Source organism: Helianthus annuus, chromosome 7 (genome assembly GCF_002127325.2).
Source record: "Helianthus annuus cultivar XRQ/B chromosome 7, HanXRQr2.0-SUNRISE, whole genome shotgun sequence".
In the NCBI taxonomy this organism is placed as follows: Eukaryota; Viridiplantae; Streptophyta; class Magnoliopsida; order Asterales; family Asteraceae; genus Helianthus; species Helianthus annuus.
The window spans coordinates 144,158,002-144,229,489 of record NC_035439.2 but is presented as its reverse complement, the minus strand read 5'-3'; the positions used below and the strand labels follow the sequence as shown (position 1 = coordinate 144,229,489).

Here is a 71,488-nt window from a genome sequence, read left to right as displayed (position 1 = left end):
GAATATATATGTATATAGAAAGGATAAAATGAAAACCTTGGTGAGATAAGAAACCCAAGAAAATATCATCTCCGCTATCTATTCATTTAATCTATGGTGGAGATTAAATCAAGTACAAAAAGGTATTTTTCTATAAATTGTAACATTATGACAAAAAGTGTTTTTTCGAATTTGTTACATTCTGACACAAAAGTGTGCCTATCCCACAAAAAAAAACTTCTTAAAAATGTAACACATTGTTATGTGCACTGTAAAACTAAAAACATTTGTAAAATTTTGAAAATTGTAAAGGTTGAAATTCAAAATTTTGAAAAAAAAAAATTGTTATCAAAATCCATAAAATGTGTAACATATGAAGTTAAAAAAAATATAAGGCTGAAAAATTTTGACACATTCTCTGTTCTCTCTCTTCTGACAAGAAAAATGTACACAGATTCAGAAAAATGTAACTGCCAAAAAGTGTAACATGTGACACGTTTTTATCCATACAAATGGGTTTCTTTAACCAGAGTGGAATTTATTTGGAGTAATTGTTGTTACTGTAATGAGTTATAGATGAATCCACACAAATGGGTTTCTTTAACCAGAGTGGAATTTATTTGGAGTAATTGTTGTTACTGTAATGAGTTATAGATGAAGCTAGTTCACATCAGACATTTGAAACTAATAAAAATTATTATATCTCGTAAAAATCTTTACATATGAAAATATCTACAATTAGTAATGCTAGATAATTGTATGAGATATAATCATTTCCTATTTCCTATTAGTTTAAAATACAAGATGTGAACAGGCTTCATATGTAGCAAACTCATTAAGGTCACAAAAAATAGTCCAAACTAACTTGATAAATGTGGAGGAATGACCCGGCTCGGTCATCCCGAGTCGGGCAAACCATCATTTAATAAAGGATATTAATAACAATAATATCTAAATATCCCCATACAAATAGAAGATTTGCATGATCACTGAGAAAGTAGGAGACGTTGCACAACCGACTCTCTGATTTAAGGGGAAACCCTAATTCACCAAAAAGTATAAATAGAGGATGCAATCTCAAGGTAAACTCACTCAATCCCTCCTTCAAAGACTTTTACTCCCAACTACGAATACTTATTCTCACGCCAGAAGGTGGTTACAGAAATAACCTCATTCCTGTAACGAGTCTTAAAAGTGTTCTATTTTGCAGACCAAAGTTCAGGCTATTCACAATCGGATCATCCAGCTTAAGGACGTATCTCAGGTGACGTTTCTACAATAAACGATAAAGATTATTTTCATGTCTATATATCCGTCCGCAAGCAAATTTATCCATGTCATGTCCGTGATTGATTTACTACCATTATAATAATAATGATTGTGGATGAGTACTTTTGTAGTAGTGAAAGAGGTTGATCACTTGAGCGTGTAAATTGCCTTGGAACTTAAAAATCAATTGTTATTTTTTAGAACCACCAATAAAAGTCCGATCATCAGAGTAAACACAATTGAAAAAGGCAACCCACGTCCACGAAAGTAGAGGGCACTAGTGAACCTGCCCGCCACCATTCTAGGGAAAACTCATTACCCAAAGGCCCATTGTGGTTAAAACCCTGACTCAACCAAGTGCATTTTTTCTCCAAACGAGACTCGAACCCATGACCTCCACTTTTAAAGGTCACGAGGCTGCCAATGCACCATAAGAGCATTGGCTAAAATCAACAATATCATTAAGTGGAGTAATTAATGTAGGATCGATCGAGTTGGATACTAGTATGCGGTATGCAAGAGCATAATAACATACAAGCCAAAATTAACAAAATAACTGTATTCGTTATTGGTAACTAGTTGTTTTTCTCTTCGGATCTTCCTAAAAGACATTACTTGTGACCTTATTGTTAGGGATTTTAGGGCTGGCCCATTTAGAAATCTCATGTGATTTTAATCTCATCCTTTGAAGAAAGACGTTAGGGACATAGGAAATGCCATCACATGCTCTGGAGGCCAATATTGATACATCACATCATTGTTTTGTTAAATTCCAAAAGTAACATTGTAGATCTCTAGGCCAATATTGGTTCATAAAACGCCATTCTATTTGGCAAGGAATAAGTCTCGTGACTTGCAAATTATTGTATGGGTTCTAAGCCAACCCATATAAAGGTATATACAGTTTAAGCAAGACAACATTCACCATTATTTCCCTCTATATTCCAAATACAAACATATTATTTTATGGGATGGGATATTAGATTTAAATAATCTTAACTTTCATCAATTGGCCGATAACACTTTCAACTTTTGATTTTTACCACACCACTCTCCAGTGGTGGAACTAATGTATTAAGAGGGGTAGCACTTGCTACGGCTCAACCCCGTATTCATAGTGTATTCTTTTTCGGGTTCTTTTGGTTTTTTTTCGGTTTTATACAAAGAATACCCCTAAACAAATACGAGGATACTCCTGAATTAATGGGCTAGCTCCGCCACTGCCACTCTCATCTTTCAACTTTTTTTTTACAAACTAACCCAACACTAACCTAGTTTGCTGACATCAGCTGCCACGTCGCCAAACCAGTGCCACATCAGCTGTCATGTCATCATAAGGCCACGTCAGCGAAAACCAAATCAGATGCCACGTCACCTGCCATGTCAGCTACCATGTCATAAAAAATGCCACATCACCACACAAGTGCTATATCAGCAAAAACTAACTGGGTTAGTGTTTAGTTAGTTTAGGAGTGTCAGAGGAAAATAAGTTGAAAGTTAGGAATGATTGGTACAAATCGAAAATTGGGAGTACTATCGACTAATTAGTGAAAGTTGAAATTATTTAAATCTGATATCCCTTATTTTATTAGACACATATAAATGTACATGTAGTTGTGTGTTTAAATAAAAACCATTTTATTTAGTGAACATACAGAATTATAGTGAATGATCATCTAATTATAGTTGAATACTCTATATGTATAAATTTTTTGCATAAGTGGGTACCCATACATTGCATGCATCAGAAGGGGGTACATTCTTGATAATAATGTTTCACCAAGGAGTCATTATCCTTGGTAGGGCGACCTCTTGACCATAAACAATGTGCACTAGCTTGGTTAGGTGGGAAGTACACATTATGTGACAACCCATGAGAGTTCACCCTTGACATGGGTCATCTCTCCATTTCTTTGACCAGGCGATTTGACAACCCACTGAGAAGTCGCCCTTGGGTCTAACAAGTTACATAGGTTGGGTTAGGACGGACTGAACAAAATATATTCGATAAAGAACTTATTAACATCCTCAAGCATAACATGTCTACAACAAGCGGTCCACTTTCGATTTCTTCTTCCGGTTTAGTCAAATTCTTCCTGGATTTCTTCATCTAGTTTGGATTTCTTCGCTAGATTCGATCATCTGATTTCCCCATTTTATTTAGCTAGAAGGGTTTCGATTAAATGAAATCGATGGCGTTCTAGCTCTGCGTGTCAAACAAACAGGGCTGTAAACAAGCCGAACCGAGCTAGGTTGGGTCTGGGCTCGAAGTTAAACAAGTTGGCTTAACTCGTTTATCTTAACGAGCTAAAATGTTGAGCTTTAGAACATGTCGTAAAAAACTCAAGCCGGCTCGTTTATTTAAAAAATGTATTTTTTACACATATATTGATATATACAAATAAAAAAAGAATATTTTGACATACACATATTGGGCTGATGTAAAATATATGAACCTAGTGATTTGCTAAAATAATAGTTATAACTTATAACCATATATATTAAAATTAAGGAAAAAGCAAAACCCTCATCTTTTTTTTGAACGACAAATTTCTTTTTAATTCCCTTCGTCTGTAGAACTTGAATCCAAGAACCCCTCCCAAGGTGTTTACAAGTTTTGTCTTTGTCAATGGACCACCACTTCATTGCTTACCTAGTCCCGAGTTCGGCTGGTTTACAAACAAGCTAATTCTGAGTGAATCTAAAGCCCCGAGCTTTTTGAACAGGCATACCGAGAAGCAGAACCATTTATGTGTAACTACGATACATAGATCATTCTCAATCATTGGTATCACACATGCACCTTTGAACTGGAAACCTAAACTTTCTTCCACTCTTCATATGGGTTGGCAATTATCATGTATTCATCTGGCAATTATTTATTTTATCAAATTCACTAGAAAACACCAAAATGATGCAATTACAATTCAAGATCATTTTCCCTACTTTAGTACTTCACCAATAACGAATCATAAGTTTTCATAATTTTAGGACAACTCTTCATATACTCTGGATTCTGAATCTCCATTTCTCAGGCTTAGTATTTTGACATAAATAAATGCAATCTACATTTACTATTAATATTATACCGAGCGACTGATTTCTGTTTAATGATCTCTATGTGTGTGTATATATAATTATTATATTGTATATGATCCTTGTAGATTGGACATCCAATAATATTGGAACAGTTGACAGGATAATCCTATAATATTAATTTACTTAAAATATGGTATCACAGGATAATCCTATTACACTAATTTACTTAAAATATTTTATTTTATTATGTAGGATTTTTTATGTACATAAAAGAGGTCACGTGAGCAGCAATATCGGAAAGTACAATCACATGCCTAATTCATTTATAATTTTTATTATAATATCTTTCCTAACCTTTTTTTTGAACGACAAATTTTGATCACGGAATACTAGAGTATCATTATACAACTAGTGAAATCACCCTATCATATCTATCTCCACTAAGCTTTAATGTCAATTCAGAAGAAAACTCAATAAATCTAGAAAAAACCCTTTTGTAGAACTTGAACATAGGTACTCAGAGCATTCACATTCTATCCATCAAAATATGTGAGGAGGGGTTTTTATATTATAAAAGGGTATAAAAAGTGGTTGTAAGTGGAGGAGAGAGAAAATGTTACTGTTCATCTGTATATTTGAGAGGACACTGTTCACCCACTATAATTTTTTTAATATATATTGAAAGTGGTTGTGAGTGAAGGAGAGAAAAATGTAATGATAATATTATTTAATTGAACAAGAGAGAGAAAAAGTATTTGTTTTTAGTGAAAATATATTGATATAGGAGTTATTTTTTAGTGGAATGTATGTATAATTTGATGGATTGGATGTGAATGCTCTCATGCCCCTAAACCTTATCTTAAACCTTCTAACAATAAATATTATCTCTATCATATTTTACACTAATAATTTAAATTACTTTTACTGTTCAGATTTGTAATTAAACGTTCCTTTTAACAAAATATGTCTTTACTAAGTAGGTTAATCCTACATTAGCATTTATAATTTTTATGCACGCATAGAAATTTTTTTACAAAATGACAAGTTTTAATGTTTAACAATTACCGTTTTATTGAAAATTTTACGTTTGTACAATGTTATTTATATGAACTTGTTTGATGTTGAAATTGTTAGAAATATAAAATTATTAAAATTATAAAGTTGTTATAAGTTGGGGAAGGTTCAATTTATAAGAGACATTAATGTGAGGAGAGGAAGAAGAAGATAAATAATTCAATTTTTAATCTTATAAAATTTTGAAAATATAAGAAAATTGTTGAATTTCAAAGTTTATTAATCTATCTTGAACTTAAAAAAATATATGAATAAATTTTGTTTATTTATACAAATCACCTACACATAAACTAATACATTTATAGGAAAAAAAAACTACACGCTAAAAAATATATGAACAAATCAATTTGATTAGTTTTTAAGTATATATCATGCACATTTATATGTAAAAATTTAAATTTTAAAAAATACATAATCCATTAATAAAAAAAGTTAATGATTTAGGTTTCTTCTAACTTTTTCCACACTAAAATCCTCTTCTAAAATGGACCTCCTTATAGTTGAGTGTATATTAAAACCATAAACGAGTATACATAGGTAATGAGTAATAGATATATGACGATTTGAAGTCTTGGTATAGAACACAATATTATAATCGTACCTAGTAAATCCCATAAATAGCAAAGTTATTGGTAGGGTTTGATGAAGGTGAGATGTAGGTACACCTTACCTCTATCTCTAAGGATATAGAGGCTGCTTCCAGAAAGATCCTTGACACCAAAGGCATATAGTAGAAAAGCGAGAAACTACACATATCTTTAAAAAAGGTAATAGTAAATAAGAAAAGAAGTGGTAGATAGGTAAGATATATGAAAAAATTATAATCAAACAATGAGATTATTGACACTCGTCTAGTATTCCATTGAGTGACATCCTTGTATATACAACTCACTTTTGCAAGAAAAAAAAAAGATAATTTGATGGCATCCAAAGACAACTTGGCCCAAGGAACAACATTTTACTTTTGACAATGAAGTATGGCACACCCATGTCATTTTCAACAAGCAGGATTAAACTCATCCATGACATCCACCACCACCCCTACCCCCTCCATGTTTTTTGCTTTATATAATATAGCAAGTAAAATTTTGCTTTATATAATATAGTAAGTAGATTCAGAGTATATTACTAAAAAGACATCATAGTATCACTATATACCAAATATCTTGTTTTAACACAAAAAGAACTAAAGTTTCGAAACCCTGTCATTCACCGTATTGCGACATAATATTTTTTTAACGGCAAATTTGGATCACTAACATAGCACTGGAGTGTCATCATGCCATCATTGGAACCACCCGATCATATTCATCTCCATTAGGTTATAATGCATATACACCATTTCAGGAGGAAACCCAATAAATCTGGGAAAAACCTCCTTATGGGAATTAAACCTAGGACCTAATGACCCCAAAACTTTATCTCACCCATAAGATGCCACTAGACTATAATAGCATGCGCCGCGACATAATAATTAAGTTTGCTTGATGGTGCATTGCTGCGACATGTGACATGGTTTTGTTGACTTGACCAATGACCATGAAATGATAAGAATGCTACATTTTCATGTAATAAAGATATAAAGTAGGTTTTTTTTAATAACTTACTTTATTAACTACTTAACGAATTTCTATATAACACAATAAAATTAACACATCATTCTTGTATATTTCTTTGTATTAGGCTACTATTAACCTTTCAATTTTATAAACAATAGTTTTTATATAAAACATAAACTTTCATAAAGCATGAGTTTTCTTTTTCCTAAATCAAATACCTAATATTAGCATTATTCTTTTAATAAACATACACTTTGTTTGTTAATTAATTAACATATTGTATTAGATCTAACTTTTGCATGCATTTACAAAATCGGTAAAATTTAGTTTTTTTTTTTCAAACAGCGACTTTCTTGTATTAGACTACCACACTCCCTACCATAAAAGCTGAACACTCTCTGACGTAACACACGGTGGGACGAAAACCTGGGTAGACTCAGGATAGAACCTGACACCTCTTCAAGGAGGCTAGACTCTATCCATCATTGTCCAATTCACCAAAGTGACACAAATGAGGATTAAACTTAGGTCTTCATCGGAAAACCCAAGCCTGTCTACCACTAGGCCACATGAATTGTAAAGTTTAGTTGGTTACTAATATACCATCTTATTTATTCGTTTTTATTAAATTATTTCTTTATTTTTATCAATTATATATTTGTTGTTTGCTTTATTGAACACATTCATAATGTTCTTGAAACATCGGATGAGTTTCATGATTTAATGGACAACGACTACCCTTTCAACATGTTGCCAAATATCCTAACATGAAAGAATTCACAGATGTGACTAATTACGATTATTATTTAAAAAAACAGAATCGATTATCGAATCACTATTTTAAAAGAATATAAATTTAGCACTTGGGCTGCCCAAAAAGTGGCAAAAACTCACATATGGATTTCAAAGTTATGACAACTTTCAGTATTTACTTAGCATATTTATTGGGCTGTTTTTATATTAAAAAGAAAAAAAAAGAATAGCTAAAAATTGAACACATACAATCTTCTAATCGTTTTGTTATAAAAGATTAAGATTATTATTGTAATAGTATTATTTTCGTAAAATAACAAAGAGGAAATTATCAAAGACGAGTTGATGCAAAAAGTTAACCAAGTAAACATTAAATTTTACATTTTGTAAAACTAAAAGAACCAATCAAGAATGATAATAAACACCACCCGTCTAAGATTGTAAATTGTGGACTAAATTTTAACCGACATAAAAACCTTGAAAAGTATAACGAGGTCCAAAAAAACTAATCAAAATAATACACGTGTTAAGCATGAACTAAATTTAGCCGTCATCTAACAAACGCATGCTAAATTTTAGCCTTAAAATAACAATGGCTAATTTCCAGCCTTAGTCCACAGTTTTGTCTATTTTTGTAAGAACTAAAAATCAATATTGATTTTGTAACTTTTTTATTTAGCTTGTATACTTTGGCAGTATTCTCAAGTATAAAATGAAATAAACATTGTTTACTAGTCATCTCAACACTTCAATCCAATGTTTTAAAATCCGGTTTTTATACCATAATATTGGGTTGGGCTCAGAAACGGTTTTACGGATGTATCAAGGCGGTTCAACTGTGTGTACTGGACGGTTTAACCGCTTGCACCAAATGGTTCAATCAGTACTACTGGCCAGTTTGAAGCGGTTTTAAAACATTGCTTCAATCTATACCAGCAAACAATATGTTTCAACTCAAACTCGTTTTGACCAATTACCCCGATAGCCTGGCCACTTATAGTTTTAGGTTATATGGCATCAAACTTGCTGGAATACAGTTTTGGTTGTCAAACTATTCTTGTATATCCACTATGCCCCAATTTATTAACAATACATACTCTATAGATTGTACAAAAACTGTCCCACACACATCTAACCAGAGAACCAACCAAAAATTAAAAAAAAAAGGAACCATGGTTACAATCAAGTTGGTGCAAAGCTTTTATCTTGTGGACATGCTATGTTACGAAGTGCATACTTCAATACAAAAATTGTCTTCAAGCCAAAAAAAATGCTAGTTTTTGTGGTTCATATGTCAACAATAAAAATTGGTGACCACAAGGAACATATTCATAGCCATAATTTTATGATATAGAGTTCACAATGATTAAAGACTCCGTACGTGGACCGTTTATTTATGTATTACATGTTAAAGTAGAGGCTTTGGGTAGAAACGTGTCTTTTTATAGCTTTATCTCAAACAAATGTTAAAATATTAATTCAATAGCAAACATTTTGTGGTTGATATCTAACTTGATATGTTTTATATACTTGTTTTATATGTCGAGGGACTAATGTTGCTGTACTTGAAAGTTGAGGGACTCGTAGCGATTCATTGAAGCTAGGAAGGACTAATCATGCTTATTTAGCACTTGGAAGGGCTGCTTGTGCGTTTGACTTGAGAGTTTCACATATATATGTGGTTTGTGGCTTTTGAGAGAAAAACGACGATCGATCTCCCAGTTTAGGGTTCTCACAGTTTGTTTCGTCCACATCATTCTATAGAAGTTTGAGTAACAATTTATAGTTGTAGGTTAAGTTTTATCATTCTTTGTGTGTGTATTAATTCTTATCTTGTTGGTGAGAATTCAAATTAGATCTGTGAGATAGTTTTCATGAGGGTCTTCTTTTGGTTTTACCTTTGGTTGTGTTTGTTTTTCCTGAAAAGGTCTTCAGAACCTCTTATGTCTGCGCCGCGCAGACCGCCCGCAGACCTTTGGGTTTGAAGACTGTTTGTTTTCTCGAAAACCTTTCATTAAAAAAGGTCTTCGAGACCACTTCTTGGTGCAGACATGGACCAATGTCTTCATGGGTCTGCAGACCTCTTCTTCTTCACAAAACCTTAGCACCTCTTCACCCCTTCTCCTCCACCCCTTCTCCTCCACCCACCGTCCGCCACCACCTCTACCTCCGTCGCCCCTCCACCTCCGCCGCCCCACTCCAGCCGACACCCACCTCCAGCCGACACCCACCTCCAGCCGACACCCAAAATCGCCTCTTTGATTACCTCTGCTCTCTTTGAAAACACATCTCAAAAAAACCCTAGATTGCTTCTTCTCCACAGCCGACTCCTCATCCTTCTTCTCCGCCACCGCACATCTCCGTCGCCTCTGTGCCACCGTCGACCCCACCTCCGCTACCGCACATCTCGGTCGTCTCTGTGCCACCGTCGACCCCTCATCCTTCTTCTCCGGTGTGGGACGCAATCGACTATCCACAGCTTTGCTCTCGTAAGTCCACTCTTCATTCTCATTTTGTATTGATTTGTCATTGTTAATTTGAAGATTTCATGATCTAATTAAGAGTTAATTGCCAAAATCGCCCCTGAGGTTTGGGCACCTTTGCCATTTTCATCCAAAATGAAGGTTTGTACCATTTTGCCCCCAACGTTTGTAACTTTTTGCCATTTTCATCCAAATACCTAACCAAGTTACTTTATACTATATTATGGGTATTTTTGAACCTAACCAAGTTACTTTATACCTTATTATGAGGTATTTTTGTAAATTCGGTCGGGTATTCATCCGACCGAATTGTCATTCGTCACTTTCTGTCCAATACATACCAGGCCCATTAAATGCAATATGCTTTATGAATTTTCAGTCCAATTGCATCGAGTATAAGTGGAAGCAGCCCATGTGTTGATGTGTACTTGAGGTCCAATTAGAAAATAGTAGTTTCAGAATCCATTAACTCTTGTCGGTCCATGTGATCATCTCGATTACATACAACTGTTTCTTATTCACAATTTATTGTGTTATGTATGTGATTAAGTAATTGGACCAGATTCTTCAGAGATCATTTGCATGACTAATAAAGTTGTTTCAAAAATAACTTGGTTAGGTTCAAAAAGACCCATAATAGAGTTGATAAATTTACAAATTACCCCTTTTAGTTAATAAATTTCAAAAATACCTCATAATAAGGTATAAAGTAACTTGGTTAGGTTCAAAAATACCCATAATATGGTATAAAGTAACTTGGTTAGGTATTTGGATGAAAATGGCAAAAAGTTAAAAACGTTGGGGGCAAAATGGTACAAAACCTTCATTTTGGACGAAAATGGCAAATGTGTCCAAACCTCAGGGGCGATTTTGGCAATTAACTCTTTAATTAAACTTTTGAGATAGTGTTATTCTTGATGATGTTCTGAAGTCTTTAATTTTGTGGATTTTGGCATGAAATGTTAACTTTATGGTGTTGTTTGTGTTGAAAAAAAATTCTATGGTGTTGTTTGTGTTGAAGATAAGTTTCTAGCTTTTTCATCATCTGGGTGAATGACATAATTATGATGTTATTAAAGATAACCATCTCTCTGGTCTTTTATTATTCGGGTGTAATGAATTGAGCTAAATCAAGAAAATAACAAGTTTTTGTATGAAAAAATTGGAACTTTCATCTGTTTTCTACCTGGGTTATTATTTTTCCTCCATTTTAAGTTAAGTCAAGTTAACAAATATTGTGACCAAAAGTTCATCACCAACAATCTCTAGTTTATCACCACATTCTACAGTCATCTTGCCATAATGCTCCCAATCATCTTGGCCAAATGGGTCTTCAACTGACACAATGGGATACTCACTCACAAATGATTTATAATGATCTTTGAGTTGCACTCCTGAAATATAAGGGAATCAATTAAACAAACATGTATCAGAGTGCAACTGTGGACGAAAAATATCCCTTATCAAATAAAAAAATAAAGAACATGAACGAAAAACAGTTTTGCAATAACTATTATTTATGTTTGAATGTTAAAAAACTCTTTTAAGTTAAATAAAATCAGTTTATTTATATTTCAGTTTATTTCAGCAGCTTGCAGAAGTTAAAAAACAAACAGTCTTCTTCTTGCAGACTGCAGAGGTTTGGTCCACCTCTTCAGCTGCAGATGTCTGCAGATGTGGTCCGCAGACTGCAGACGTTTTGCAGACTGCAGATGTTTGGTCCAAATCTTTGAAAAGTATCCAGTTTTTTTGACACAAATCAAGACAGATCAGATAACCCGTAAAACTTTTTCTACATTTTAGAAGTTTTTGTTAAATAACTTTTACTAGAAAAATATAAGTAACAATAATAACAATAACCTAAATCTATCATTAAACAATTTTTAAATTTAGAAGACTGATTGTACTAACAACTTTTTACAACTTTCAATCTCAACCTTATTGTCTTTTAGTTATAGTTTTTATTTACCCATGTGACATAAAACAAACGTTAAAATCATGAGTAAATTGGTTGAAGTTAAGACTTAACATCATTGCTATAGGCAATCGGTTAATATCTTAAACAAGAAAAACTTACCCATGTGTGGTTGGAGTTAAGACTTAATATCTTAAACAAGAATAAGAATTATATGTAGGGTTGTAAACAAATCCAACGTTTAGCGAACAGTTCGTGAACCGTTCGATGAGAAGTTCGTTTACCTACAAATAATGGAGAATTATATGATTTTCAAACTTAAGTTGAACCTAAGCTGTAATTATCAGGTCAACTATAAGTAGTTACACAACTTCAACTCATCAATTCATACACAAATAACAATCTGATCAACATACTCCTATAACAAACAGTTCGATATATAATACACAAATCTACCTGAAATTTACAATAGAGCTAACTTCAATACATCAAACATGAATAATATGATTTGTTAGGTATATAACATTTATTGTAATTACTTTTATCAGTTATGATTAGATTACATTTATTTATAATTATCCACACAAATTGTTTAGGTTTTCGTTATGTCACAACGATAAACCTCAACACATAGAAACAATGGAGAATTATACGATTTTCAAACTTAACTTGAACCTAAGCTGTAATTATCAGGTCAACTATAAGTAGTCACACAACTTCAACTCATCAATTAAGTTTCGTCTATCAAGAAAAATTGGTTGCGTTGCTTTGTCCCTTCTTCAAGATCTACTCATTATGAATTGCATCTTCGGTTTTCTTAAATGTTGTCTTCGAAGTGTTGATGTGTATCATTTGTACGGTTGATTGTTGCATTTTACTATTGACGTGAATTAATTCATAAGCATCACTAGCAAAATTGAAGCTTAAATGTAAGGAATGAATTGTTCTTAACCATTGTTGGAGCTTAGAAGTTGAATAGAGAGAAAATTAAAGAAAGAAAGAGAAACTATTTTCTTAGTTTTGATTATTAAATTATGTTTTTTTCACGATGATAAAGTTAAAACAGTTCTTTTAGCTCTTGATTTTTGTAACTACTCAAACGACTAAAGAGTATAAAGAAAGAAAAAATCTTTGTTACTTAAGATAATGTTACAATAACATATGAAAAGCTTGCAACAACACTGAATGGGCTAAGGCTATGAAAAGTGAGCTGGATGCTTTGGGATTTAGTACCACGTCCAGACGGTGTTAAGTTAGTTTCAAGCAAGTGGGTTTATAAAACTAAGAGACGAGCAGATGGATCTATAGAAAGATACAAAGCACACTTGGTGGCTCGCGAGTTTACTCAGGAATATGGTATGGACTACGATGAAACGTTTAGTCCAGTGGCAAAGTTAACAACTGTCCGAGTCCTTCTATCGTTAGCTAGTTGCAAGTAAGTCGTGGAATCTTTGGTAGATAGTGCTTTCCTATATGGTGATCTCAATCACACCATATATATGGAACACCCCCTTGGATTCGAAGATATAACCAGGCCTGGTTACGAATATAAGTTAAAGAAAGCTTTATATGGATTAAAGCAGTCACCTAGAGCTTGGTATGGAAAGATATAATGGATTTGTTAGTACTTCGTCTGATGCAAGTTTGTTCGTTTGTGAAAACACATGGCAGTAAAGTAGCAGTCGTGTTGGTATATGTCGATGATCTTGTGTTAACCGGTGATTTGGAAGAAGAGCCAGTCCAGTAATTTGAACACTAGGTTTAAGATAAAAGACTTGGGATGCCTCAAACATTTTCTTGGTTTAGAGGTGGAATACCGTGAATCGGGTATTCTATTACACCAGCGAAAGTACTCAACTGATATGCTTGTCAAGTTTGAGATGATGGGACTCAAAGCCCGCCATAACTCTGATTGATGTCAACACAAAGATATATGACGATGAAGGGAAATAAATAGAAGACCCAACTAAGTATAGAAAGATCGTGGGTAGTCTAATTTATCTAACCTTAACGAGACCAGATATAGCATTTAGTGTGGGTGTATTAAGCTGTAATATGCAGAACCCACGCAAGCCTCATATGTATGTTTTTTGAAGAGTATTGAAGTATGTTAAGGGAACGATTGACTACGGAGTTGAGTTCAAGATGGAGCACAATATCGAGTTAACAGGGTACTACGACGCACCGACGCAGACTATGTTGGTTGTTGGGTTATGGAGTATTTGACTCAGGAAAAGGAATTAGTCCTCCTCTAGACTAATAGCCGGGATATTACTACTCTTGAAGTATATCTCATTATTATATTTAGTAACCTAATTGTAACCCCTATAAATACTTGAAATTCATGTACTGTAACACTTTGAGCACCTAATACAGAAGGAAGATGTCACACCCCGATATTTCCACGTATTACCGGTGGGGAGTATCGTGACGTAGTTGATATCATCATAGTCAAATAATCACAGTTCAATGCACAGCGGAAGTCTAAAGTAAATATATTACAAACCGATTCAAAAGTAACATCAAATATTACAAACGGGTTGTAAGATGGATCCACAGGCGGATCTTAAAACAGAAATATAAACACTGTTCAACAGACTTTAGACGTTTAGAACTTGCAAGATTCCTTATTAACGCCCTGAGCTCCCAGCCAATTTACGTACAGTACATGTCACTTAACCTTTTTGGAAAATACGTTACTTTACACTGATAAATACAATTAACTGACTCTTTTGAAAATCTTTATGAAAATTGATTTAAATGCACAAGGCACGAATATTCTTTTATAACTTGGGATAATTATATTAATAACAATCTTGTATCAGATTTACATGTTTGTCCAACATTTAGGGCCAGTGATTAAACAAACCGATCAAGATTAATCGACACACCACAAATATAACTCACAAGAAGTTACCTCACGAGTGAGTATATCTTTTACCTACGCAATAGGAGGTGTTATGCCTACACCTTGTGCTTAAGTTGTGGCCATTTACACTTTTTAAATGAGGCAAGGATATCCAGGACACGGTCATTAACCCCCAATGTTATTTGTTACCAAGCAATACTGATTAAAACGGGAGTATGCAATTTAATCATCTCCGATTAAAAGGTTTCTACACCCGACCAAGCGGTATTTTTATAATACCGTATCCCAAGCCCGTATAACGAAAAATAAGTTAAAAGTATTTACCTGAGCTTAAAATTCAATTTATACTCAGCCGTATATTCTAATCAGCAAGCACAAGTACCTCTTATAATCAAAGTTTTTGATTTTACGCAAAATTAGTCCTTCATAGTCAACGTTTGACTTCATTAGGGTTTATTACACGTGTCAATACATCATTGGACGTGATTTTACGAGGTGTTACATGATGTAACACCTCGTAAAATCATGTCCAATATAATCTCGACACGTGTCATGGACTTTAAACGAGTAACAAATTGGTTACGAGGGACTAAAGTTGACAAACAAAGAAAGTATGTGTGTAAAAGGATTCAAAGTGTCAACATTTGATAATTATACCTTTCAACAACCCTACACGATGTTTATACCCTTAAACGAATGAATTATGAATCATGTGAAGCCGTTTGTGGAAGAAAGTGAAAGTTTACAAACCGCACGGTGTAAATGCGTCAACATATTTAATTTATACTTCTGAGTGACCTTTTAACAAACCCGAAGCTTTGTAACGATTAATTATGCTCCCGAGAATAAATGATAAAAATTTCACAAGGTTTCGATATCGTATGAGGAAAATACGCTAACATTCGTAAATAAGGGGTTAAAAGCGTCAATGTTGAAATTCAGGTCTTTTCAGATGCTCGTATATCTAATCGGGAACTTAACGGAGTTTGTTTATGACTTAGAGTCCTTAAAAGTCAAGTTTGGGGGTTAAAAATGCAATAAAAACAAGTTAAAAACAGGTTTAGAAGGACCAGGGACCAAATGTGCAAAGTCTGAAAACTTGTGACCGGATCTGATCTCCATACCGGCCGCGTAGGCCTTGGGCTATACCCTACGCGGGCCGTGTAGAACCTGCAGGTGCAGAAAAACTGCACAGATGTCTGTTACAGCAGGTTGCACCGCCTTAAAGGCCTGGTTTTCGAATTCAGGAGCTGCACCAGTGGTTTTTCATGCATAGGGGACACTTGGATTCATCAGGGATCAATGGTAGACTCATGTGGAATGATCTTGTGCAATTAAATTTCCTATATAAGGAGCCTTTGTTGCAACATTGTTCTTGCACACTTAAAAATTATTCACAACACTCTATCTGGAGTTTCCTGGAGCTCAAGCTATTTTTCTTGAGTTCCAAATTCGTGTTAAGGACCATTGTAAGTGTTCTTAACCCCCTAAGTTCAAGTTTTATTAGCTTAATGACCAAAAGTCAAAGCCGTTGTAATTAAGCTTTGACTTAGTGATTAATCACTAATGGTCCAGTCATTTTTCGAATTGAAAGTGGCTATGGGTTGGTAATTATGTGGGTAATAAACCCTTAAAAGGGTACCCTCTGATTATCACTCTAACTTGGTCAATTGTCGGGTCAAACTTAGTATTAAAAAGTCAACAGAAAGCTATTTTGCAAATAAATTCATAATTAGCAATGTAGAAGCTATGGAACCTGTTTTAACACTAAGATAACTTGGTAATTAATGTAAGAACATGTCTAAGCATGTTCAACCCGACAATTCTGAGTTTAGGCTCGGTTCGGAACCGAAAGTCGCAAAAGAAGACTTTTGCTTTGACTTTCAGTTCTGACCCGATTTAGCTTATTTTAGAAATGCCTTAGGGTCCCATTAGGACCATATTATAAGTTAGTAAAACTCTCTGAGGTTATACTACATGGTTCCTTAATACTCCGATTCATTTGCATGTTTCCGTTATATGCTTAAAAGTTGACCATTATGCCCTTTTGACATTAAAATGAGATTTTTGAAAATGTGAGAGGACCAAAACCTTTATTACTAATTATTAAACATTTCCTAAAAATTTGACATCAGTTTGAGGTCTAAATTAGGAGTTATGCTCAATATCGTAATTTGAAAGCTTTTTATTAATTAAACGGCATATTTAGCATAAAGCCTATTTAAACCCAAATTTTTACACCAAACCTTTTACCCACTGATGTAATATAATATTTTGAGATTTTTGAAGATTTTTATTTATTTTTAAACTGATCATAACATAGGGTTATTGCTTTGATTCGGTAATTGTCGGTTATACCCCTTTTGCTAATAAAATGAGTTTTACATAACATTTTGATACCAAACCTTACTGATTTTATATGTTAAATAAAATATTTATAGCCCTTTGGACTGATAAAAATCTCAGCTTTACTTATAAAACCCGAAAATCGCTTAAAACCACCTTTTTACGTGTTTTAAACGCATAGTATAGGTTAAAACTATTTTTGACATATAAGACTTAATATCTACTGATGTTTTAAGTAAATTTTTATATTTTAACAATAAGCAAAAGTTTTGAACTCATATTTCCAAATTTGACCTTTAAAGCTCATGTGAAATTACCAAAATGCCTCTACGGTGCATAGTTTGGTTATATATGATAAATTTCACATATATGCAATACCCTAATGATATGACCTGCAAAAATAATTATTTTTACTGATCATTTCAAATCAGAACCTCAGATTTATATTTAACCTCTTTTATAACCTTTAAAATGACCAAAATACCCCTACGGGGCTTAATTTGAGTTTAAATCCGTTTTGGGCATAATGGAAGGTATCCTACTGATATCACAACATATTTAATGCATATTAACTTAGGAAACCTGTTCATGACTCTTTTGTTTACCCGTTATGCATTTTTCACGTTCGGTGCGGTTTATGTAACTAGTTTGCATAAATTAACCGAAACGGGTCAAACCTTATCATTTTATCTCAAAATCCAGAATGTGTTTAGTTTACCCATATTATACAAGTCTTCAAACTTGTCGGGTCTAAATCACATTCTAATCCGGTCTTCGCTTAATCTTGCGTTTTGAACCGTATATCTTCCTTTAAAACTAACCGGTCTAAGTTTAGACTTAATTAAGACCCGTTAGGAAACTAATAGGTTAATTAAAACCTTCGTTCCAGATTTAGGAGACCAGTAAAAGATACTTGCACTTGCTGATTTGTACGGCTGGGATAAATTTGTATAATTTGCTCAGGTAAATACTTTTAACTTATTTTCCGTTATACGGGCTTGGGATACGGTATTATAATAATGTCGCTTGGTCGGGTGTGTAATTGTTTAAATCGGATTGTGATTAATATATTTGCATAACCCGTTTTGTTGGGTATATGGCCTTTGGGGGGTTAATGACCATGTCCTGGATATCCCCGGCTCATTCATTGAAATGGCCACGACTTAAGCACGGGGTGTAGGCATACACCTGACAGTTGCGTATGTATAAATGGTAATCCACAATAAGGAGTTCTCCTTGTGGGCATTATACCTGTGGTGTGTCAGTTAATCTTGTCCGGCTCTTCTAACCGACCCTAACGGACGACAAACATATAAATCTGTATACAAGATTATTTTTAAAATAGTTGTCCCAAGTTATAAAAGATTAATTGTGCCTTGTGCATTTAAATCAATTTTCTTAAAAGTTTTTAAAAGAGTCGGTTAATTGTATTTACCAGTGTAAACTGAAGTATTTTCCAAAAAGGCTAAAGTGCAGGTACTAGGCGGAATAGGCTGGCTACTCCTGAGTGAATAAATAAGAGTCTTGCAAGCTTTGTCACTTAAAATCTGTTGAACAATTATCTTCTTTTATTTTGATCCGCCTGTGGATCCTTTACATTCCGTTGTAATACTTTGTTACTTTCATTTCGGTTTGTAATATTTTACTTTTAGACTTCCGCTGTGCATTTAAACTGTGATTTTTGACTATGATGATATCAACTACGTCACGATACTCCCCACCGGGCCCACTGATAATACGTGGAAATATCGGGGTGTGACAGAAGAACTAGTTGTGGAGTGGATGTAGGTCAGATTATACTGAACCACTATAAATCTTGTGTTCTTGTTCTTAAGATTAGAGTGTGTGAGTGTGTGAGCTTGCTGCATATTGTTCTAGTGTTTGTGTGAATTGTGTTCTGACCTTAACAACGGGTATCAGAGCTCAGGCTCTTCATTGATTCACACGAACTAGTAGCAAAAGAGGTGAAGAAGAAGATACATGTCAGGACTAGGGTTCCGATTTGAAGACATCCTCTGTAGAAATCGTGACTAGGGTTTGTCGACCCAGTAGTCGCCGCCACTGCCGCTCGTCTTCCCGCCGCCACTAGCACAGCCGTCGTCATCAGTTCCTAACTCCGTTTGGGTTCGCACCATTGCCTAGGGGTTACAAAATTGGAGACCATTGTTGCTGAATATAGCATCTAAGGTTCCAAAAATCTAAGACCTAGGGTTTCAATTCTGCCCTTGAGTTGACTGATTTTGTGAAATTGTGGAGAAGAAGAAACAATACGTGTTTTTCTTTTCTTTTCTTTTAGGACAATCAAGTTTCTCTTATCTGCAAAAATAACCCCTAACTTTGACAAAGTTCTTATCAACCATCTTTATTTTGCTCAGTGCCATTTTAAAGCTTAAAACAGATAAGTTTTTTTTGTTTCCGTGTATTGCTTCCGCTAGTATAATTATCATTCAACAGTACAAATTTGTTTAGTTTGTAGCAAATTGAGAATTATTCATTAAAAATGGCAGAAGATAGTAAAATCAAGATTGACAAGTTTGATGGTAGTGATTATGGATTTTGGAGAATGCAAATTGAGGATTTGTTGTATCAAAAGGGTTTGCATTTGCCTATGTTGGGACAACAACCGGATGACATGTATGATGAAGAATGGAAGTTCCTGGACAGACAAGCTTTGGGTGTGGTTAGGCTTTCTTTGGCAAAGAGTGTTGCGTATAACATTGTCAATGAAACAACAACTTACGGTGTATTGAAAGCTTTGTCCAACATGTATGAAAAACCATCTGCTTCAAACAAAGCATTCCTCATCCGACAATTGGTTAACACCAAGATGAAGGAAGGCATGTCGGTTACCTCTCACATAAATGAGTTTAACTCGATTATCTCTCGTTTAGGCTCAGTTGAAATAAAGTTTGATGATGAAGTACAAGCGCTCCTCCTTCTATCATCTTTGCCCGATAGTTGGTCAGGCGCAGTCATAGCTGTTAGTAGTGCATCCGGCACTACCAAACTCACTTTTGAGAGTATTCGTGACTTGATTATAAATGAAGATATCAGACGGAGAAGCAATAATAAAACTTCCAATTCAAGTTCTTTATTGCACACAGAAAGTAGAGGAAGAAGAAACAATAGAGGAACTAATCGAGGTAGGTCAAAGTCCAGAAAAAGGGGGCAGTCAAAGAGCAGAAAAGACATTAAATGTTGGAATTGCAAAGAAAAATGTCACTTTAGAAGCCAATGTACAAAACAAGCTGCAAAGAAAGAAGTAAACAGTGTATCCTCTGAAGAATCAGGAGATGCTCTCATATGTTGTTTTGAGAATTCAGCGGAATCCTAGATTATGGATTCTGGTGCTTCTTTCCATGCTATCTCATGGCAAGATATGGTCAAGAACATTGACGAAGCTTGGGGGTCGATTTTTCCTAATTCCACGGGGGGGGGGGGGGGGACGTATATACCTAAAAATTTCTATACGAAGGTACTGTTACGCGTCGAAAAGTTCGGGTTCCCGTCCCAAGGAAGCTGCGCCCCTGGTCAAGAATCTACGGACAGGTAACTTTGCTAAAGTTCGTTTAGCCGATGATCAAATGGTTGATATTACGCATTAGTATTACGGGTATACCAGTCAATCCAAACGACGTCGTACGAACTGAGTAATAAAATCGACCCACTCACACTCAGGTGCTATTGGCAACCTTTTTCTCGTGCTACACATAACGAACCTTCTCATCATCATTCACCTGCCAGATTCCAATAATAATTCTTCCATATCAATCATTCTGCTACAGGTACGCATTTCTTCTCCTTCTTCTTCTTCCAGATCTCGCATTGTTCTTACAATTTCAACGGATTCTTCAGTTATGCGTTGATTTCTGTAAGTTTTTAGATATAAATGTTTGAGATGTTTAGGTTTTGTTGATCTGTTTGTTATTCGTGTATCCATTGACGAGTTGAAGTTGTTTAACTACTCAAATTTGACCTGATAATTAGTTAATTACAGCTTAGATTCAGCTTAAGTTTGAGAACCGTATAATTCTCCATTGTTTCTAGGTATTGAGGTTTATCGTTCTGACATAACGAAAACCTAATCAATTTGTGAGGATAAATGGATAATTACAAAGAAATGTTATCTATAACTCGTAGTTATTGTAATATAACTACAAACAGATTATAACTACTATATTCTATGTAATAATTGTCATGTTTGATGTATTGAAGTTAGCTCTAGTGTATATTGCAGGTAGATTTATGTATTATTTATCGAACCGTTTGTTATAGGAGTATGTTGATCTGATTGTTATTTGTGTATGAATTGACAAGTTGAAGTTGTGTAACTACTCATATTTGACCTGATAATTACAGTTAGGTTCAGATTAAGTTTGAGGACCGTATCGTTGTGGAATAACGAAAACCTAATCAGTTTGTGAGGATAATTACGAAGAAATGTAACCTAATCATAACTCGTAGTGTTGATAAAAGTGATTACAATAAATGTTATTTACCTAACAAATCATAATCTTCATGTTTGATGTATTGAAGTTAGCTCTAGTGTAAATTGCAGGTAGATTTGTGTAATATTTATCGAACTGTTTGTTATAGGAGTATGATGAGAATAACTCGAAGGAAACTTAATCTAGTGACATAGCTCCTAATTATGAAATAGATAATTACAATAAGGATTATGCGCATTCCTTGCGGTATGCACAGACAATGTATATATGTGTGGGCGCTCAGGGGGCAAAAGTGAAAGTGCACTAATTTTAACGTTATTTTACTAATTTCGTTAAAAGAGGGGGATGGTTAATCATGCATCATGTGGTAGCGTTGATAGCCGAAAGACAAAGGGGGTACATGCACTAATCGGCGTTTGTCTCAATTGCTTAGTGTTATGTGCCTTATGTCCAAGGCTTGATGCAAAACTACTATCGAGCCGGGGGTCTCACTAGAAGCAGCCTCACTATTCCTACGGGGTAGAGGTAAGGCTATCTACATCTTACCCTCCTCAGACCCTACCTTAGCTTTGCTATTGGCGGGATATACTGAGTATGATGATGATGATGATGATGATGATGATGATGATGATGATGATGATGATGATGTATGGCATTCCTTGCATCATTTGGATAGACCCAAAGAAACCTGCTGCTCCTTGTATAACATCAGTTTGAATTTGTATTTTGTTGATCACACTGCCAAGAATGGGACCTTTGTTGCTGCATGGACTGAGGCAAAAACATTACTTCTATTATAATCTGTGTTGAAACATTGTGATGACTAGGATCTTGTAGCTCAAACTATTCAAACAAAGATTAAACTAGATTGTATCTTTAAGCTTATGCAACTACCTTTTTGGAACCTTGCGAGTCATTCCCTTAAATATTTATTTTATCTATTGTTAGGACAAAATTCGCTAGTATTAATCTCATACTCTGCAAACTTTTATGAGTTTTAAACTAGTTATCATGCTATTTGTGTGAATGCCGCGAGTTGTTGCTGACTTGCTGCTATGTAACATCATGTTTTGGGGACACAAATGTTCCGTATACGTATCAAATGTGGTGAACCCATGTTGTTTAGATTTATATCACTATATGATTTGACTAAAGGATGTTTTTATGTTGGCCGGCATGTTGCAGATGTAAGTAATGAAGATGTCGATGGATCTGTAGGCGAACTTATTCGAACTTTGTATGTTTCTTTGTTCTATATTTCATTAGCAATGAACCGTTCTATTGGTAATCGATTGTCTGGTTTAGGTATTTATTTTTTTCTTTCCAGTCTATGCATTTGCAGCACTGCCACCGTTGCTCTTGCTGCTGAAGGAATCTAATATACCCTGAAGAGCAATCAACATTTAAAAAGAAAAAAATCATCCTACATTACAAGATACAATGTCTACAAACAATAGTTCTGGAGTCGACGATGACATATCTAACGAACGTAAAATCAAAACCCGTGTTAATCTGCATATCGAAACCTCTCGAAGGGGATTTCTAACCGATGGGGATATCCAAACTGCAAGTGACGGTAGTCTAACAAACAGAACCTCGAGTTTCCTTCCATTCGGTAATTTAGGTACGCCAACCGCACATTTCCAACGAATTGCCCAACAAAAAGATGAGTTCTCACGCAAGGTACCTTCCAGCACAAGTCAAAAGATCCGCGATCGTCTATCGAGAGTCTTCTCTAAGAAAATCGAATGGGTGTCGCTTCAAACAATGGCGAAAGAGTGGATACGAAACCCGATGAATATGGTTCTGTTAATCTGGATTATATGTGTTGCAGTCTCCGGTGCGATACTCTTCCTTGTAATGACGGGAATGTTAAACCACGCGCTACCGAGAAAAACTCAAAGAGACGCTTGGTTTGAAGTCAACAATCAAATCCTAAACGCACTGTTTACGCTCATGTGTTTATACCAACACCCGCAACGTCTTTATCACCTTGTACTTTTGTTAAGATGGCGATCAGAAGACGTTACGAAGTTAAGAAAAATATACTGTAAAGACGGAACGTATAAACCGCACGAATGGGCACACATGTTGGTTGTTATCTTGCTACTTAACCTTAATTGTCTTGCACAGTACGCTTTATGCGGTTTAAACGTTGGTTACAAACGATCCGAAAGACCCGCAATCGGGGTCGCGATAACTATCTCCGTAGCAATCGGGGCACCTGCGATTGCCGGTGTGTATTGTGTCGTTAGCCCACTCGGTAAAGATTATGTTACAGCTTCTGATGAAGAATCACAACTTAAACAAGATAATGTTAGTAATAGTCAACCAAGTCAACAAAGGATCAAATCGTTTGAACGGAGATTCTCATTCACCCCACGAGATGAAAGAGCAAGCGAAACTAGTCCGAAATGGAGTGGGGGTATATTCGACTTTTGGGAAGATATCTCGTTAGCGTATCTCTCGTTATTTTGTAGCTTTTGTGTTTTCGGATGGAATATGGAGAGACTCGGGTTTGGAAACATGTACGTTCATATCGCAACGTTTCTTCTGTTTTGTTTGGCGCCTTTTTGGATATTTAATCTGGCTGCTATTAATATCGACAACGAGACTGCACGAGAAGCGTTAGGGGTTACAGGGATATTTCTGTGTTTATTCGGTTTGCTTTACGGCGGGTTTTGGAGAATTCAAATGAGAAAAAGATTTAATTTACCTCCGTCTGATTCATGTTGTGGTAAACCGGCTGTTACCGATTGTGCGTTGTGGCTTTTCTGTTGCTGGTGTTCGCTTGCTCAAGAGGTCCGAACGGGAAATTCGTATGATATTAAAGAAGATAAGTTTTATAACAAATCAAGTGGTGAAAATAATCAGATTTCTGTATCGGCTTTACCACACGAAGAAGAATTTGGTTTCGAATCCGGACCAAAATCTCCACTTCAAAACACTTCATTGACACCCTATACATCCAACTCTCCTAGTCCTAGCCGGTTTTCGAAACAACATCAGGGTGTTGAAGAAAATTCTCTTTCGAGAAGTAACGATGTAACTCTAGAACCGCCTGTTCCATCTGTTATACATAGAGAAGATAATTGAGGAAAAAGAATTAAAAAAAATCTAATTTGTATGATATAATTGTAAGGCGTAATGACTAACTCTATCTCCCCTGTATTTGATTTTTCTATTTTTCCATTTCATGTAAAGTTCTTTATTTTCTTTCGTTTGTTTCAGTGTTCTACTTACAAAGTTTTAATGATGTCGAGTTTCAACAAGCTTGAGCTTTTTTTTGGATTCTTTTGATGCATTTTATAGAAACCTGAAAGCGGATTCAGTTGTTTAAGTTCTCGTTTATGTAGTTGCAGCACTCTTTTAAATATTTTTTTTTTCATAAAGCCGCTAAATATCAATTACTGACGTCATCCTTCTATTGTAAAAGCCAGTTAAGCCAGTTAAGGACCAGCAGTGGTGGAAACATATATGCTTGACCTAATTTCTCAATGCTGACTCACCAACCGACCCGACAATGATCGATGGCAGAATGGTACGAACAGATTTTGATTAACTGCTAGTTTGATTAATTGATTCAAGTTATTGAAACCTTAATAGTCTTTGTTACTTTCAATATCGGTAAATTGTCAGTCACTGCATGCTTTCCTTAGTCTACAACTTGTGTTTCTGATGATATGGGAACCAATTAAGCATCCACTAACTTATATTACTTGGTTTCCACAGATAATGACTAGAAAAGCAGTGGGAATCTATGTCACCTGCAAATTATACTTTGGTAAGATTGCTTTTCCATCATTTGCTGGTAAAATAAAATATTATTTAAATGGAATTGGTACTTAGAATATGTGTCTGCACAAAGTTTTTCAGATCATTTATTTAAAACATATATATTATTGTAATAATACAGGGTTTAAAATCACATTAACAATTTTATGATTTATAAAAGCCGAAAAATAAAGCTTATGCCTTCTTGTTTTGACTTTTTTATCAAGCTTAAAAAAATGATTGCTGTTCGTAGCCTGGTTTGGCCGGTTTTGACAAAAGTTATAGGCCAAACAACTAACACGGTTTTAAGGAACAACAAACGAAACCGGTAGGGTTGGGTTGGGTTGGGTGAACCGGCTGGTTTGGCGGTTTGATTTAATTGTTTTTATTTTCTTCAAAATCACTATTTTGCATTATATATTTTAAAATGATAAAGATGCTTTATGAGTATAATACATATAAGTAATAGGTATACAAGGTAGGGATCCTGTACATTAATCCAGAAGTGTGAGAAGTGTATTATAACACTATATAACACCATATAAACACCGTATAACACTATGTAACACCATATAACACCATATAACACATATGTAACACTATATAACAAATATAACACTATACATCTATCATAGACATGCTATCAGACAAAATATAGTGTTATATTTGTTATATAGTGTTATATAGTGTTACATATGTGTTATATGGTGTTATATGGTGTTACATAGTGTTATACGGTGTTTATATGGTGTTATATAGTGTTATAATACACTTCTCACACTTCTGGATTAATGTACAGGATCCTCTATCTAGGTATACATGTACATATACAAAAATAATACATATACTATTTTGTATTATAATACATATACATAACTACATATTCTAAATAAAATGATAAAGATGCTTTATGAGTATACACATACTATTTTGTATTATAATGCATATATATAACTACATATTCTAAAAATATATCTAAACATGTAAATAATAAAGGTTAAACTACTGCTTCGGGTTTTAACTTTTTATCAAGTCTGCACCGAATGACTTGTAATTCTAAATAGCGGTCCTGTTTGACCGGTTTGACAAAAATTCTAGGCCGAACACCTAACCACGGTTTGAAGGAACCAGTAGGGCTGGGTGAACCGGCCAGTTTGGTAGTTTGATAAGATTGTTCTTATTTTCTTCAAAATCACTATTTTGTATTATTTCTTTTAAAATGATAAAGTTGTTTTATGATTATAATACATATACTGATATACATAAGTCATAACTACATATTATTAAAAGTATATTGTTGCATTAAAATAATAAAGGTTAACCTGTTGCTTCTGGCTACGCAATCTGTTCCAAGTTCCAAACTGGACAGTGCCATACCATTAAACAGTCAAAACCGTACCATTTGGATCTCAAACCGGCCTACTTGCTTTGGCTTGGGTAGTTCCATTGGTTTATAACTCAATGGCTTAGGTTTTTTGATTGGTTTCAATGGTTTATAAGCCACTTTTTAACACTTCCATCCTTTAAATATCTATTTTCAACTTCAGTACAAGTTTTAAGCTATTTTCACATTAGTACTCATTCTTTATCTCATTTAGAATTTTATAAAAATAATACAACACAATACTGTATAACGCTCCATCTCTTCATACCCAACTACTAATAAATCAGTTACAAAAAGTACAACATTTAACTATTTTTTTATAAAACAATTTAGAATGTAATAAACATATGGATACATTTTTACACCTCTTTGTTTTCTCATAAAAATGGTTACACTTATTTTCAACTGAGAGTTTTATGATTGACTTGTAAATTATCTTTGTTCACGACGATTCTTCCTCCATTCCCATGGTTTTTCAGGATTTGCTGAAGCCCACAACCCAATTCTCTTATCTCTAGCATCTTTTTCCCACTGTTGTTACAAACAGGTTAGCCGTTTTCATATTGCTCGATCAAATAACAGAAAACAAAGAGGCTGTTATATTACCTTTTCTAGCTCCGGTCGTTTGTCATAAGCTCCATAGTGCCATACAAGTCCTTTCTTCAACATCCGTTCCTGTTCGATATTCATAAAAAAATTGACTTCACATTTCATGTTTGCAACCGTATTTTGTTTCCTAGGGGTGAGAGTCTATTACACGACATGATGGGCTAGTGTTTACTATTTAGTCTAAATGGATCGGGGTGAGTAGGGGTGCAAACGAGCCGAGCCCGAGCTCGACCAGGCTCGAGCTCAAGCTCGGCTCGAAGGTAATTTTTCAAGCTCGAGCTCGGTTCGGGCTCGACTCGTTTTGTATTTATTAATTAATTTATATTAATTATAATTATTATTATACATATAATTAAGTTATTTTTTTATATTTATATAAATGGTAATTATTATTATATAAATATATGTTTAATATATTAATAAAAAATATATAAACAGAAAGCTCGATTAGGCTCGCGAGCCGGCTCGAGCTCGATAAGCGAAGCTCGGGCTCGGGCTCGTTTACTAAACGAGCTTGTTTTTTAGGCTCGGGCTCAAGCTCGTTTAAGCTCGGCCCGTTCGAGCTTTTTTTCGAGCCGAGCTCAAGTAGCTCGCGAGTAGCTCGGCTCGTTTGCACCCCTAGGGGTGAGTCAGGTTGAGCCCACGAACATCTTTAGCTAAATGGGTCGGCTTCAGTTTAGCCAGGTTTACAGGCTAACCTTTACATTTTTATATTTGAAAACATGTGTTTAGTGTCATAACTTAAGTTGGTTGGGTATTTTCTACCATATTTAAATGTTGAAAAACTGAGCAAATTTGTAATTTTAGATTATTAATATGCAAATAAAATAAAATGAAGTTCAAGTTAAACAGCTCGTTTCGTGTCAACTTGTGAACATGCGAGTCTTGTTCGGGTTTTAAGTCCGACATGAGTTTTGGGTTCGTATAGTGCCCCTAATGTTTTAACGTCTCTTGAAAAGTCAAATAAGTAAAATAAAAATTAGCCTAAAAACGAAACGCTCAAAGCGTATTGTTAATATCATATAACCTCTTAAATCATTTTATTAAATAGAAGCTTAATAAAATAATAGAATATTTTTAATTATATTTGAGATCTACCTGGACAAAGACACCATTGCAATAGATATCACCAACACAACGGCCATAACGGTCTTCATCAAAGATCAAAACTTTCAAAGACTTCCCCACAACCAATCTAATCAGTTCCTCTTTCGCCTCTTTCCCATAAGGCATTGAGCTTTCTGGTGCATCTATTCCCCTGTTCCATTTTTAACGACCGTTATTCATCACAAAAAAAAGAGCTAACTTTCGTTTTGCTCCCTGTGGTTTTGTCATTTTAACGGTTTTGCTCCAATAATTTAAAATTAACCATTTTCCTCCCTGATCATTCGAGTTTGTCGCCAGTTTGCTCCCTGGCTCTAACTCAGTTAAAACGTTCAATTAAAAGTAGGGGTATTCGTTAGTTTACTCCCTGGCTCTAACTCAATTAAAATGTTTAGTTAAAAGTCGCGGTAGTCGTGGTCGGCAGGTGGTGGTGGATGGTGGTGGATGGTTGTGGATGGTGGTGGCCAGTAGAAAGAGTGGTTGGAAAGATGGGAGATCAGAAAAGAATTACTTATATACATGTAAATAAATAAGTTATAGGTTTATTTAGGTGAAAAGACTTACATGCCCTTGCTTTTATCTATAAAATTACTAAAATACCCTTCTAGTTAATGGATTTTTTGGATGGAGTTAGAGGCGGGGAGCAAAATGACGGTAAGTTAGAAAAATCAGGGAGGAAAATGGCTATTTTTAAACTATTAGGGCAAAACCGTCAAAATGACCAAATCACAGGGAGCAAAATGGAAGTTAACTCCAAAAAAAATAAATAAATTAAAAAAAAAAATTTGATCATTACCAAGCATCTTACCGTAGTCTAATTCGATACTTCCGGGCTAGAATCTCCTCATTATGTATATTTAGCATCCTGCATTATTTAACATTCATAATTGTATATTTAGCATCCTGCATTATTTAGCATTCATAATTATGAAAGTTAGATGATGTTGGTGGCAACAGAATGGTGGATTACCGATAGCCCGCGTCAATAATTTGCTTATGGAGTGCATCTGCCTTGGTGTAGTTCCTTTGAGCCCGTGCTTTGGCCCGTTCGACTGCTGCCACTTGTACGGCTTGTGGAACACACGCTGCTTCTCTGGGAGTTAAGGTACTAACGTAAACTGTCACTGTATCCCCGTCTGCTACCGCCTTTTCATCCACCTTTGTTTACTCAAGTTGATTTCACATCATGTTTATAACAAAATATGTAAAAATGGTATAAAAAATTGAAGATTTGACTTGGAAAATCTTACAGGAAGTGTGTTTAATTCATACTTGGCTCCATTGGCAACTGGTGGTGGAGCTGGGCTTGTGGTGACTTCAACCGCAGATTGAGATAGCGGGAGACCGTAAAATGATAACAACCCCTGCACAAAGATCATCAAAGGTATACTATTTAGAGTTTTGTGCTGGATTCTTTAATACATTTATAGACTATAGTATCAATAAGTGGAAGAGGTTGGGTAACGGGTCAATGCGTTTTGGGCACATTGTTTGTGGATGAGCGGAGAACTCTGCAGTTATCGTTCTTGATTCTGATTTTGACTTTGATATTCTGGTATTGTAAAAGGCAGTTAAGGAGTAGCTGCAAAACAAGATTGGTTTATTATGCAGAATAAAGAAATCATTGGTTTTGAAAAAGGACCAGGAGTGGTGGAAACATATATGCTTGACCTAATTTCTCAATGCTGACTCACCAACCGACCCGACAATGATGGATGGCAGAATGGTACGAACGGATTTTGATTAACTGCTAGTTTGATTAATTGATTCAAGTTATTGAAACCTTAATAGTCTTTGTTACTTTCAATATCGGTAAATTGTCACTGCATGCTTTCCTTAGTCTACAACTTGTGTTTCTGATGATATGGGAACCAATTAGGGGGGGGGGGGGGGGGGGGGATAATGCACGGTCCTCTTAACCGCCGGAGTGATCTCACTCCGGGAGCCGCTACCCGACCAAGCTAGCTCCGCGGTGACTTCCCCATGCCGAGTTCTTACCCTGGGCGACATATGCCACTCCCAAGACTCGAACCCGGTACCTCTGGGAAGAGGTGGGTGTCGGTGGCCAACTGGGCTACCCCAGTTGGTTATATGGGAACCAATTAAGCATCCACTAACTTATATTACTTGGTTTCCACAGATAATGACTAGAAAAGCAGTGGGAATCTATGTCACCTGCAAATTATACTTTGGTAAGATTGCTTTTCCATCATTTGCTGGTAAAATAAAATATTATTTAAATGGAATTGGTACTTAGAATATGTGTCTGCACAAAGTTTTTCAGATCATTTATTTAAAACATATATATTATTGTAATAATACAGGGTTTAAAATCACATTAACAATTTTATGATTTATAAAAGCCGAAAAATAAAGCTTATGCCTTCTTGTTTTGACTTTTTTATCAAGCTTAAAAAAATGATTGCTGTTCGTAGCCTGGTTTGGCCGGTTTTGACAAAAGTTATAGGCCCCAAACAACTAACCACGGTTTTAAGGAACAACAAACGAAACCGGTAGGGTTGGGTTGGGTTGGTTTGGGTGAACCGGCTGGTTTGGCGGTTTGATTTAATTGTTTTTATTTTCTTCAAAATCACTATTTTGCATTATATATTTTAAAATGATAAAGATGCTTTATGAGTATAATACATATAAATAATAGGTATACGTATACAAATACAAAAATAATACAGATACTAGGGTAGGGATCCTGTACATTAATCCAGAAGTGTGAGAAGTGTGAGAGGTGTATTATAACACTATATAACACCATATAAACACCGTATAACACTATGTAACACCATATAACACTATGTAACACTATATAACACTATATAACAATATATAACACTATACATCTATCATAGACATGCTATCAGACAAAATATAGTGTTATATTTGTTATATAGTGTTATATAGTGTTACATAGTGTTATATAGTGTTACATAGTGTTATACGGTGTTTATATGGTGTTATATAGTGTTATAATACACTTCTCACACTTCTGGATTAATGTACAGGATCCTCAAACTTATAATACATATACATAACTACATATTCTAAATAAAATGATAAAGATGCTTTATGAGTATACACATACTATTTTGTATTATAATGCATATATATAACTACATATGCTAAAAATATATCTAAACATATAAATAATAAAGGTTAAACTACTGCTTCGGGTTTTAACTTTTTATCAAGTCTGCACCGAATGGCTTGTAATTCTAAATAGCGGTCCGGTTTGGCCGGTTTGACAAAAATTCAAGGCCGAACACCTAACCACGGTTTTAAGGAACCAGTAGGGCTGGGTGAACCGGCCAGTTTGGTGGTTTGATAAGATTGTTCTTATTTTCTTCAAAATCACTATTTTGTATTATTTCTTTTAAAATGATAAAGTTGTTTTATGATTATAATACATATACATAAGTCACAACTACATATTATTAGAAGTATATTGTTGCATTAAAATAATAAAGGTTAACCTTCTGCTTCTGGCTACGCATTCTGTTCCAGGTTCCAAACTGGACAGTGCCATACCATTAAACAGTCAAAACCGTACCGTTTGGATCTCAAACCGGCCTACTTGCTTTGGTTTGGGCAGTTCCATTGGTTTATAAGTATTAACTCAATGGCTTAGGTTGTTTGATTGGTTTCAATGGTTTATAAGCCACTTTTTAACACTTCCATCCGTTAAATATCTATTTTCAACTTCAGTACAAGTTTTAAGCTTTTTTCACATTAGTACTCATTCCACTTTTTAATCTCATTTAGAATTTTATAAAAATAATACAACACAATACTGTAAAATAGTGAATAATACTGAATATAATAGCTTTGATACTTCATTACTTATTTTCAGGAGTTGCTATGTTAGTAGTTACATAACTGATACCTACATTAACAATCCATCTCTTCATACCCAACTACTAATAATTCAGTTACAAAAAGTACAATATTTTAACTATTTTTTATAAAATAATTTAGAATGTAATAAACACATGGATACATTTTTACACCTCTTTGTTTTCTCATAAAAATGGTTACACTTATTTTCAACTGAGAGTTTTATGGTTGACTTATAAATTATCTTTGTTCACGACGATTCTTCCTCCATTCCCATGGTTTTTCAGGATTTGCTGAAGCCCACAACCCAATTCTCTTATCTCTAGCATCTTTTTCCCACTGTTGTTACAAACAAGTTAGCCGTTTTCATATTGCTCGATCAAATAACAGAAAACGAAGAGGTTGTTATATTACCTTTTCTAGCTCCGGTCGTTTGTCATAAGCTCCATAGTGCCATACAAGTCCTTTCTTCAACATCCGTTCCTGTTCGATATTCATAAAAAAATTGACTTCACATTTCATGTTTGCAACCGTATTTTGTTTCCTAGGGGTGAGAGTCTATTACACGACATGATGGGCTAGTGTTTACTATTTAGTCTAAATGGATCGGGGTGAGTAGGGGTGCAAACGAGCCGAGCCCGAGCTCGACCAGGCTCGAGCTCAAGCTCGGCTCGAAGGTAATTTTTCAAGCTCGAGCTCGGTTCGGGCTCGACTCGTTTTGTATTTATTAATTAATTTATATTAATTATAATTATTATTATACATATAATTAAGTTATTTTTTTATATTTATATAAATGGTAATTATTATTATATAAATATATGTTTAATATATTAATAAAAAATATATAAACAGAAAGCTCGATTAGGCTCGCGAGCCGGCTCGAGCTCGATAAGCGAAGCTCGGGCTCGGGCTCGTTTACTAAACGAGCTTGTTTTTTAGGCTCGGGCTCAAGCTCGTTTAAGCTCGGCCCGTTCGAGCTTTTTTTCGAGCCGAGCTCAAGTAGCTCGCGAGTAGCTCGGCTCGTTTGCACCCCTAGGGGTGAGTCAGGTTGAGCCCACGAACATCTTTAGCTAAATGGGTCGGCTTCAGTTTAGCCAGGTTTACAGGCTAACCTTTACATTTTTATATTTGAAAACATGTGTTTAGTGTCATAACTTAAGTTGGTTGGGTATTTTCTACCATATTTAAATGTTGAAAAACTGAGCAAATTTGTAATTTTAGATTATTAATATGCAAATAAAATAAAATGAAGTTCAAGTTAAACAGCTCGTTTCGTGTCAACTTGTGAACATGCGAGTCTTGTTCGGGTTTTAAGTCCGACATGAGTTTTGGGTTCGTATAGTGCCCCTAATGTTTTAACGTCTCTTGAAAAGTCAAATAAGTAAAATAAAAATTAGCCTAAAAACGAAACGCTCAAAGCGTATTGTTAATATCATATAACCTCTTAAATCATTTTATTAAATAGAAGCTTAATAAAATAATAGAATATTTTTAATTATATTTGAGATCTACCTGGACAAAGACACCATTGCAATAGATATCACCAACACAACGGCCATAACGGTCTTCATCAAAGATCAAAACTTTCAAAGACTTCCCCACAACCAATCTAATCAGTTCCTCTTTCGCCTCTTTCCCATAAGGCATTGCGCTTTCTGGTGCATCTATTCCCCTGTTCCATTTTTAACGACCGTTATTCATCACAAAAAAGAGAGTTAACTTTCGTTTTGCTCCCTGTGGTTTTGTCATTTTAACGGTTTTGCTCCAATAGTTTAAAATTAACCATTTTCCTCCCTGATCATTCGAGTTTGTCGCCAGTTTGCTCCCTGGCTCTAACTCAGTTAAAACGTTCAACTAAAAGTAGGGGTATTTCGTTAGTTTACTCCTTGGCTCTAACTCAATTAAAACGTTTAGTTAAAAGTCGCGGTAGTCGTGGTCGGCAGGTGGTGGTGGATGGTTGTGGATGGTGGTGGCCAGTAGAAAGAGTGGTTGGAAAGATGGGGGATCAGAAAAGAATTACTTATATACATATAAATAAATAAGTTATAGGTTTATTTAGGTGAAAAGACTTACATGCCCTTGCTTTTATCTATAAAATTACTAAAATACCCTTCTAGTTAATGGATTTTTTGGATGGAGTTAGAGGCGGGGAGCAAAATGACGACAAGTTAGAAAAATCAGGGAGGAAAATGGCTATTTTTAAACTATTGGGGCAAACCGTTAAAATGGCCAAATCACAGGTAGCAAAATGGAAGTTAACTCCAAAAAAAAAAAAATAAATAAATAAAACTTTTGATCATTACCAAGCATCTTACCGTAGTCTAATTCGATACTTCCGGGCTAGAATCTCCTCATTATGTATATTTAGCATCCTGCATCATTTAACATTCATAATTGTATATTTAGCATCCTGCATTATTTAGCATTCATAATTATGAAAGTTAGATGATGTTGGTGGCAACAGGATGGTGGATTACCGATAGCCCGCATCAATAATTTGCTTATGGAGTGCATCTGCCTTGGTGTAGTTCCTTTGAGCCCGTGCTTTGGCCCGTTCTACTGCTGCCACTTGTACGGCTTGTGGAACACACGCTGCTTCTCTGGGAGTTAAGGTACTAACGTAAACTGTCACTGTATCCCCGTCTGCTACCGCCTTTTCATCCACCTTTGTTTACTCAAGTTGATTTCACATCATGTTTATAACAAAATATGTAAAGATGGTATAAGAAATTGAAGATTTGACTTGGAAATTCTTACAGGAAGTGTGTTTAATTCATACTTGGCTCCATTGGCAACTGGTGGAGCTGGGCCTGTGGTGACTTCAACCGCAGATTGAGATAGCGGGAGACCGTAAAATGATAACAACCCCTGCACAAAGATCATCAAAGGTATACTATTTGGAGTTTTGTGCTGGATTCTTTAATACATTTATAGACTATATAGTATCAATAGGTGGAAGAGGTTGGGTAACAGGTCAATACAAGTGAATTATATTTACATTAGCTCGCCAACCCGTTTACAACTTTCAATCAGCTTACGACCTATTTAACCCGTTTACAACTTGATTACAACCCGACAACTGGATTAGATAAACGAGTTACACACAGCGTGTTCTAGTTGCATAATATTAAGTGTGTTCAGGTTGGATTGATGTCGCTCACACAAACAAATATATAAGGGTGTGTTCGGTTCATCAATTCCAACCTGTTAACCCAACATGTTTTGACACCGATGGCCCGATGTGCAGAAATTGTCTCATCTAATTTACAGTTTTACACACACAGAGAAGAGAGCGAGAGATGACCGACCTCGACGTCAGCCTTTTTGTGATTCTTTAAGGTGCTAATGACAAGCTTGGAAACCTCTTGAGGTGACTTTGGGGGAGGTTTTGTTTGTGCCCATGCCTCAGAAAGTTTGGTATACCTTGAGTTCATAAAAAGTAAAAATTATACGTCTAAAAAAGCAAGCATGAAACATTGACGGAACCAGAACTTCTTTATCAGGCGTCATCAACCAGATGGCCCATTTTTCTCTAAAAAAATTCCATAATTTACATATAATAATCCAACAAATTCATGTGACCGAGTTGACCCTCTTGACCCCCTCTACTTCCACCCATGTAGTCAAATGCCGGAAATATGAGGTGTAAGAAACTATACCAATTAGACTGAGCTTTCTTAGATGAAACCACATGCTTACTCAAACCTTCAGGAACCTACAATCACAATCCACAATCATATTATAATTACAAATCATGTTGTAAACTAGGGGTGCTAAATGCTAATCGGGTCATGTTCACGGGTTGGCGGGTTCAACCCCACCCGAACCCGAAAATTTTAGACGAACCCAAACACGACCCGAACCCGAAAATTGTGTCATACATATCCGAACATGGCCCGAATATTCACGGGTCGACCCAAACACGACCTGTTTAATTTTTTTTTCCGCAAATTAATATAGTAAATTAAAATTTACTTAAAAAACACAAATGTATATTATACAGTCACATTTAAATTATAAAATCTTATGTCAATTTCTCTTTTTAAGTTATAATTTAATTTTGACATAAAACATATTGTAAAAAATATAATTATAACAAAAATGGGTTAAACGTGTCAACCCACCAACCCAACCGGGATGACCCGAACCTGACCCGTTTAGCTAAACGGGTTCGCAGGTTCAACCTAAAACTGACCCGAACCCATATAGACTAAAACCAAACCCACGAATCAGGTTCATGTAAGGTTTTCAGGTCGTGTCGGAAATTCACACCCCTATCGTAAACAATTCAATTTGATGGTTGATGGTACCTGGGAGGTCAATTCAAACTGGCGGATATCCCGAGCCAGAGCGGAGACACCGGCGTTATCCGTAGACGTTGACACACCATGATGAACATGTTGGTTCACCCAATTACCACCACCACCACCACCAGCAGCACCACCAGTAGTTGGTTTTGAACAACACTCACCATACAAAAACCTCAAAGCATTACCCATAGTTGCAAATTACAATTTTACCCTCACCCTCCTTCAGATTTTATAGGTTTTGAATCAATTTTGATGAATGCAAAGTTTTGCAACAAATTGAAGAGGAGCGTTGGAAGAAAGGTATCAATTATTATAGACAGTGTTGGCCACGTGTAGGGTTGTGATTTGTTGAAAAACTGATTGGATAAGAAACTGCAGAAAGTCAAACACTTTCACTTAAATTATTTCATTATTTGTGTAACTTTAATGTAGGTTAAAGTGAGTGATCAACAAGACATCTACATACGGCAACGTAGGAACACGGCTTATAAGTAAAATGACATAATTGCCCCTAAGCTTGAATCTGAATCTAAATGAAAACCGATATTTTAGCCAGGAATAATGCAATGTAGGCCTAAAACGCATGATGTTACACCGTCCCCCAATCATACTACTTTATTTAATTGACTCAATGTGTGTATTTCTTTATATTTTTTTTATTACTGTTTATTATTGACCTGTGTCGTTACGTAAGGATGCAAACGAGTCAAGCCGAGTCGAGCCCGAGCTCGATTAACTTGTGAAAGCTTGAGCTCGGCTTGGTTTGAGCTTTGTTTTCAGAGCTCGAGCTCGGCTTGTTGGTAATTTCTCAAGCTCGAGCTCGGCTCGGGTTCGGCTCGTTTATTATCTATTAATCAATATATTAAATAACAATAATATAAATAATAGACTAGTTTAGGCTTGCAAGCTCGATAAGTGAAGCTCGGGCTCGGGCTCATTTACTAAACAAGCTTATTTTTAGGTTCGGACTTGGCTCGTAAACAAGTTTAAATAAGCTCAGCTCGGCTCATTTAGCATACAACTTTAAATAAGGGGTAAATGTTATTAAATGTTACTGAAAACTAATATTACACTAAGGCTCGATAAGGCTCATTGGCTCAATGAGCCTGACGAGCTTCACATGTTATGCTCAAGCTCTTGCTCGATAAATAAACGAGCTTTATTTTAGGCTCAAGCTCGGCTCGATCTCGATAAGGCTCGGCTTGTTTTGAGTTTTTTCTCGAGCCGATCTCGAGCAACTCACGAGTCTCTCGACTCGTTTGCACCCCTAGTCGTTAGAGGAGTAAACGATGTATATTGTTTGTTTAGAATCAGATTTTCTTTAGCAATGAAAATAAAAACTAGAAGTGTTATTTTCCGAATTTTGGTTATGGATTATGATAGGTTATGAGACATAGTTTAAATTGTTATAATCTAAATTGCCTAAATCTTATTTGTAACTATTCTATGAAATTCTATTTGCAAGTTTTACCAAGTGTTGCTCTTAGAGATGAACATAAAACCCGTTAACCGGACCAGTTTTTAAGAACCAAACCGAACCCGAGTCGGTCAAAACTGAAATCACACGAACCGGCGGTTCCACACCAGTATCACCTATCCAGACGAAAAACCGAACCATCTTATCGTGTAAACGATCTTTTATTGACGCAGCTAGTCTTTTGAGATCAGGATCGCGATTTTGATAACCTTGTATTTATAGGCTTCATTCAGAAAATCCCCAAACTGGACATCAAGAATCTTTTCTTTCTACACTTATAAGCTTTTGAACGATCGTTCGCATACGAGATTCTTTTCCTACATTTGGAATTAGGTGTAGCACCATCGAAAAAGTAGTAGAATCCGGAAAGAAACCTCGGTTAATCATTTCTTCCAGAAAAACCGCAGCCTCTTCACACCCGTTTTGCTTCATCAACTCTTGAACAATGACATTGTACGTGACGCTATCCGGCAAACAACCATTATCTTCCATCTTTCTAACCATTTCTTTACATTTAACCAATAACCCTTCTCGGCAATATACACGTGCCATCACAGTATAGGTCCTAATAGTTGGTTTCAATCCTTTCAATAAAAGTTCATCAAACAAATCCAAACCCAAGTTAGGCTTCCCACATTTGCTACAACCGTCAATCAATATAGTATACAACCGTACATCTTTCATCAATTCGTTGCTTCCCAACGAACGGAAGAGAGCCAATGCATCAGAACACTGAAAGTTGTTGCACATACCATGGAATACGATACGATAGGTGCATATATCGGGAGCATGTCCCTTTGCTTGCATCTTGTTAAAGAGTTCTCTAGCCGTTGCAGGATTCCCTGATTCAAACAAACCTTGTAACATGCTATTGTAAGTAATAACGTCCGGAATCAAACCCTTGTCTTGGATTTCTTGAAAGAGATGCCTGGCCTTATCGATTTGCTTCTTCTTACAATATCCATTTATCAGACTGCTATATGTGATGATGTCGGGCACGATATCCTTCTCCATCATACGATCTATAACGTTCTCCGCTTCATCTATTTCACCACGTAAACAATATCCATCGACTAGTGCGTTATAAGTGATTACGTCTGGATTTAGTCCTCTTCGCACCATTGCTTGTACAGCAAGCTCTGCATCTTTTACGCATCCTTTCTTGCAAAAAGAATCCACCAAGATATTAAACGTATACGCTCCGGGAGATACCCCTTCCTCCTCCATATCTATCAACATTTTTGCAGCTTCTGTCTCTCTACCAAAGTTACATAGACCCCGAATCAAAGAATTGTAAGTGATAACGTTTGCACGGACACCCTTTTCAGTCATTTTGGTAAACAGTTCTAACGCATTATCAACCATTCGATCTTTGCAGAGGCTATCAATGACTGTACTGTAATGATGTACACATGGTTTACAAGAGCCTGATTCCATAACCGTCAGCAATTCAAGGGCCTTGCTAGTGTGACCTACTTTACAGAGCCCGTTAATAACGGTTCCATACATAAACTGATCAGGCTCACAAATTTTCTCTCTAAGTAGTTTCTTGAATAACTCAACAGCTTCAAAGACCCGATCGGCTAGAACAAGCCCGTTTATGAGAGTGTTATAGGTGGTCGAATCGGGTGGATTACCTTGCTTGAAAACAGTGGCTAAGAAGGCAAAACCGTAAGAAACTTGATTCAACCGACAATGACAGTTAATAGCTATGTTGATTGTATAAAGATCAGTAGGAATACCCATCAAGTTTATTTTGTTAATAAAAGAAAGGGCAGTGGAATACTGTTTCATATTTACAATAACAGAAATCAGTTGAGTGAATTGGGTGATGTTCGGTGGAGGTTGTCTTTGAAGCATTTCATCAAACAGTTGGAGGGCATCATCAACCTTGGTGGGTCCAGAAGCATTTTTAAGATGCAAAATTCTTTGATTGGAATGATAAGTAGAGTAAAAACGAAGAGGAGGTCTTGTGCAGTTCATCACACAAACTATATTAGTTTGAATATCAAGTGAGGCAGTAGAAAAACCTACCAACTTTGCGATTATATCAATTGTAATGTAATGAAATAGGTGAATAAGCCTAAAGAAGCTTTTATTTTATGATTTTTATTTATATATTATTATGTAATAACTATTATTATTATATATATAATTATGATAATTAAATAATTAATTATACGCTTGAGAAACTACCTACGAGCTCGAGCGCTCTTAAGTTGAAACAAGTTGAGCTCGAACCTACAAGAGCTCAGGCTCGACTCAACTCGTTTACACCCACCTGTGTGTGTATTGATTCTTCGATATATTTCGATTTTCATCAAGTATTTGAGATAGTTTTTTCTTTCTATCGTACGACCTACTTTTAAGAAAATATAATACATTTATATTTATTGTCTTAGCTATTTGCTAATACAATTTATTTATCATTTTGCTTCTGTATACGATATCGGGGACGTGGAGGGGCTCGTGGCCATGCCATGTGGTCCATGACACTCAGAGTACACCGCCCCCTACCATCACCACGTGTGATGAACGTGAGGCACACAACGATCGTCACGGGCCTCCTTTGATGATTTTGAGATATCTGATCGTTGTCACGATTCAAAATATTGAAAATAATTCCTATTTTACATATATTTAAACAAACCCAATACCTTCTTTACACCAAAAAAAAATTCCTCATTCTCTCTAATTTTTTTTTTTATTTTCTACCTCCAAAATAAACAACCATGGATCCAAACTATCCGAAATACTGTAATACTACCTCCGTCCCACTAAAAGTATCCTATTTTGAATTTTCAAAGTCTTTATTTATAAATTTTGACCTTAAATAATTTTGTTTGTGTTAGATAATACTTGATGAAAGTTATATGATTTGAGTGTGTTTTACAAGTGTTTTTATCGGGTTAATTTTCATCAAGTTTTATATAACACAAAAAATATATAATTAAATTCAAAGTTTATAAATAAAGACTTTGAAAATTCAAAATATGACACTTTTAATGGGACGAAGGGAGTAATATTTTTAATTTGAAAACCTTCTAATACTTCATATTCTTATTCTTATTCGTGTAGTTCATATATATGAATTGGGCCTAACCCACGTATATCAACTTCACTTGGTTACATGAATAGCATAGCCTATTAGCCCATAGATACTCTGGCTTACCACTTAGGGTGAAAGGGGTGCACCCCGTGAGGGTAAATTGTTACTAATGATTTCTTGCCATATCAATTCCCCTCTTCAACTCCTCTCTTGCCTTTAATCACAAAAGATGATTTCAGTCAAACTATTTAAAAAAAATGAAAATGTGTGATTGGTTGAAAGATAATGGGGCCCACCACTACCCCTCTCTCTCCTCTTTACCGCAAGCGGAAACTCTTTAACGAATTCTGAGTTCACCTTGCGGCAAACATATGTTGGCGACACATTCCCCTTGCGGCAAAAATAGTCCCGCACCCTTCCCCAATGCACCCCGGACACACCCTTACACTACTGCCCAAAATCTTTATACTTCGTGCATTGGTGCATTGACGCGTCTACTAAAGAAGTATAGAATGTTATCTATTAACACAAACTAGGGGTGTTCATCGAATCGAATAATGAATTTTCGAATTTCAAATTGAATTTTTGAATTTTTATTTTTTTACATGAATTCGTATTTAATTCGATTTGTATTTGAAACTCGAGTTCGAATAAATTCGATTTAATTCAAATTAACCCTAAACATTAAATTATTTTACTTTCATTTTTTAAAACTACCACGAACTAATTATATTCAACATAAAATATAATAATCTGCAAAATTAATTAACTATCAATACGTCAAAGCACCAAAATTTAGAAGATATGTTGGTTACTAGTAGCGATTTAAGTTAAGTAAAAATTTAGATTTAAGTAGTATAGGCTATTTGTCATTAGATGGTAATGTTATGAATAATTAAGTAAAGTAAAAAATTAGATTTAAGTAGATGGGCTATTTGTCATTAGGTGGTAATGTTATGAATAATAAACTTATCATTTATGGATGTAATTCATATTTCGCCCAAATTTAGAAGTTATATGTTTGTGAAAAAATTTATCTACAAATAGAATTCGAATTTCGAATCGAATTGAAAATTGTAAATTCGAATTCGATTACTAGACTCGTATATGAATCAACTCGAATTCGAACCTTGATAATCGAATTCAAATCAAGTCGAATTTCGAATTTTTTTAAATCCGAATCGAATTCCAAACACCAATAGTATAAAACACACATAACATTATACTTTGTGCATTGAGAATCCCACTGGTTTTATTAATCGGACAAATTTAAATATGCTCCTTTAAACCAGAAAAAATAAAAGATTTCTATTTCGAAATATTTAAGATTAATAATATAAAATGCATTGTATTTTCTTATTTTATTCTTTAAGAAAGAAAGAAAAATGTTTTCATACATGATTTCAAAAGAATGTTTTATATTGATCTTCTTCATCTTCAATTAAGATCGCTCGCTAGATGAACTGCACAACACTTCTTCGCCTTCGTTATTACACTACTTATCATCTCAATCAAAGAATTCTACAACTTAAAAATGCTTCCGGACCCACCAAGGTCGATGATGCCCTCCAACTGTTTGATGAAATGCTTCAGAGACAACCTCCACCTAACATCTTCCAATTTACTAAGCTGATTACTGGCATTGTAAAGATGAAACATTATTCCACTGCTCTTATGCTCATTAAGCAAATGAAGTTGATGGGTATTCCTACTAATATCTATACTATCAACATCTCTATTAACTGTCATTGCCGGTTGAATCAAGTTGCTTACGGTTTTGCCTTACTCGCAACCATCTTCAAGCAAGGTCATCCGCCCAATTTGGCTACATATAGCACTCTCATTCATGGGCTTGTTCTTGCTGATCGGGTCTTTGAAGCTGTTGAGTTGTTCAAGAAACTGCTTAGAGAGAAAGTTTGTGAGCCTGATCAGATTACGTTTGGAATCGTTATTAATGGACTGTGTAAAGTAGGTCACACTAGCAAGGCCCTTGAACTGCTCAGGTACATGGAATCAGGCTCTTGTAAACCAGATGTAGTACAGTACAGTGCAGTCATTGATAGCCTCTGCAAAGATCGAATGGTTGATAATGCATTAGAGTTATTTTCGCATATGACTGAAAAGGGTGTCCATGCGAACGTTATCGCTTACAACTCTTTGATTCAGGGTCTATGTAACTTTGGTCGAGAGACAGAAGCTGCAAAGATATTGATGGATATGGAGGAAAAAGGGGTATCTCCAGGAGTGGATACCTTTACTATCTTGGTGGATTCTTTTTGCAAGAAAGGATGCGTAAAAGATGCAGAGCTTGCTGTACAAGCAATGGTACGAAGAGGTCTTCATCCAAACGTAATAACTTATAGTGCACTAATTGACGGATACTGTTTACGTGGTGAAATAGAGGAAGCAGAGAATGTTATGGATCGTATGTTGGAGCAGGATATTGTGCCCAATATCATCACCTATAGCATCCTGATAAACGGATACTGTAAGAAGAAGAGAATCGATGAGGCCAGGCATCTCTTTCAAGAAATCCAAGACAAGGGTTTGATTCCGGACGTTATTACTTACAATATCATGTTACAAGGCTTGTTTCTATCAGGGCATCCTGCAACGGCTATAGAACTGTTTAACAAGATGCAAGAAAAGGGCCAGGCTCCCAGTATATACACCTATCGTATCTTGTTGCATGGAATGTGCAAAAACTCCAAGTGTTCTGATGCCTTGGCTCTCTTCCGTTCGCTGGGGAATGAAGAATTGATGGAAGATGTAGGGTTGTATAATATATTGACTGACGGTTGTAGCAAATGTGGGAATCCTAACGTGGCTATGGATCTGTTTGATGAACTCTGTTTGAAAGGATTGAAACCTGATGTTAGGACATATACAGTGATGATAAGCGTGTATTGCCAAGAAGGGTTATTTGTTGAAGGTAAAGAATTGCTTAGAAAGATGGAAGAGAATGGTTGTTTGCCAGATAGTGTGACGTACAATGTGATTGTTCAGGAATTCTTGAAGCAAAAAGCATTCCAAGAAGCAGAGATTCTTCTCGAGGAGATGATTAGCCGAGGTTTCTCGACTGATTCCACTACTTTTGAGATGTTGCTTAACCAAATCCCGAGCACAGGACAAGATTCTCCTATGCAAACTATCATTCAAAAGCTAATAAATATTAAATGAATCAATTGATAAGTTGTGTAAAACGCCATTTGCTGGTGTTTGATTTGAGTGACGACTGACGACAACCTCGTATTTGTCTCACCTAAATCTAAAGAAATAGGCATTTGCTGGTGTTTGATAAGTACCCTATGGGTTTTACCTAGCCGAGTATTCTTGTGTCAATTGGAACAGTAAAAGATTTAGTAAATATTTAGTTACCTAAAAGATTTAGTAAATATTTAGTTACCTAGTCCTGTGTTTCTGTTTTCACATAAGGCGCACAGCCAGATATTAGAATCTCACAGTGTACTCTTGTTTGCTTTTATGTTTTCGGGATTTTCTCCTTTTTAGTTTCGTAAATCTTAAGCATGGTGAAAGGTTGCGTCGGGTGGCTAACACGTCAAAACGGGTTCAGGGCAAAACATGTCCACGTCAAAGTGTCAAATGGGTTCTGACCAAAATGATTATTAATATTTGTTGGGTAATTTATTTTGTTTTCTTAAGTATAATTGCAAACCTTTGATACAAAGTATTGAAGCAAACCAATCGCTCCTCTCCAAAAACCGGTTCCATACCAACCCGGTTCCACCGGTACCCATTTATTGACTCATTGACCAGAACCGGTTCCAACTTGGAACAAGTTTTGAAAAAACCTTGGTTTTGTGCACCTATCCTTCTTTCTGTTAGTCGTGTTTTTTATGGTCCCTCAGTTAAGCGTATAAACGCAAGGTTATAAAATCGCGATCCTGGTCACGAAACACTAGCTGCGTCGACAGAAGATCGCTTTGGGGATAGGGTCGATCTAAAGGTCATTTCGAACTTCTTATGAACATTCATGTAACTGTGTAAGCGGTCATTGTTATAGATTGATCCTGTGAATGTGATCCATGTTTGCAGAAACTTAAACGATAACCGGAGTAGGATCTCGGTCTCTCGAGCCTGCTCTCACCTCTGCTGGTCGCAGAGTGGTCATCTCACCTCTGCAGGTCCCCTAAAGGTTCTGTTTTGCAGGTTATTTTCTTGTCATAAGGGTGGGCGGGGTGCCCACCGAATGGATTTCGGTAACCCCCTTGCCGCATAGGTGAAGGTGCCGCCAACAAAATCGGTTAAGGGAGAGAGGGACTAAAGCGGTGGTGGGCTGCCGAAGAGGGGGGAGGAGAGAGGGAGGAGAGAGAGAAGAGAGAGGAGAGAGGGGACCAATCACAGCTTTTCTTTCTTTTTTTTTTTTTTTTTTTTAAAAAAAAAAACAATTCACCTAATAGGGGAGTGGCGCCATCAAATGGGGGTGTTAGGGGAGTTTAAGAGGGGAGTTGACGTGGCACACGGGGATTGGTTTGGCGTAAGAGAGGGGACTCACCTATTAGGTGAGCACCCCCTTCACCCTAAGGTTCAATCCACTATATTGATAAAGGAGACTTTTATTAATGGGTTTACCTATCTACACACCCATTTCACTATCTACACACTAAAAAAGGTGTTTTTTGTCCTTACATGCACACCCTGCAGTGTCGAACTGTGGCTAAAACGCGGCGTTTTGGTCCGGTTAACCAGACAAAGACTGACGGGTGTCTGACGGGTCTGTTGACCGGACCAAAACGCCGAGCTTCGGCCGCGTTTTGGTCCTGTCAACCAGACAAAAGACTGACACCCGGTCTGGTTGACAGGACCAAACGCGGCCAAAGCTCGGCGTTTTGGTCCGGACAACAGACCCGTCAGACACCCGTCAGTCTTTGTCTGGTTAACCGGACCAAAACGCCGCGTTTTGGTCATAGTTCGACACTGCAGAGTATGCATGTAAAGACAAAAAACACCTTTTAATGGTGACTATCTACACACTTGGTGTGTAGATAGTTTGACCCTTATTAATATTTACAATCAGGTTACAACCAAAGCAGAGAAGATAATAGTCCTTTCCAGACACTAATTTCCTCAATGTACATGCAACTTCAAACTAAATTACATTCAAATCTAACAAACGCGTTAATTAAAAACCTGACTCGCTAAACGGCGGTTGATAGAATCAGTCTTAGACTCAATCTACCGCGGTTGATGAATCGGTCTCGGACTCACTTTCACATTCACAATCTTCGGAGCCTTCTCGAAGAGCCTCGGCGACTCCGCCGTACGCGCCTTACGCCAGTTCGTCAATCTCGCCAGAATCAGATCCTTTCGAGCTTTCTTCTCTTCTACAAACAACAAAATAACAAACTTAAATCCAGATCTAACAAACTATATAATCGACAAAGTAACTCATGATTTCAAATTTTCAATCTATTTAACTTCAATTTAACGAAAACAACAGACTCTAATCCAGATCTAACTAATTACCTAACAAACTAATAGATTAATCAACTTGTAATTTCAAATTTCCGATCTATTTACCTTCGATTCAACAAATATAACAAACTTAAAGCCAGATCTAGCTAACTACCTAACAAACTAATCGATTAATCAACTTGCAATTTCAAATTTCCGATCTATTTACCTTCGATTCAACAAATATAACAAACTTAAAACCAGATCTAGCTAACTACCTAACAAACTAATCGATTAATCAGATTTCAAATTTTCGATCTATTTACCTTCGATTTCACGGACTTTACCGTCGAAAACCTGATCTTCGTCAGGTAGGAACGAATCGAAGTCATCGGAAACATCAAATAGTGATTCCGAGAAGCATTCACGGAGCCAGTAATCGCGAAACGAAGGAGAAGAGTGCACAAGTGTCCACCACTGATCGGAAAAGTCCTCAACGTTGCGATACGCCGCCGGTACGAACATCGGAGCGTTCGGATTCAGAGATGATGATAGTAAACCGTTCTCACGCGCCATCACGTCCATTCTCATTGTGATATTTTGCAGTAACCGTTTCAGAAGAAAATATCTTACAAGTGAATACTGGATAGTGGATACTGATATATATTTAGAGAAGATGTGTAAAAGGACATGGATGTTGACATTATTACTGGACTGCCACCGGTTAAATTATTAAGATAATAAATTCTGGAGTTAATTGCTCGGATGGTCCCTGTGGTTTCACGTTTTTTCACGTTTAGTTCTCAACTTTTGAAAATAGCATGTATGCTCCCTATGGTTTGTCATTTTGTTACTCGGATAGTCCCCCAATATTGGGGACTATCCGAGTAACAAAATGACAAACCATAGGGAGCGTATCTGCTATTTTCAAACTAACTGACATCTACTCAGCGACTATCCGAGTAACAAAAGGACAAACCATAGGAAGCATACATGCTATTTTCAAAAGACGGGGACTAAACGTGAAAAAACTTGAAACCACAGGGACCATCCGAGCAATTAACTCTAAATTCTGTGTGCGTTATATACAGTGTGTATGTGAAATTACGGTATTACCCAAGCAGGAGGATTTGAAGGGGAATGAAAGGAAGGGTAATAAGGGAATTTTGATATGGAATGAAGAAAGCATGATGGGTTCTAGAGAGATCCTTATCCAAAAGTGGAGACACGTCACAGTTCTTATCCTGTTTAGTCACGTGCGTTTGTGCTTTCGGCGTGCGTGGCCGGTTTAATATTGTTTAAATTCGTATAATGTCTTGATGAGTCACTCATTCTTTTGAAAAGAAATAATTATTATACTAATAATTTAGTTTTTTTCAATTGTAAATTTAATTAGGGGTGACTTGCCACGCCTTGTGTCGGATTCGAAACATAGATGCTATGAGTATCGGTTTCGACGACTTTTATATCATTATTCGTTTGACGAGAAAAGATTAACAATAACAAATTGTTAATAACAATAAATTTGAAACAGAGAGTAACGTTTAAGGAAACGTTTGAAGTCTAATCAATAAATCAGTAGAGTAGAGTGATCAAATACGTAGTTTAAAACATGTATGAAAAGTAAAACCCTTTTAGTTAAAATAAGTTTAACTCAAATAAAATATTTTAAAGTTGGAAGATAACTTAATTAATTTTTCATCTTATATTCTAAATTTAAGTTAGTTCAAATTAGTTAAATACTTGATATAAGACCATGTGTAGTGATAGCAATTTATAATGCCCCCATCATGGGGCATTATCTGACATGTGGCATCCTAGTCACATTTGGGCATTATAACAAAAGTGGTGTAGTGGGCATAATGCCCTATAATACCCTACCAATCATTAAACAAAAAAAAAAAAAAAAAAAAAAAACTATTTTCTCATTGGCTAGTCAAACCCATTCAAACCTTCCACAATTCATTTAGGCGTTTTCATTAAAACGCCAAACCCATTTTTCTTTGCCCTATAATGCCCTATGTAATGGAGAAGGGGGCGTTTTTTTTGCCCTATAATGCCCCATAATGCCCCACTACACATGGTCTAATAGCCTTTGTAAATTTATGTTTGAAAATACTTATATAGTCTTGTGGGTGGTTAAGGCAACAACAACATGTGTCTTTCCGGAGGAACCAAATATGAGGATTGATGTGCTAAGTTTGTAGAAACAAAAAATCTGGAGGTACAAATCTAAAACTCATAAAAGCTACTAGCTCCAACAATAGTTTTTGAGTTGATTTTTATTTTTAAATTTTAATTTTAATTACCACATATAAATAAGCAACATTTTGTTGCTTTTGTTGTTGCACCATAAGCATAGGGAGTGTTTCAAAAAAAAATTTGATTTTTCATTTCTAATCCAAAGGTTTTTATCTTTTATTTTTATTCCTTTAAGTTTTTAACTTTAAACTCAAAGTTTTCCATTATTTTCAATTTAATCCCAACACTTTTTTATTTTCAACTTTGGTCACCTATGCTTTTCATCTTTTGCAAGTTTTTCGTTTTACGTTTCGTTTAAAATTTCGCGAGTTAACACGCCGCAACTGTGTGTCGTTGTGGTTCAACGTTTTTTGTTTGTTTTCCCATTTAACATGCCCGTTGCAACATGTCTATTATTATACGTTTGACAAGTTCGTCCAATGCGTGGGGCCCTAAATCAACTTAGTTTTTTTCTTTCTACGTTTTATGTTTCGGTCTAATTTCTTCACATTAACACACCGCAACGTGTGTGTGTGATTCAACGATTTTACGTATGTTTTTCGTTCAATGTTATTTTTTCTTTTTTTTTTTTAATTTTATTTTACGAGCTCTTTTGTTGTTGGTTGTGTGGCATTGAGGATACCTGGCACGATTTTACAAACGTTTTTAAGCTATTACTTTTTTTACTAAAAATAATTTGTTTCGAGTTCACCCTCACACCTCCTTTACTTAAAAAAACCTATTTTTACGTGCATATTTTTATGTACGTGTCGGTATAAATTCGATTTACTCTACGTTTTGACGTAAACTTTTTTCTGGAAACGAGTCAGATCAAATATAATACTTTTTGTTTCAAAAAAACATCTTTTATGTGCATATTTTATGTACGTTTCGGTATAAATTCGAGGTGGCGTATGTTTCAACGTAAACTTTTTTGGGAAATGAGTTAGGTCAAATATAATCTGTTTCCGTGCTTATTTTAATGTGTCGTTAATTTTGTTTCGTACCGAGTGGAGTCAAATTGTGGTTTCTTATTTTCAAAAGTTCTAATTAATCTCTTTTGGTTATAGGTGTCAGTTTTTCCGTTATACCCGTTACGTTTTCTATGTATAAGTCGGATCCTATATAATACGTTATGATTGTACAATATAAATTTGATTTACTTTATGTTTTGATCTAATTGTCATGCTTTTATAGGTTACATTGAGTTTGATCATATATGTCGAAATGCACGTTTTCATGTGGTTAACGCATCACATAACGTTTAGACTAACCCATTCGATGTTTGCAATGTACCCGCGCCGCAACGCACGCGGGTGTTATTCCTCGTTTAATTTAATTTTAATTGATTTTTAATTTTAATATTAATTAATTAAAGTTAATAATTCACACCTTAAAGTATTTTTAGTATGTTTAGATATTCTTCTATATATTAATAACACAATGATTTGAACACTAAAATTATAATAATATATGTTTTTTTTAATAGTTTTATTGTTATCTTCTTTATTTTTTAAGTTAGATAAGCTGTTATCAACTGGTACTGGTATAAAAAATACCAGTACGGTTATCGGTACATAAAGGTAAAAACCGATACCAGCCTGGTACAGAAACCACCAAAAGTCGGTATCGAATTGATTTTGAAAATATTTTAGTTCGGGAAATTCGGTACTGCTACCCGGTACCATTTGCTTATCCCTGATTACTTGTGTCGTATGAACAACAACGGTATCGTGCAACTTTTTTTTTTATAAAAAATACCAGTACAGTTATCGGTACATAAAGGTAAAAACCGATACCAGCCTGGTACAGAAACCACCAAAAGTCGGTATCGAATTGATTTTGAAAATATTTTAGTTCGGGAAATTCGGTACTGCTACCCGGTACCATTTGCTTATCCCTGATTACTTGTGTCGTATGAACAACAACGGTATCGTGCAACTTTTTTTTTTTTTTCTTTAACTTTTAATGATTTCTTTTTTTAGTTTCAATGGTAGGGATGAGCTCGGTGCCAACCAATACCGAATCGGTACTGGTACTGAAAATACAAATTACGGTACCTGTATATGAAAGTAAAAAACGGTAGCGAACCTCTACCAGGAACGCCAAAAGTCGTACCGAATTGGTACTTAAGATCTTTCGGTTCGGGAAATTCGGTACCGGTACCCAGTATCATTTGCTCATTTCTGACCACAGGTTTCATACGAACAACATTATTACCATACAACTTTTTTGGTTGATTTTCTTTTGGTTATCTTTTAGTGTTTTTTTCTATATTTTCTTTTTATTCTTGTCAGCGGTTTCCGTGCGCAACGCGCTCGTAGTGATTTCAAAACACATGTAAACACAGACTAAACAACAAAAGACGTTCGTCGCAACGCGGCGATAGTAAAAAACTAGTTTTATTATATGGTTTAAAGTTTTACTATCTATTAATTTTCTTATGTTTGTTTGCAATATATAAAATGGAAAGAAATATAAAGAATGATGCCTTTGCGTGAGAGCATCAAGATTCAACAAAAAGTGACAAGGAATCGCGTCAAGGTTTAAACAAGTATATTGTCTGTAACGACGGTGAACAGGTAGAAATATGAGTAGTGGTTTTCGATCTAGTATCGCAATACACCATCCATTAGTCTCTAAAACAGAAGAAAACGGGTTTCTTTTTAAGACTCAAATATGATTTAAACGTAAGTACGACTCTGTTAAAATGCGTGTAGTAAATGTATGTATGAAATGAGAGCATACCTTCTCATTAGACGTTATTTTTTTAAGAGAGAGCCCATTAACCTTTTCTTAGCTATGTCAATGACTTTTTACCTAAGAGATCATTTCTCACAATTGGTGAGATCTTGTATTTAACGTGTCGTAGATAAACTCACATCGTATCAAATGGTAATGTGCGTTCGTCATATACCACCGTTTATTTTGTTACAAGGATGTTGGGTAATAGAATCCGTACGCCAAATTTCATGTCTCTAGACGTGCTAGTCCGAAGCACCCTCGTTGGGACCGGTTATCCAAATCTAGTGGTATGGACCTTCACCATCTATGCTAAGTGATCCGGACATGGTGATACAAAGCGGTTATACGTGGCCCGGTATAACTATATTCTTTTCATATAAAAGAGGAAAAGAAATATATAATGATCCAGATAAAACATATATACAAACACTTCGTTAAGGCAACATTAAAACAGATGAACATCCAGGGGCGGACCTAGCTTGTTAATAGGGGTAGCCCCCGCTACTCCTTTATGCTCCGGCGGTAAATTTGACGTTTTTTCGATTTCATTACCTTTTTTTTAAAACGTTGCCTCTATAAGGATTTTTTAGATCCGTCACTTTGAACATTCATAACGCAACACAATGAATGGTGCGGCGATTACGAAGGGTAACAACAACAACAACAACAATTTCTTATGTTGCAATGATTTTTAACTACATAAATTCCCATGACCCTAGGCATAAGGGGAGGAGGGGTGGTCACTAGTGATAGAATTCTATCACTTCCACTATCCAATCAAATATCACTTCCACTATCCAATCAAATCATGTCATGTCATCACCCAATATTCTATCACCGGTGATAGAAATGTAGGGGGGTGGTATCACTAATGAAGGAATTCTATCACTCCCAAATTTTTTTAATTTTCATTTTTAAATTAGAAATTAACAATAAAACACTAAATTATAAATTTCATTAAACTTAAAAAATAAATTACATAGCCAAATAAAAAAACAACTAAACGGGTGGCATCTCCCAACCCCACTTTGCGCAAATCTCGCGCTTTTGTTGAATGACAATTGACTTGAACGGTTCGTCGAGATGGGCGTGGTTTTCACGCAAGATTTTTAAATCATTTTGTCTTTCAATCGTTTTCAAGTGTTCCTTGTACGCCTGCTCGCGTTCAACTTTTAGGGACATCATTGTTTCTTTTCTTTGTTCGGCCTTCTTGAATTGGGTCATTTTCTCCTCTTCGATTCTGAAGATCGACTCCGCCACCGCTTCCTTCCCTTTGCTTGACGATTCGCCACTTTTCTTGCGTCGTGGCCTTGTAGGTGTATCTTCTTCAACGGGGTCGTCAATGGGTTGATCGGGTTCGTCAAGGGGGTCGTCGTTTAAGTTCATTTGGGGCAAGTTATCCGACGCGGAAGTCGTGTAGTTCCCCGAATCGGATGTCTTTGATCTTTTCGAACCTCCTCGTTTTTTTGGAGCCGTAGGACCACGCATGTCAACCAACGCAACGGGGACCCACTTCGGGTGATTTCTCGCAATTTCCCATCCGCCACGTGTGGAAAACCCCTCTTTTTGTACAGTCGGCAATACTCTTCGGTGGCTTATTGCATGATTGTCGCCTCGCTCGCTCCACTTTGTGGGTTTCGGTTCTACATAAAATATAAAAAGGTAATATATTTAAAAAAAAATATGTTTTATAAAAAAAAGTTTTCTGTTTTATAAAAAAAACAGTTTTCTGTTTTATAAAAAAAAAATTCTGTTTTATAAAAAAAATTCTGTTTTATAAAAAAAACAGTTTTCTGTTTTATTATAAAAACTGTTTTCTGTTTTATTAAAAAAAAACAGTTTTCTGTTTTATTAATTTTTTTTCTGTTTTATAAAAAAAATCTGTTTTATAAAAAAAAACAGTTTTCGGTTTTATTAAAAAAACAGTTTTCGTTTTTTTTAAACAGTTTCTTTTTTTAAATAAGAGTTTAAAAAAAATTTAAACTTTATAAAAATACATACCTTTTGAATGAAACAAGCGTTGAACTTACTAATTTTCCCGTTCAAATCCGTCCATTTCGACGTCATTTGGTCCATGTTTCGTTGCTTTGCACCAGGAAGTCGGACAAAATGATTAATGACCCGTCTCCAAAACGTTTCTTTTCTTTGCTCGTTGGCATGTTTCTTGCTCTCCGAGATGTGCAAGTACGCATTCACCAAGGACACCTCCTCCTCGCTCGTCCAATGTTGTCGGACGGTTGGGACGATTTCTTGAACGTCATCATTTTCTTCTTCTTCCTCTTCTTCTTCCTCTTCCTCATCAAGACTTTGTTGTGGTTCACGATACGCGTTTGCCAAAAGATGGATGAGGGTGTTGTCTTCTAGTAGTGGGTCGAGTGTGTGGGGTTGGGTTTGATACGTTTGGGGATGAAATTGGTGAGGTTGAAACGGTAGGACGAAGGATTGGTTTTGATACGTCTGCGATTGAAAGGGTGGATATTGTTGGGTTTGAAAGGGTGGGACTTGGTCGGGTTAGTCTTGCAACCTAAAGCGCGTCGGCTCGCCAAGATTCGCTCGAACCTTGGGTCTTACGGGATTTTTCTTCGTACCCGAACCTCTTTTTTTCGCACCCCCACCTCTCTTGCTTGATCCTTCCATGTTTGTTGTATTATTTTTGAGTTTTTGAGTTGAATTTTTAGAGAGTTTTGGAATTGAATTGGAGAGTTTTTTAATTGAATGGGGGGGAATAATTTGGATTTTATATAAAAACCCACAAATTCAAACGGTGAAAAAATGCCAAACGGTCAAAAATAAACGTTCCATTTTTTGAAATCAACGCGTGATAAAGTCGACGCGTTGAATTATAACGCGTGAAGGGGAGTGGAGGCGGCGGTGTTATAACGCGTGATAGAAAAAATCACGGTAAAATAACGTGCCACCCCGTGTGGCCTAAGTAGTTATTTTTTATAGGAGCAGCCGAGTGAAATATCAGAGTAAGGGGGTGTTTGGTATAGCTTTTATTTTTTGGCTTATGCTTATTTTTTAAAATAGCTTATATGTTATTTTCTATCATTTGATAAGCTCTTTTTTAGTGTTTGGATTAGCTTATAGCTTAGTTTCTATCATTAACTTACACCCTTACACAAATAAACTTCTTCAAATAAGCTAAAAACCATCTCCAAATAAGCTTTTTCAAATTAGCTTATATAAGATAATAAGCATAAGCTTAAAAGCTAAACCAAACACCAAATTAAGCTTATTTTGTAAAAAAAAAAACTAAGCCAAACACCCCCTAAATGTTTATTCTAGGCTATTCTTGTATATGAAATCCTAATTAATGTGATCACATTTGACACGTTATAACCATGGCCATGAGAGCTAGAGGGTGGTAGTTTAAGGGGTGGTATGTTGCCATTTAATGGATGACTGTAGGCCGGTGAAGATTGTTAAAACCATCTTTTAAAAGAATAGCTTAGAAAAATCAACAAGTTCCATGGATAAAACTTTAAACATTTTTTTTTGAACGGTGAGAATCTTTAACAGTTGAGAGAGAGATCTTACATCCTCCCAAACAGAGGGCCCTAACATCACTCTGGTCAGACTATGTTGTCTTAACCGAGCTTACGCTGGCGTCAGAGTTTGGCTAACAACGTTCCCCGGGAAAACATACCACACTGCAGGGGCTTGCGCCGCCACAAGAGGGAATCTCTCTGGCGTAACGTATAGTGGACTAAAACCTAGGTAGGGATGGCAATTGGTCGGGTTTGGGACGGGTTTAGGTAATCCCAAACCCAAACCCGGTTAGATAAGCTTGTCCCAAACCCATCCCAAAACCCGTCGGGTTTCTAGCGGGTAAATACCCATCGGGTATCGGGTAAACCCATTAATATAAAAAGATTACTCGTTGGGTATACTCATCTCAAAACCCATTGGGTATTTATCGGGTAACTATTAACCGGTTACATTTTGTATTGTCATTATAAAAATATATATCAAATAACTACAACGTATACGGAATAGAATACTTATATGTGTAAAAAATGGATGTATCATATATGTACATATTTAATAATATAAAAAAATTATATCGGGTAATTGGGTCGGGTAAACGGGTATATCACTAAATCCCAAACCCGTCCCAAACCCGCGAAAAAAATAAAGACGATTCCCAAACCCGTCCCAAACCCGATTAACCGACTCCAAACCCGTCCCAAATATGTCGGGTTTCGGGTTTACCTAGCGAGTTCGGGTTTGATTGCCATCCCTAAACCTAGGGTGGCTCGAGCTCGAACTCTTGACCTAGGGTCTGGGAGAACTAGCCTGCATTGCCTTTTTATCCACCAAATATTGCACTAGTAGGGATTGGCCTTGAGTCTCCAAGGAAAAACCAAGTCTTTCCAACCATTAGACCACAAGTGATCGATATCTTTGAACATCGTTAAAACCATCTTTTGAAAAGGTATTATTGTGTCTTAGGTTGTAAAAGTTAATTTTGAAATAATAAAAAAGATAACTCGAGTTCTAAACACAAAAGTTTTAGCAAGAACATAGATAACATGTAAGCAGGACTGGTCCAACGTTTTTGGAGGCCTTAAGCGAACTACAAAATCAGGGCCCTTTTGAATGAATTGTTATAAAGAAAAATCGTTTTTGCTTTTTTCCTTCGAAGTCTCAATCGGAAATTCGCAAGCACAATATCAAAATTTAAAGATTCGAAGTATCAATTAGGGATTTAGGGAAAAAAAGTGATGTAATATATCACAATTATAAAGATTACTAAAAAATGGTCGTTAACTAACCTGGATTATCCTTGAAACATCATTAATTTCCCCTCTAATTTATCCCCAATTCGCGACGCCATTGAGTGAAATGAGCACGCATGGCGTTATAGTTAGCGAGAATGACGATGTCAGCCTAAATTAAAAACGAACCACATATTGCTTGGAGTTGGAATTGGGCTTTTTTTATTCTAAAATTGGTTCTTTAGTTGGGTCTTCCAATAAATATAGATTTTGTTTAGATTATTTGGGCGGTTGGGCCTAATACACTAATACACATATTCTATAATAAAAGGTTTTTAGAAAATTGGTGTCCTTAGGTGCTTACCTAACTTTGAAAGCCTATAGATCCAGCCCTGCACATAAGCAGTTTGTTTGTGAACTTGGTTACATAAGATTCCGAAAATTTTCACACTAGATCACTTCCGTTTCAGACCAACTGAACATGTAGTCAAATTGAAGTTGAATCAAATTAAACCATTAGCGTGTGCGTGTGATGTTAATAACTTGATCATAAACGTGTAGCATCTTATTAGCAAACTCAAATCAAAACATATCATCCTATATATTGAGCATTCCAAAAGTTGGCTTTAACCTATTTACAGAGACTAACGCCTGGGCCCCGTTTACGGTATGCGCATATAATGTATATATGTGTGGGTCATCGGGGGACAAAACTGATAGTGCACTAATTTTAACGTTATTTTACTAATTTCGTGAAAATAACCTGAGGACGGTTAATCATGCATCATGTGTTGGCGTTTGAAGGGGTATGGTCCCAAATCTCGCACCAACATGGTCGCGAGTGACCATTACCCTTATCAAATACTCCCACCGGCAAAAACTTATATGCGTCCGTGCAGGCACGCGCGAACCCAGCAGTCGAATCTAATCTGTCAAGTGATGAGAAGACTTACCTTGTGTATGAAAATGGGTGTTGCACATAGCGCTGCGGCTTAGCACCGCATCTTATGAACATTTTCGTCACGACAAGGGATATAGAAAAAGCAGTTACCAAGTATGGCGATGCGGCTCTGCACCGCATCCCATAAACGTCTACGTCAAGCCAAGGGACGCGGAAACAACCGCAGTTACCGCAGTCAGCGATGCGGCTTAGCACCGCATCCTACTGACGACGCAAGTGGGACTGACACTTTGAATCAGGTAGCCAAAACAGCAAGTTAGGGCTGTAAACGAACCGAACGAACACGAACAAGGCTATGTTCGTGTTCATTCGTTAAGGAAATTTGGATGTTCGTGAACTGTTCGCGAACACATGACGAACAGAAGTTTATGTTCGTGTTCGTTCGTTAAGTAATTTGGTTGTTCGCGAACAGTTCATGAACACTAACCATGAACGCAAACGAACACAAACGAACAGAAATGAACATTAATTTTGAAAATTAAAAAAAAAAGGTACCGTTAATCTAAAAACATTGTACACAACAAAAGTAGTAAAATATAACCATTAAACGATTATCAAGAATTCAAGACACAAAAGTAGCAACATATGACAAATCAAGTTTATCTTAAGACATAATAATCCAAAATACATATCCCAAAAAAGTCTTCAATGTCCACCTTCTTCATACAAACTTCAAAATAAATGTCTTAACTCTTGAATATCTAGCTTCCACATGGGTTAATAGTTTTTACTAATTTTTTAATATAATTAGTGTACTGAAGTGTATGAATTAGTCGGGAAAGTAAAAAAAGGTAGGAAAGGTAAACAAAAAGAGAGGGAAATAATACTTATGGGGGAAAGTAAAAAAATTAATAAAACATCAAAAACTTTTAGAAAAATAAACATAAAAAACCGAACACGAACGGACATAAACGAATGAACACGAACGAACATATTACCGAACGTTCACGAACGCATGCGAACGAACGAGACCTTTGTTCGTGTTCGTTCGTTAAGCTTATCGAACAGACATAAACGAACTTCCCGTCGAACGGTTCACGAACTGTTCGCTGAACGTTTGGTTCGTTTACAGCCCTACAGCAAGTGGCACTGCCGACAGTCATCTGTCAGCCCATACGTAAACGACACTGGCGCACAGACTGACACCACAGTGGGACGTTGCATCACCTCCGTGACCGACAAGCCTGACACACCTGCAAGGGGCTGTGCGTTGTCAGTCTAGCTACTCAATTACCCTCCTTCACTCCTCGGTTATAAATACCCATCCCGGACCAGGTTTGAGGTATCGCTTATCCAACTCTTTCATTACTACTACTATCACACACTTTGCTCTCAAGCAAATTACTGATTCTCACGCCGAAGAGTGGTAACAAGGAGCACCACCCACCCCATCCTCCTTGTTACGAGTCACGGTGTGTTTCCCTTGTGCAGGAGACAGATCAGCGGACGATCCAGCCACCAATCCTCGGAAAGAAGGGATTAACCCTACTTGACGAGACCAGTGAATTAACCTCTCTTGGTTAACCACTGTTTCATCAGCGTTGATAGCTGGAAAACAAAAGGGTACATGCACTAATCGGTCTTTGTCCCGATTGTTGAGTGTTATGTGTCTTATGTCCGAGGCTTATGCAAAACTACTATCAAGCCGGGGTTCTCACTAGAAGCAGCCTCTCTGTTCCTACGAGGTAGAGGTAAGGTTGTCTACATCTTACCTTCCTCAGACCATACATTTGCTTTGCTATTGGTGGGATTTACTGAGTATGATGATGATGACGATGACGATGACGACGACGAATACAGAGACTAACGCCTAAGACCAACAAATCATCAAACTTTCACCTAAGCAGCTAGGCTGATATTTTACAAAATTTAAATCAAATTTCTGTCTCAAACTTAACTAAGATTTTCTCATTTAAGACCCTAATTTCAATAAACAGTCGATGATACTATTATTATGGTAATATGACTTTTTGTATAAAGTAGTTTAGGTAGTTTTACTCGTTTAAATCACTTTTGACACTTTAAACTACCTTTGTCTTGGTCGATCAATTTCACAAATTAGAGATACAACATAATCTAAATCAAACTCTATATAAACGATTGGGTGAGATGCAACCTCTAAATAAGAATAAGAAGTAGAGAGATTATGTAGCACAACCTATGATGATTAGCCTCTATATATATTAAAGAATTTTGTATTCAATCAAAATTTGCGCCCTTTACCTGCAGGCTAAAGCCAATATTTATTTAAAGTCTGCTGAAATTTAGCCTCTATCTATCTTCATCTTGTGATGTGTATAATATGCTCAAACTTATATTATAAATACAATAACGAGCATAATAGTATAGTAACAAAAAAATGAAAACGAAGAGCCGTTCCTTACGGGAAACGCCTTCAGCAGCTATGGCTTGACATCATCTCATTGATTGTTGATTTTCGATTTCATCAACATTGGCTTCTTCTGTAGTGTTGCAACCTACTGTAGCAGGATTTGCAGCTTCTATTGTTTGGTTTGAAGGTGGCTCGCTTTTTTGCGCCTGTAGACCCGTAAACCGTGCGAGATCGATCCATTGCTGCAGAAAGATGATATATAGAAATTAAGATATATGAGTGGAAAACAAACTTAGAAAACTCAGCTTCACTATTTCATCCCGTTTCTTATGAACGGGTCGAATTAAAACTGTGTGTGTACCAATCCAAACCAACTGTGGCTCATTGCCGATAAAGATAATTTAACATGGATCACAAATTGAAATGATTATAACCTGAGTTCCCCAGTAAGAATTGATTGTCCGCGACACAAACGATATCATATTTACAAATAATGTTTGATCAGAAAACATATCGGAAAGGCGATGCTCCACCAGTCCAGCAATAATCTGCAGTATTGAGTTGCAGTTAAGTTGATACCAAACTGACGGAAACATAAACAGTACATGTGGCAAGATATGACAGGTTAGGTAATGGGTCAAAATAGGGGTTGGGTTGAAACAGCTCAATTTTCGTTGGGGTCAAAACAGGCTAGGTCGAGTTGAGTTGACCCACAAACACTTTATCTACCCTTTTAAAAAATAGATTAAAATGCCATTTTCGTCCCTGATTTTCGGCCAGTTTTGCAACTTTCATCCGAAGATTTGTTTTTCCGCATCTGGATCCAAATGGTTTGAAATCTTGCCATTTTCATCCGGCTCGTTAACTCCATCCATTTTTCTCCATTAAGTCAAGGGTATTTCCATCTTTTTTTGTTAACTTGAAGGGCAATTCGGTCCTTTTCATGGGTATTCGGTCTTTTTACATAAAGTGAAAAAGATCAAATTGCCCTTTAAGTTAGCAAAAAATGCGAAAATATCCCTGACTTAACGGAGAAAAATGGATGGAGTTAACGAGCCGCAGGAAAATGGAAAGATTTCAAACCTTTTGGATCCAGGTGTGAAAAAACAAACCTTTAGATGAAAGTCGCAAAACTAGCCAACCCTCAGGAACGAAAATGCCATTTTACTCTAAAAAATATATATATAAAATTTGCAGTACCTGATACCGGAGATTAGCTGATGTCCCAAGAAAGCTACTATAAACAACCGCGGTTTTCATAATCGGTGATCTTTTAACTTGTTGCGTATTTACAAGAGTGGGATTAAGAAACTTGCGCGCGGTGTACAACACATTCGACACAGCTACAGCTCCAATACTAGAAATAAATCCAACACCGGCAAGTTTTACACCACCAACAACTACCGAAGCAACTCTATGGCCCACATCCCAGTCCTTCCCGGCAAGTGCTTTTTGAAACGCGTTATCCGGTATGGACCCCAAAAGGCCCGTTAGCGCATCTATGCTATCGGGCCCGTTAGCATCATCGGCAAATGAAAGAAATGATAATGTAGGGGCTGGAAGCCAAACTGTGAAGAAATCGACTACTATTCCTCTAATGGTATCTGTCATGACGTAATCGATTTCTTCGAAGAATTTTCCTTTACGTTTTTGGTATTGTGCTATGAGTGTAGTGGTTATTGATATTGATTCCTCTATAGCTAATCGGTTTAAGAATTTGGGGTCTGCTAGTAGTCTTTCTCGAAAACCCTGTAATTTACGGATAATGAGATAATGTTCTTAAAAGAATGACGGATTTAGTTATACACAAACGATTACCTGAAAATTATGAGTAAGTTCTGATAGAAGAGGGTACTGTTCTAGATCAAAGAAATTCTGCAGTACTTCCGGAGATACGAGACCAAGATCCAGTCCTTTTTGGATATCCTGATAAAGGTACAACACAACGTTGTAATATAACATGTATATGTAACAATTGCGACCCATTTGGGTTATTTTTAGTCTCAAACCGGTCGGTAAAAAGTCAAGGGTTAAAAGTCAGCCAAAGTGTATCTTTGCAATCATATTTAGTGCACTGCTTATCTAATTATTTATCTATCCCAAAGGCAGTTGAAATATCAAAAGATTTTAGTAGGTTTAATACGATGAACAAAAGCAAAAAAAAAAATAATAATAATAATCTAACTTGTAACTGAAAATGGGTTCACTAACCTGTGGCAAAGCATCTCGCTTTCTGCCAGCTGCATTCATAACTCGAGCAATTTCCGCACGATCAAAGCAATTCCTGGTGCATGGTCTGGCAGCAGAATACCATAAAAAATCAGCAACAGGAACTTCACCCTCGCGTCTTATATACTGCCGTTCAGGGTCAAGCAATATAACAGTTTGATTCTTCTTTTGCATCTTCTTTGCAATTCTTGCAGGTACCCCGGTCCCTCTTGACCCGTAAGCAACATGGCTTGCACCCGTCACCACCACCAGCAGTCCGGTGGGTTCACCGTTTGTAACAGCCTGTAAAATTATCTGAGACATGGTGTACTCCTCGATAACTCTGGTTTGTGCAGATAGATAAGAGCTTGGACCAAATGGAATAGATTGGTTTGGGAAGTTGTATTCTTTTAAAGGTCTACGTGAGATTGATGTAAAGCCGGATATAAATCCTGAACCAGCTGGAGGAGCATAAGCTTTACGTTCGGCCTTTGATAGTCCACGAATACCATCGGCTTGAACCGTCCTGATGACCTAGAGGGATATCATGACAATTAATAATTTGTGTTTTACATATGGTCTATGCAGTTACTTCGGTGATATATCGGTCGGTTATCGGTCCCCATGTAAGATATTGGTGTCAAATATTGGTCAGAATACCGGTACCAATATTATCGGCGATGTTGACCGATATTTGACCGTTATATCATCGATTTTCCTAATATCAGTACATTTCTTCTTAGTTCTACCATTCGTCTTTCTTCTTATTGCTGCTATTAGTGTTTTAAATCTTAACTGTTAATTGTTATTGTTAGATGTTAGTGTTTTAACTCTTAATCAGTTCCTTGGTTAATATCGGTGATATATCGGTTATATCGGTCATATCGGACCCTTAGTAAAATATCGGTGTCAAATATCGGTCAAAATATCGGTACCGATATTATCGGCGATATCGACCGATATAACCGATATATCACTGATATACCACTGAACTATTGGTGTTAAATTGCTATATATATAAATCTTCCTATACTAATAAATGAAAATCCTTTTGTACACGTGTCACTCTCTGGTGACTCCTCCCTTTTAATAATAGTATTACATATTAATTTTCATACACAAAATATATTATAATATTAATTAATATAGTTAGAGATAAACGTATAAATTCAAATTTAATTAATAATTATCTATAACAAATATAAATCTATCAAATAATATAATAAGTATAATATTATTTAATATAGTTAGAGATCAAACGTATAATTTCAAATTTAATTAATAGTAAATTACTTTTTGAGTCCCTATGTTTTAGTGGTTTTAACCACTTGAATCCAAAATCAAAAAACTTAACGCCCTGAATCTGTAACCGTTCATTCACACCCTCTGTAAAAAACTCAAAAAACCTTTGGTAAGGTTGAGTTCTCTAAGTTCTCACAATTCGTAGAAGTTTTCATTTTACCCTAACCATATATATTTGTTAAGATAAAATATATTATTTGGATATAAACAATAATTACTAATAAAGTTTCAAATCACATGTACAAGTAACGAAAATATAACTGTTCTTTTGTTTTACTAATTTATCTAAATAAGTCATTTCATTAATAAGGATTATATACAAGTTTACAATTTACATTTTTCATCATTCAACCCGTGTAATACACGGGGTTGTAAGCTAGTTCTACATTATATTAAAATTACCGATATCTCACCGAGATAACCTATATTTCAAATATCGGTCCTTGAACGATATTTTACCGCATTAACTGCATAGTCCTAGACCAATATCCGATTTTTTGCCACATTAACTGCATAGATGCTTTAAAAATACACAATGGAAAACTTTCCACCCATTCAAACCATTTGACCCGTTTCCTTTAGTTTTAAGTTTTAACCATTGGCCCACTATGCCACTAGAGATAATATATATTACCTGAATCGACCTATTCAGAAGCAAATAGAACAAAATTGCCATCTCTATCCTATATGTATATTGGTTCTTGCTACGAAAAGGGCTAAAAGAGTACCTTAAGTGGTGTACCGCATGCAACAAGCCGGACTCCATTATCACGACAGTAGTTTAGAAGAGGCTCATATTCCTGCCATCTCTGAGCTGGCCAATACGAGACAAATGGCTTCAAGGTCTCTCCATCAATTCTGCCATCCATGATTGGTTTCAATGATGAACATTAGTCGAAAAGAACAGATTAACAGGATATATATAACAATATATGGCGTGTGCCAGGGCTGCAAATGAACCAAACGTTCAGCGAACAGTTCGTGAACCGTTCGGCGGGAAGTTCGTTTGTGTTCGTCCGTTTACTAAACAAAACAAACACGAACAAGAAATTTCGTTCGTTTAGTAAAATGAACGAACATGAACAGAGTACGCATTCGTTCATTTATGTTTGTGAACGTTCAGCAACATGTTCATTTGTGTTTCATATTTCATTAATGTTTTTAGTTTTTATATTTTATTTAAATACTTCGAAATTCCGACGAATAAAATATTTAATAAGTGTCGGTGTATTATATATTATGTTCATGAACGCTTGTTTGTGTTCGTTTCTTTCCATTTGTGTTCATGAACATTAGTTTGTTCTCATTTGTGTTCATCAACATTCGTTTTTGTTCGTTGCCTAAAATGAACAAACAAACACAAGCGAACACGAACAAGTTCATTTCCTTAACAAACGAACACAAACATAAAATCTCGTTTGGTAATTGTTCATGAACAGTTCGTGAACACATATATTTCTTAACAAACGAACACATTCGTTTGCAGCCCTAGTGTGTGCTCTTTGCAGCTCATCAGATTTTAAAATGTTAAAAGACTCTATTTCCTGTCAAACAGTCTGTACTTAAGGTGGATGCTTAGATTTGCTCTTATCATATTTTCATAACACCTAATTAATCAATATACTGCAATAACACTAATAACTAAGAACAAACAACAAAGAATCAAACCTTTTATCAATAAACTGATTCAACTGTTCTTGTAAATCAGCCGGAAACGCCTCCAAAGCCAACGTAATCCTTCGATTTGCCTCTGCGCACCTCTTCGCCAAACTCCTCACAATCTCAACCTCCAATTCCTTATCATCTCGAGTCGGAACCTGTTCCGCTTCACCTAAATACACTATCCTCCCATTCATAAGCTTCTCCCACACCTTTCCTTTATCCTTCCCCACCGCCATAGGCTCTCCGATCACCGTCGCATCATAAATCCTCGATGTTATCACCTCCTCCTTCTTCACCTCCACCTTCTCCGCCGTCACCGCCTCCGCTTTCACCTCCTTCACCGGCGCAATCGCGGTATTCGTCTCCGTCACCGTCTCCGCCTTCTCCTCCGCCCTAGCTACCGCCGATCGGAGCACACTAGCTCCGATCGCAACCAACGGCATCACCAGCACATCTCGTCTTCTCCGCCGAGCATAACCTGCGTCATCACACTCTTCCTCCTCCGGTATCCTCCGGTTAACTCCGCTGATGCTGACGTGGCGACGTGCGCTGCTACTCTCTTCCTCCGGTATCCTCCGTTGAACGGCACTGATGCTGACGTGGCAACGTCCGTTGCTACACTCCTCCGAATTCCTCCGGTTAACGGCGCCGATGCTGACGTGGCAGCGGCGACGGAGACACTCCTCATCCGGATTCCTCCGGTGAACGGTGCTGATGCTGACGTGGCGGTGACGTTTGCTGGACGGAACCACACGGAACGTGTGATGAGAAGTTTCCGGTGAAGAAAGCGCGTGGATGACACGTACAGGAGGGAGTGTGTGGTGGTGAGTGTCGACGTGTGCATTGTTGTTGAGAGAGTGAAACCGTCGGAGAGTATGGGCCTCCATTTCCGGCCCGGTGGGAATACTGTGAAGATTAGCGGTTCAGAAGAAAATAAAAAATTAAAAAATGGAAATAAATAGTTAATGTGAAGCAAAGTGGAAGTGGACTGGTCCATACGTTTTTTTATTTAATTTTTGTTATTTGTGAATTGGGATTTTCTGATGTGGAATATATGAGTGGTGTGGTTACACGTCAAAATTATGTGGCGTTTGTAGCTCAACGTAACGCTTATTCGCTCAGATATATATATCTGGTATCGAGTTCTTTTCGTTAATATCATGCAATAATTACAACATATTTTAATATTTTAAAAAATCTACATATTTTATTATTTTGTTATAAAAAATCTATCAGTATGATTTTTGTAGTAACAAGCTAGTTAATGTCCCGCTTGCGTTGCGGGGCGATAGCCGTATAATGAGCGAGTGTTAGTAGACCACCCGTAGTGGGGCATTATTTGCAAAAAAACGCCCCCCCCCCCCATTACATAGGGCGTTTTTGGGCAGTTTTTTTTGAAAAAAAAATTTGGTTTAGCGTTATATATAAAACGCCTAAAATGGTTTGTGGAATGGTTGACTGGGTTTGACCCATCAATGAGAAACTAGTTTGTTTTTTTTTTGTTTAATGATTGGAACGGGCATTATTTGGGCATTATTCTCACTACGCCACTTTTGCAATAACGCCCCATGCTGACTGGACTGCCACGTGTCGAATAATGCCCCATGGTGGGGGCATTATTTGGCTAAACCACTACACATGGTCTCAGCTTATTGATACAAAAAACAATTAAATCGAGTCAACCAATTAAAACAAAACACTTTTATAGTTTTGATAAAAAAAACTAAAACAATGGCAATATTGTAATTTTTAACTGAGGGAAAGTTGTAATTTTTGACTGGGGTAAAATCGTAATTTGCCAAAAGCTAAAGTAATGGCAGTACTGTAAATTTGAACCAGGGGCAAAATTGTAAATTTTCATAGGGGCAAATTCGTAATTTTGAACTTGGGGTAACAACGTAATATAAATTTGAACTAAGGGCACAATCGTAATTTTAAGCTGGAGGCAAAAGCACAAATTTATTTTGAACCGAGGGCAAAATCGTAATTTTGAGTTGGGGGCAAAAACCATAATTTTATTTTGAACTGGGGAAAAAACGTAATTTTAAATTGAGGGCGAAATCACAATTTTTTAAACGGGGAAACATCACATTTTTGAACAAATGACAAAATCGTAATTTTTAGCTGGGGGCAAAAACAAAATTGTATTTTGAACTGGGGGCGTAAAGGTAATTCTGAGCTGAGGGCAAAACCACGATTTTATTTTGAATGGAGGGGACAAATCGTAATTTTGAGATGGGGACAAAAGCGTAATTTTATTTTGAACTGGGGCAAAACCGTAATTTTAAAGAGGGACAAGAACGTGATTTTAGAATGGATATAAAATAATAAACTGGTTGGTCAAATGGGAGAGTGCCAGGCAAAGTCGTAATTTTGAATTGAGGGTAAGATCGTAATTTTGAGATGGGGACAAAAAGCGTAATTTTATTTTGAGCTGGGGGCAAAAACGTAATTTTAAAATGAATATAAAATAGTAAACTTGTTGGTCCAATGGGGGAGTGTCAGGCAGCTTCCTGTCACTATTCCCCCCAATTGGTAAATGTATATGTAGGATAATGGGATTAACCTCGTGCTGTGGCGAGAATTTGGTAAGTACCGATCGCTTCATTATGGTATTCACTATAGAAAAGAAAAAGATAAAAAATAAAGTCATGATATGCTCGATACGTGTTATACATTGATCGAAAATTATAAAAATGATTAATCACATCAATTCTAATAAAACCAATACTAGTAATGATGTTGTTTGGTTGGAATTTGTTTGGTTGGGTTCGTCATGATACCGGTACGCTTACAGCACTGAGTATAGTATGATACCAAAATGGTCTTTTAAATTTTATTATAATAAAGTAAAAAATTCTGATAATTTTGTCCTTCATTAAAAGGGAGGAAAAAGAAAAAAAAAAAAAAAAAAAAAACTGGATGTCAACAGAAAAATCTAACCAGATTTTGTTTTTGAATGAAAATGGTAGAGCTGACAATTTTAGACACGTACACGAATACACGACACGAATCTATACGAAGTTAACATGTATCGTGTATGGCCTTAACAGGTAACAGATACTAAACAGGTAGACACAAAAATACCTGTTAATTTTCGTAACAGGTAAAATACAGGTTTACATGTTTAGTACCTGTTAATACATGTTAACAATTTTAATATAATAAAAAGATATAATTTAATGGGACCATGTGATTTGTAAACCTGATCTTATTACTTATCTCTCTAGTTTCCTTAACCCTCCCGAAACGTTCCCATTCCAATGGACGTATTAAAAAAAAAAACATAATTCTTCCCTTCTCCAGCCCCACTCGTAGCGACACCACCCCAACCACCGGCCGCCAAGAAGAAAGACCCATGCGAACTTTGAATTGAAGATTTGAGAAGAAAGACCCATGTGAACTTGCGTTTATGCATTATTTAAGCATATTGTGAACTTTTGGCAACTTTTGATTCACTAAACAGGTTTCTAGACATGTAATTATTGAAACATTCGTAAAAAAGGTATTAACAGGTAATTATCGTGTATACCTGTTAAAAAATATTTCTTGTATGGAAAACTAGATACGAAACCTTATCGTGTGGTGTTCGTGTTTGGGATTTCGTGTATCGTGTATTATCAAGTACAGGTATACACGATATGTCAGCCCTAGAAAATGACAATAAAATTGAAACCACAGAAATCCAGATAAAGGTTTAAGTTTTGGACTAAAGTGTTAAAAGTGACTAAATCTCAGGGACACTTTTGACAGTTTACTCCATTTAAAATAATAAAATTCTTTTCACAGAGGATAACTAACCAACAATATTGGGCCGGGTAGGGATGAGCCAAATTTTACTGGACCAAGTCCATATTAATACCATCTAAATCTAATAATGAATTAATCAGATTCAGACATGTCATATAAGAAATAAGGCAACTAATCAGATTCAGATATCTTATAAGAAATAAGACAATTAATCAGATTCATGACTCAAAAATATAGCTTATACCATAAACAGAGGTGTCTTGCACAACGTATGTTGAATCAATTCACCGGAACCCAACTCCAAACCCAGCGAACTCAAGTCGTCGTACAACTTGTGTGACTCTTTTTATTAATAAGTAACTCAAAGAAACGATTATACGGATACATAAAACCTAGACCCCAACATGTTATACTACTTCCCTATGTTGGGGTCTAGGTTTAATGTATTGAACAAAACAACTTCCATCCGCATCCAGTGTCGACTCAAGAACTTGACCACATACACTCCAGCCGCATCCACGAGCTACAACTCAACAGCTCGACCACATAACTCCAGCTGCAACTCACACCTTAGCTCGCCGTGCCTCGCCTTAACCTATCGTGACTTGCCACAACTTAGGGCTTCCTTCCTCAGGCGCGGCTTGTATGCCTTCAACTGAACCCCCAACTACTACTCAACTTCTTACAATCGTGCTTTCTTCGGTCGATATTGATTTTAAACATTCCATTTCAATATCGACATTACTCATACCAAAACTCACACACATGTTTTCCTCTTACATTTACTTTAAATAATTAACCTATAGTATTTTAATAACATTTAAACAGTCAAACACTTCATAAGATTTTTATTTTCCAATAATTTTAATTTTTATAGGGGGGTGTATTGATTAAAATAGTTAATAACTTAGAAATTATTTTAATTCAAATACGTGGTATTGTTGTTTAATTCCATTTGATACTTACAAATCATATAATTTAAATATTGAGGATCAATTTGATGCTTTGATGTCAAAATAGAAACAATATATATATTTTTTTTGGAAGGTGTAGATCAGCTGGCAAACGACACAAGCCCAAACGAGAAGACCCGGGATCGAATCCCACACTTGGCCGGTTGGTCTGACCGGGAGTTCCAAGCGGGGACTGACCCCCCCCCCCCCCACAATCCTGTGCGGGAAACCGCCACAGACCGGGATCGAACCCGAGCCTATGGGGAAAACCCTCACACCTCCGTCCAGCTGGGATGGACATCATTGGCAAAATAGAAACAATATATAAATGCAACAAAACTAAATATTTGATGACATAAAAAAACATAGTTGATTTACTTTACAATTTACACGTAAAACTTTCAATACTTTCAGAAAATAACCATAAACATAAAGATATACAAACCTGTTTTAACTTTTAAACAAAAACATGCAAATAATTCCCATTTTTTTAAAATCAAATTCAAGCAAGAGTAAGCCGAAGTGTCTCCCGAAATTCCAATCTTCTAGTTTCGGTATAAAACGTCTTATATTTATTCGGCCAATAAGTCAACCAAATCCACCCTTTGACTTCCCACTTCATTGTTTGCCCGATCGCATCATTTCCCACCTTCCACAACACACTTTCCCCATACTCATCGCGCGCGAAAACAACCCCTCCCTGCCTCGTAAAAGGTCTATACGCGCTCGAATACCGGTTCCTAAACCACGCTTTCGGCTTAAGCAATGCGCACTTAGAAGGTTTTGATGAAAAAACCTCACGCCCGTTAATGCTATCATGAAGGAACCAATTAAACGTGCCGCTATTACCATAGACCGATTGCTCGAATTTCCATGGTTTGAGGTTGGTGGTCACGGTTTCACCTGCGGTAACGGATATGCCTATGTGAGGATTCGGAGGCTCGAATGAGCCTTCGATGGATCGCTCTACGCCTATTTCTCGTGTTGGGTTTTCGGATGACCGGCTTACGGATACGCTTATGACGTTGGTTTGGATTGTTGGGGTGAGATGGAGGGAAATGCGTGAGGGGAAGTGTTTTTCGTCGACTCCTGCTCCTCGTTCTTTCAAGAGAGTGTCGTTCACAAGTCGCATAACATCACACCTGAAAATGAAGCGGTTTTTAATATCGTTCTTGTGGTTTTCTAGTAGGAATTGAAAGTTGGTAGAGTGATTACAAAATCTACTCATGTTAGTGATAAAGATACACTCGAGTGTAAAAAAAATTGCAACCAGTAGGACCAACTCTGTAATTAGTGAACCCTTAAGATCAACTCTACAATTTTCGTAAAGCATAGACCAACCAAACATATAACTCTTTTTTTCATCAATATAATCTTTTTTTTTTTTTGGGCCTAAAACGGTTTTTATAATTCTAGGGCCCATATTTTTTCTTCTTAGGAAATATAATAAAACATCACTTATACGATTTTAATTAAAAGACACATGATCATACATACTAACACTGGTTAATTTGATTTTTTTTTTCAAAACCAGAAAATTAAAGGAACTTAAACCCTATAAATTAGAGCTTCAGTTATTATATAGCTGAGTAGCCTCAATTGGTATTTCTAAATTTGGCAATCATTTATTTAGAAAAGGCAAATTGGAAGATAATAATCTCACCTTTCTGAAATTGGCCGATAATAATCCAAGTCAGTTATTAGCCAATAATAATCCGACCTCATCCATTTTTTTTGTAAAATACTCTGCTGTTAAAATAAGCTTAACGGAGTTAAGTGTTTTTCCGAATTACAAATCGATGTTTTAGGGCTTTTGATCAGAACGGGGATACGAGTCGATTGATGTAAAACTTACCTCGAAATTGTGTTCGAAATGGCTTAAATTTTGTTAATTGGAAGTTAAACACC

The 71,488-nt window shown here is 36.2% G+C and overlaps 9 protein-coding genes across 11 annotated transcripts in view; 2 read left to right on the top strand and 7 right to left on the bottom strand.

Moving 5' to 3' along the window:
* The first annotated feature begins 20,976 nt into the window (after nt 1-20,976).
* On the top strand, nt 20,977-25,006 carry LOC110869024. Of its 3 annotated transcripts, none has more exons than XM_022118317.2 (3): nt 20,977-21,071; nt 22,920-22,971; nt 23,077-25,006. In XM_022118317.2, the coding sequence occupies exon 3, from the start codon at nt 23,175-23,177 to the stop codon at nt 24,828-24,830; it is 1,656 nt and encodes a 551-aa protein (XP_021974009.1). In that variant the 5' UTR covers nt 20,977-21,071; nt 22,920-22,971; nt 23,077-23,174; the 3' UTR covers nt 24,831-25,006. The 3 variants fall into 3 exon arrangements, with proteins under 3 accessions (XP_021974009.1, XP_021974006.1, XP_021974007.1); XM_022118314.2 differs by having other exon boundaries at nt 23,062-25,006; XM_022118315.2 differs by lacking the exon at nt 20,977-21,071 and adding an exon at nt 21,077-21,157 and having other exon boundaries at nt 23,062-25,006.
* A 2,147-nt stretch (nt 25,007-27,153) lies between these two features.
* LOC110867109 (uncharacterized 38.1 kDa protein) lies at nt 27,154-30,205 on the bottom strand (the record flags this gene model as incomplete). Its single annotated transcript, XM_022116245.2, has 7 exons — nt 27,154-27,423; nt 27,499-27,567; nt 28,600-28,759; nt 29,414-29,470; nt 29,576-29,763; nt 29,856-29,969; nt 30,092-30,205. Coding segments are annotated over 7 exons (801 nt in total), but the record flags the coding sequence as incomplete, so codon positions are not given.
* Nucleotides 30,206-32,546: 2,341 nt separating this feature from the next.
* Nucleotides 32,547-37,051, bottom strand: LOC110869023 (staphylococcal-like nuclease CAN2). The gene is made up of 9 exons (XM_022118313.2): nt 36,765-37,051; nt 36,114-36,169; nt 35,763-35,877; nt 35,212-35,322; nt 34,932-35,119; nt 34,770-34,826; nt 33,967-34,126; nt 32,866-32,934; nt 32,547-32,790 (listed from the first exon to the last, which is right to left on the bottom strand). The coding sequence occupies exons 1-9, from the start codon at nt 36,951-36,953 to the stop codon at nt 32,692-32,694; spliced, it is 1,044 nt and encodes a 347-aa protein (XP_021974005.1). The 5' UTR covers nt 36,954-37,051; the 3' UTR covers nt 32,547-32,691.
* Nucleotides 37,052-38,493: 1,442 nt separating this feature from the next.
* On the bottom strand, nt 38,494-39,987 carry LOC110869022 (putative pentatricopeptide repeat-containing protein At1g12700, mitochondrial). Its single transcript, XM_022118312.2, has one exon. The coding sequence runs from the start codon at nt 39,985-39,987 to the stop codon at nt 38,494-38,496; it is 1,494 nt and encodes a 497-aa protein (XP_021974004.2).
* A 2,669-nt stretch (nt 39,988-42,656) lies between these two features.
* LOC110869020 (putative pentatricopeptide repeat-containing protein At1g12700, mitochondrial) lies at nt 42,657-44,508 on the top strand. Its single transcript, XM_022118311.2, has one exon. The coding sequence runs from the start codon at nt 42,749-42,751 to the stop codon at nt 44,468-44,470; it is 1,722 nt and encodes a 573-aa protein (XP_021974003.1). The 5' UTR covers nt 42,657-42,748; the 3' UTR covers nt 44,471-44,508.
* A 1,821-nt stretch (nt 44,509-46,329) lies between these two features.
* On the bottom strand, nt 46,330-47,360 carry LOC110869019 (protein EARLY RESPONSIVE TO DEHYDRATION 15). The gene is made up of 2 exons (XM_022118310.2): nt 47,032-47,360; nt 46,330-46,635 (listed from the first exon to the last, which is right to left on the bottom strand). Exons 1-2 carry the CDS (start codon nt 47,294-47,296, stop codon nt 46,487-46,489), a joined length of 414 nt encoding a protein of 137 aa, XP_021974002.1. The 5' UTR covers nt 47,297-47,360; the 3' UTR covers nt 46,330-46,486.
* Nucleotides 47,361-52,690: 5,330 nt separating this feature from the next.
* LOC110867108 lies at nt 52,691-54,328 on the bottom strand. The gene is made up of 3 exons (XM_022116244.1): nt 54,251-54,328; nt 53,722-54,148; nt 52,691-53,334 (listed from the first exon to the last, which is right to left on the bottom strand). The coding sequence occupies exons 1-3, from the start codon at nt 54,326-54,328 to the stop codon at nt 52,691-52,693; spliced, it is 1,149 nt and encodes a 382-aa protein (XP_021971936.1).
* Nucleotides 54,329-59,550: 5,222 nt separating this feature from the next.
* Nucleotides 59,551-65,847, bottom strand: LOC110869018 (protein RETICULATA-RELATED 5, chloroplastic). The gene is made up of 7 exons (XM_022118309.2): nt 64,884-65,847; nt 63,944-64,073; nt 61,917-62,447; nt 61,524-61,631; nt 60,906-61,454; nt 60,140-60,253; nt 59,551-59,947 (listed from the first exon to the last, which is right to left on the bottom strand). The coding sequence occupies exons 1-7, from the start codon at nt 65,762-65,764 to the stop codon at nt 59,789-59,791; spliced, it is 2,472 nt and encodes an 823-aa protein (XP_021974001.1). The 5' UTR covers nt 65,765-65,847; the 3' UTR covers nt 59,551-59,788.
* Nucleotides 65,848-69,931: 4,084 nt separating this feature from the next.
* The window catches only part of LOC110869017, a 4,282-nt gene continuing 2,725 nt past the window's right edge, over nt 69,932-71,488 (bottom strand). The window contains exon 2 of the mRNA XM_022118308.2: nt 69,932-70,722. Within this exon, the coding sequence (XP_021974000.1) occupies nt 70,083-70,722 (640 nt within the window). The 3' untranslated portion in view covers nt 69,932-70,082. The remainder of the gene's footprint in view (nt 70,723-71,488) is intronic.

Excerpts from the sequence above, each read along its gene's own strand:
- LOC110869022 (XM_022118312.2), bottom strand. The coding sequence starts at position 39,987 with ATGGGTATTCCTACTGATCTTTATACAATCAACATAGCTATTAACTGT.
- LOC110869024 (XM_022118317.2), top strand. The coding sequence starts at position 23,175 with ATGTCTACAAACAATAGTTCTGGAGTCGACGATGACATATCTAACGAA.
- LOC110869023 (XM_022118313.2), bottom strand. The coding sequence starts at position 36,953 with ATGGGTAATGCTTTGAGGTTTTTGTATGGTGAGTGTTGTTCAAAACCA. Across the intron at positions 35,120-35,211 it reads ATGAATTAAACACACTTCCT|GTGGATGAAAAGGCGGTAGC; the intron begins GTAAGAATTTCC and ends GAGTAAACAAAG. Across the intron at positions 32,791-32,865 it reads AACGACCGGAGCTAGAAAAG|TGGGAAAAAGATGCTAGAGA; the intron begins GTAATATAACAA and ends TTGTAACAACAG.
- LOC110869018 (XM_022118309.2), bottom strand. The coding sequence starts at position 65,764 with ATGGAGGCCCATACTCTCCGACGGTTTCACTCTCTCAACAACAATGCA. Across the intron at positions 64,074-64,883 it reads AATCAGTTTATTGATAAAAG|AATTGATGGAGAGACCTTGA; the intron begins GTTTGATTCTTT and ends CATGGATGGCAG. Across the intron at positions 61,632-61,916 it reads AGCGAGATGCTTTGCCACAG|GATATCCAAAAAGGACTGGA; the intron begins GTTAGTGAACCC and ends TACCTTTATCAG.
- LOC110869020 (XM_022118311.2), top strand. The coding sequence starts at position 42,749 with ATGAACTGCACAACACTTCTTCGCCTTCGTTATTACACTACTTATCAT.
- LOC110869019 (XM_022118310.2), bottom strand. The coding sequence starts at position 47,296 with ATGAGAATGGACGTGATGGCGCGTGAGAACGGTTTACTATCATCATCT. Across the intron at positions 46,636-47,031 it reads TAAAGTCCGTGAAATCGAAG|AAGAGAAGAAAGCTCGAAAG; the intron begins GTAAATAGATCG and ends TGTTGTTTGTAG.
- LOC110867108 (XM_022116244.1), bottom strand. The coding sequence starts at position 54,328 with ATGGAAGGATCAAGCAAGAGAGGTGGGGGTGCGAAAAAAAGAGGTTCG. Across the intron at positions 54,149-54,250 it reads AAAATCCCGTAAGACCCAAG|ACGTATCAAAACCAATCCTT; the intron begins GTTCGAGCGAAT and ends TTTCAATCGCAG. Across the intron at positions 53,335-53,721 it reads GGATTTGAACGGGAAAATTA|AACCGAAACCCACAAAGTGG; the intron begins GTAAGTTCAACG and ends TATTTTATGTAG.